General features: G+C 45.1%; 1 protein-coding gene across 1 annotated transcript; it reads left to right on the plus strand.

The window, feature by feature from the left end:
- The first annotated feature begins 21,615 nt into the window (after positions 1-21,615).
- Positions 21,616-55,437, plus strand: LOC136632218 (uncharacterized). The gene is made up of 8 exons (XM_066606951.1): positions 21,616-21,668; positions 25,043-25,081; positions 35,369-35,506; positions 38,208-38,344; positions 39,838-40,045; positions 42,114-42,257; positions 43,476-43,609; positions 53,926-55,437. Exons 2-8 carry the CDS (start codon positions 25,060-25,062, stop codon positions 54,163-54,165), a joined length of 1,023 nt encoding a protein of 340 aa, XP_066463048.1. The 5' UTR covers positions 21,616-21,668; positions 25,043-25,059; the 3' UTR covers positions 54,166-55,437.
- The last annotated feature ends 16,652 nt before the right edge of the window (positions 55,438-72,089 follow it).

Here is a 72,089-nt window from a genome sequence, read left to right on the forward strand (position 1 = left end):
ACTGCACACGGTTAAATATGGCCTTAGAAAGGACCGTTGAGGTTCTTGAAGGCTACACTCACTCCTAACACTCTCCCTGCCTATGCAGCACTTCTGTCCCTAATGCCGGGTGCAACGCTCTGCAGAGGCGATTTTGAGGAAAAAAAAAATTGCCACTGCTAACAGCAGCCAACACACAGCTATCAGTGGCCCTAATAAGGACCTTTGGGGGTCTTGAAGCCTACACTAACTACCAATTCTTTCCCTACAGCAGCTCCGGTACAAACAGCACTGTCCCTCATCTAACTCACACGGCATCTGAGGCGAGCCGCGGGAGGGGCCGACTTTTATATTCGGCGGACACCTGATCTCGCCAGCCACTCACAGCAGGGGGGTGGTATAGGGCTTGAACGACGCAGGGGGAAGTTGTAATGCCTTCCCTGTCTTTCAATTGGCCAGAAAAGCGCGCTAACGTCTCAGGGAAGGAAGTGAAAGTAACCCGAACACCGCATGGTGTTCGTTACGAATAACGAACATCCCGAACACCCTAATATTCGCACGAATATCAAGCTCGGACGAACACATTTGCTCATCTCTAATTCTGAGGATTTCTGCTGACCAAGAGATTTCCAATTTTTTGCCAATACACCTACAGCCGCTAATGTGAATGGACGAGAAAATGCTAATTATGCCTGGTACTTGATCGAGGCTATTCTTCTTTCGTATGATTTTTGACAGCGATCCGTAGTAAAAAACGCATACATTCATGTGAACGAGGCCTAACAGTTGTTGACCAATCATATATCCAGCTCATTATTTTACCATCACACTGTACTGTCATGGCAGCCAGGGGACTCTTGGTCTGCCATCTTGGTACACCCATTCAAGCAGGGCCTAATAGGATGATTGTCAGTGTTTTACTGACGGGCATAATGCAATACAACACAGGAGTACTGTAGTGTAATATAAGAATGATCAAACGATTATATGGTTGAAATCCCCTAATGGGATTAAATAAAATTACAAAAAGGCTCAGACAGAAAACCCATTTTTCCACAAAAATGCTCTACTACATTAGCAAATAAATAGTAATACAAAAGTTCACATAGTTTGAATCACCACTACTGCAGCATACAGTCCTTGCGTAGCTTGATTTACAGAAAAATAAAAATGTTATAGGTCTTGCAATGCGACAATACAAACATTTTTTTCTGTGTTGTTTGTTGCACGTAAGTAGTAAAGCATAAACAAAACTACATAAATGTGGTATTGCCATAATTCTACTGATGTGTAATAACTTGTTACTTATGCCACACAGTGAATTATGCAAAACGTAATCTTAAAAAAATTGCATTATTGCTGTTTTTCATACTCCCAGAAAGAGTTAATGTTAATCAATAAATATGTACCTCATTGAATATTACAACCTGTCATACAAATGAAAAGGCTCCATGCGTCTTTTCGTGGAGATTGAAAAAAGTAGTGCTGTGTACTTAAGGCCCAAAAGAGCCGTATCCGTATCATATGTGCACCTGTAAAGGAAGGGCAGGAGGGAGCCTGCTATATTGTCTGAGCATTGTGTGACTAGATGAATAACCAACATCTTGTAAGGCCATCGTATACTATATGCTTTGGAATGCCAAAGTGGTGGGACGCACTACCCACATATCACAAGGAACATTACATACAGTATTCCTGCGTAGTTATGTGAGAGTAGCTTGAATAGCAAATAGTAAATAACAGCCATGACTACTAAATTCAGGAACCTTGTGGGAAGCCACTGAAAAGTACTAATCTGAGGAGCAGAAGTGGTGGATGTGACTCAGGAGTTATATGACTGGAGACCAAGCAGTGTTACAATCAGAGACATCAAGTAGAGGGGTCTGTGTATGGCCTAAGTGAAGACGATGCCATGATCACAACCACCACCTTTGTTGTGTAGACCAGAAGGCCAGAAATTCTATAGATTGTTTTGCTTCGTTGCATAACACATTCCTGCCACTAAAACAAGACTTTTTGGTGGAATCCAGGTTTCTCTATGTTCTCCATGCAATACTCTGTGGGCCGGCCAGAATGCCAATACTGTTGTACCTTGATGCCACTGGAAGCTAGGGGTTTGGCAGGGCTTGCATGGAGGAATGCCCCAAGCTCCCGATTGGCTGAATTCTTTAAGGTCCTAGCAGCGTCTGTATTGATTAACTCTAAGTGCTTCCATGTTACAGCTGTAACATGAAAGCATTTAGAGGTAATAATCTAAGCTTAATAGGAAAACTAACCCTAACCTTTCAGGCCAGCCAAAAATCAATGCAGACGCTGCAGCTATCACTCGCCTCGGAGCAGGCGTCCCCCTTCGATCTCCCCTGGGCAACCACTAGCTATCACTCTCCCCGGTGCAGGCGTCCCCCTTCGATCTCCCCTGGGCAACCACTAGCTGCCACCTTCACTGACAGTGTGATCGTGGCAGCGCTGAAGGAATCCCCCTGCTGCTAGGCTGTGCCTCCGCTCCCTCACTACTCCGTTCGCCAACTTTTTTGCATCCGGTCTGCCAGCTCTCTGCTCCGTCTTGGCCAACTGCTTTCTGCCGCTGACAGGTGGGTGCCCCACTAACTGCATTTTCCTCTCTGCCGCCGCTCCCACTGTTGCCGCTGTCCTCCCCAGTGGACTGCCGTGTCAGGACGGCACTTGGGGGATTAAACGCGCCCCCAGCCAATCACAAGCTGGGGGCGTTATGAAACTTGAAGAGTGCTGTATTATGTTGCCACCCTTAACTTCTGGTGGTGATATAATACAATCCTCTGGTTACAGACCAGAATGCCACTCTAGTTACACACCAAGTGTTCTATTAACAATTTAGCCATCAAGCTGCTAACTTCAAGGAGTTGTCCCCCTTTTTACTAATGATGACCTATCTTCTGCATAGGCCATAATCAATAGTAGATTTGCAGGGATCCTCTGCTTGTGATCCCCGGCAACTAACTGTTCCGCTTGCCATTCACTGTGTATGGAGCTGTTCTTGTGCCGAAAGCACATAATGAGTCAGCATGTAATAACAGCCAGGGTTACAGCACAATTTATAGAGCTGTCTGCTTCCAGCACAAAGACACCTGTGTATGCACAGTGACCAGAGTCACAAGCAGCAGACCCCTGCCTATCTTTCACTGGTTACCTATCCTGAGGATAGGTTGTTAATAGTAAGCAAGGAGACAACTCCTTTTAATATACAGGACTGCGATCTGGTAGCTGTTAAAATATTGGTTACGTTTAAACTATGCTAAAATATGTTGAATATCCTGTTAGAAAAGCGAAGTCTGCCTCACAACTGCAATTACATCATCAGTGTGGCATTGGAATCTAGCTACATATTGAGAAATATAATGTGTGCTGACTCGCAGATAGAATTATGAAATCCTTAGTACGCAGCCACAGGCCATGTACCGACTTATATTGTCCGGGACATTTTCCACTCTGATTTCACAAAAAAAAAAAAAACAGAAGCTTTTAGATAATGCTGCCCATTTAATTCAGTCTGTCTATACAGTAATTGTACATTTTTTTTACATGACTGATCGTTACTAGAGATGAGCGATCACGCTCGGATAAAGCAGTTACTCGAGGGAGCATTGCTCATCTCGAGTAACTGTTTACTGCTCCGAGTGTGCTCGGGGAGGCGTTTGGGGGCGGGGATGAGCGGCGGGGGGGAGAGTGAGAGATATGTCTCTCTACCCCCTGCCGCCCCCCGAGCATGCTCAGACCAATAAACAGTTGCTCGTGAAGAGCGATGCTCGCTCGAGTAACTGCTGTATCCGAGCGTGCTCGCTCATCTCTAATCCTTACTAGTTCCAAATTGTTCACCCTGAGTAATGGAAACCTACATGTTTCTTATCTTCCTTTTTGGTGTAGATTATCCCTAAGGAAATGAGAATTTAGGAAGTGGAGTTTGCCACCAAAATGAACAGAGGAGTAGAGTTGCAGACAGTCCAGGAGGTCATATTCAGCTAGATGGTATGGTGATGGGAATAAAGAGAAGGGATGGGGAGTCCTCTGTACCCATCTTTTAACCAACGTTGCTATCTGGACAGAACTGATTATTTGGTTTTGAGTGATGAGTTTTACCCTTTGAGTCAACTATTTGGTCCCTGTTATTGAGATGAAACAAACTGGTGATAATTGACTATCTGTCCAGTAATGGTAGTTGGATTATTGGGTTAGAGACTATTGAGGGAATAACAACAACAATAGGGATAGCAACATGATAATTTGATACCTTGAGACCTCTTAGAGAATATGATATGAAGAATATTGTGTAACATGAGTACGCTAGTTGATGTATGCTTTGTTAATAAGTACTGACAACTTTGGAAAATGCAGTTAAATTTAATTAAATATAAAATATTAATAATACATAATGAATAGAGATCATTAGAGAACATTATGTATATACAATACAAACGTAATATACATGCAGTAATATAATTTTATATAGTTATGGACTATTAAAAATGATATACTAGTTCTTTATTAATAAATTAATATTAAGTGGGTACAGGATGAGATAGGACATGGGTTGTGCACATTATTGTTTGTTAGTAGTATTTGTGCATAAAATTAAATAAAGTGTCCACAATGGTAGGTGTCGATATATTTTTGCATGCGTAATTGTCTAGTTAGTCTATAATGATGGGCCTCTAGTTGTTATGATATGACATAATACATTTTACACATAAGGTTAGGGATGAAATATTTTATATAACTGTAGGATAGATGACTGATGAGGTCCACGCATGCGCGGTGAGACCATGGCGCTCTGACACTTAGAATATGTAGCAGATAGCTATTGCGTTACTAAGACTAAAAAGCTTGCGCATACGCAGTAACATGATGAGTGAAGCTGTGGGACCAGTATACTATATAGCGTATAATTATAATAGCGTAAACTTGCACATGCGTAGAAGAGACATGAGAATCTGGCAAGCCTATGACATCATGTGACCATAGGTAAACTTGCGCATGCTTTGAAGAGATATGAGATGCCAGCAAACCTATGACATTGTGAGGATTAGGCTGTAAACTCATGTGTGCGCGCTATACTCTGTAGTATACACGGATGGCACTAATAGTCCTCTCTATGTTATCATGTGATGTTTGATAAACTCGCACATGTGCAGTACAACCTATGAGACGTCAAGTAATATTAACCCGAGGGTGTCTGACAGCAGTGATGGCGCCTGGATCCTAGAGTCTCTCTTGGACCTTTTTAAGGATACTTATAGAGTTAAGTTAGTGTCTATTATGACTAATTATTCACAACTGATCTTTAGATTGTGTAGGGGGTGTACACGGAAAGGTGATTGGATATGGTATGATTGTCTAGTGTTATTTATTTCTGTCATGACTTCATGTTAAATTGAGCTTGACAAAGACCCTATGAGGTCAAAACATTGCCTTTTATTGAATACTAGATGATTACCCGGCATTGCCCGTGTATTTTATTTTTAGACATGAAAAGAATTTACGTGTGTGTGTGTGAGTGTGTGTGTACTGATTTAGTATATTAGTATATGAGGAGGAAGAGGACATCTGTGTAATACATTAGTATATGAGGAGGTCATCTGTGTAATATCTTACTGCATGAGGAGGAGGTTGTTTGTGTAGCATCGTACAGCATGAGGAGCAGGTCGTCAATGTAATATCGTATTGCATGAGGAGGAGGTCGTCTATGTAATATCTTACTGCATGAGGAGGAGGTCGTCTGTGTAATATCTTACTGCATGAGAAGAAGGTAGTCTATGTAATATCTTACTGCATGAGAAGAAGGTAGTCTATGTAATATCGTACTGCATGAGGAGGAGGTCGTCTGTGTAATATCGTACTGCATGAGGAGGAGGTTGTCTATGTAATATCTTACTGCATGAGGAGGAGGTTGTCTATGTAATATCTTACTGCATAAGGAGGAGGTTGTCTGTGTAATATATTGGTATATGATGAGGAGGTCGTCTGTGTAATACTAGTATTTGTGGAGGAGGAAGTTGTCTGTGTAAGATCTTATTATCTGAGGAGCAGGAGGTCTGTGTAATACTGGCGTAATTAAGAATCAAAAGCACACTGACGTCCCCTGTAATTTTTGTTGCCAATAGCAACCAATCACCGCTTAGCTTTCACTTGTGATACTGCTGAGGTAAAATGAAAGCTGTGCTGTGCTGAGTGGGTGCTGGGCTCATTTCTGTGTGGTACATGGTGGCTCAGGGCTGGTGGGAAGCTGTGTGGTAGTTGGAGCAGAGGAGGAGGTTGTCTGTGTAAGATATTATTATCTGAGGAGCAGGAGGTCTGTGTAATATACTAGTATTTGAGGATGAGGGTCGTCTGTGTGATAGATTAGTGTATGATGAGGAGGAGGTCGTCTGTGTTAGGTAAGACTGTGAAATAAAAAACATTTGCTCAATTGCAATTCCCGCATTTCACCCCATCCCTCGCAGGGGTAGTGGGGCTGTCTTATTCCCCCCATCCCCATGGGATGAGTTATATATGTACCAAGTTTGGTTGAAATTGCTCTAGTTGTTCATGAGTTATGGTGGCACATACATACATAGCTATTTTATATAGATAGATAGATAGTGGAATAAGGAGAAAGAATGTTATTTACATCATATCTATGCTTCCATGAACCTTGCCATTTTTGTGGTCATCATGAGGTTACCATCACCCTATCATCTAAAGGCTTCTTCACACAAATGTATTGTTACAGTGTATTTTGCGCATGGATTTGAACACAGAATGTCTGTCATAGGCTCCCATGTTGTCGCTCACACATATTGCATGAAATACATGCGCAAGAAAGATGGCAACATGTTCTATTTTGGAGCATATTACACGCACATACATATCAAGATAGTGTATGGAGATCACTGCCCATAGCAAATATGCAACGTCAAAACAACACATTAATAAACATGTGCCACCTACCTCAGGCAATTACATTTATACCACTACAACAGCTGTATTATTAACCAACTGTAATTTACGCATAGGCTTGAATGCCATCACAGGCTACCTAAGCATTGAACAGTTATTCCCCTGCAGCTTAAAGAGGTTGCCACAATTGGACATTCCCTGTCCCTATTGACTAACAGGTATATGCATGCGTAACCCCCATTGACGTCTATGGGAGTTACAGAAACGGCATAGGTCAGCTAAGCTTGGCTATTTCCAGTCACAACATATTCACCCCTTTCACATAGATTTCAGTGTAAAAATCTAGCAAAATAGAATAAAACAGAAGATGGAGAATAACTTTTCCTAGATATCATAAAATAAAATATGTTCCAACAGAAACCTTCACTGTGATATCACTTTACTTCCTGCAATTTTAAACTCAAGTGACTAAATTTACAAAACAGCTGTTTCGACATTGATTTATGATTTCCTAAGGCTACACACGTATTCTTGGAAAGGCAGTATACAGTGTACAACAGTATTTAGGTGTATTGCAGCAGTACAATATATAATTATTGCACAATTTGGAAACTCCCATTAACCGCAATCGCTAAGGGCTAAGGTGTCTTTCCTACAGGTTTGGAACAGACTCGTATAACAGGTTATGCAGTTAAAACAGCTTTCAAAACTTTTCACAGCAGTCTGTGAATCAACACTATCAACCCCAGCTCCTCCATTCAATCTGAGAGCTTTAAGGTAAGAAAAAAAAATATATCTGCAGTATAAACATATAGTTTTATTTTTTGTATACATATATTTCAAATGCAGGAGTCCGTCTATTGTGAAGAACCTCGCTTTTATTCCAATAACTTCGTGCTCATACAGACAAACAGAGTACGCGTTTCGGTTCGCAGAACCTTGCTCACCTCTAACTGACAGACATTGCATGGACTTTTAAAAGGCTTAACATATAATTAGTGAATTAAAAACACATGTAGTTCACCCCTGCATTGATTGTCTCAACCTTGTTATCATGGTCAGTTCCTCCTGCAGGAACTGACACACGTCTATTTGTATATAGAATATATAGTATATAGTAAATAGTATATATTGTAGGACAAAAAATGAATATTTAAATAGACTTGATGGACACTGTAATGAAAGGATCAGAGTTTCAAAGGAATTTAAGGCTATTTACTTATTAATCCATATATAAACCACAAACAATTTATGTGGTAGCATATTAATATATGTATGGATAACATACTTTGAGGAAAGAACAATATTCATGGATCATCATATCATGCACCGACTTAACATAACAGGATAAGGTTATTCATTTGGTATGTTGTAAATATTATTACATAAACATATGACAAAAGAAAAAAATAAATAAATACAAGAAAAACGCAAGAAAAACGCAAAAGAAAAAACAAGAAAGTGTTGCTGTTATTGTTGAAACTAATATATGTACATAAGATCTGTTCTATAATTCATCCCTTTTGGGTATCTGGTATTTAAATTTAGGATCCAAAAGGCTTCCCTTTTGAAAACTTTCTCCGGACTAACTGCACCTTTCTTTTTATTTGTTACCTTTTCTATCCCAAAGAATGAAAACCTGTCTATCATCCCTGCATGTTTTTCACAAAAATGTTTAGCTGCACCTGAGCTGCTCGTATTACCTTTTTTAACCCCTTCCCGCTCCTGGACGTACCTGGTACGTCATGGTAGCGGGATACTTCCCGCAACATGACGTACCTGGTACGTCATGTCATTAAAGTGTCGCCGCGGTGACAATCGCGGCGACACAGCAGTGATGTCTGCTGACATAGTCAGCAGACAAGTGCTGCGTCCGGGCTGGGGACCAATCAGAGCGGTCCCTCCCCCACGATCGCTGTGATTGGTCAGGGAAAAACTCCCTGACCAATCACAGCGCAGCAGCGGACTTCGCGCTGTTTACAGTAGGGGCTCCATGTGCAAGCACCGCAGTGTGTTTCCGGTGCTTGTAGATAGAGCACCTACTGTGGTATTTGTGATAAAAAAGAGCGATTACTGTGTAGATTAGGCAGGGAGTGCGTGATTAGTGTAGTGGAGTGTAGTGTAGTGGAGTGGAGTTAGTGATCAGTGTAGTGGAGAGGAGTTAGTCATCAGTGTGGTGTAGTGGAGTGAGTGTTAGTGATCAGTGTGGTGTAGTGTAGTGAGTGTAGTGAGTGATTGATCAGGCAGTGTAGTGTAGTGAGTGTAGTGTGATTGATCAGGCAGTGTAGTGTAGTGAGTGTAGTGAGTGATTGATCAGGCAGTGTAGTGTAGCAGAGTGGGGTGAGTGATCAGAAGTGCAGTGTAGTGTAGTGAGTGAGGGATCTGTAGTGTGTGATCAGAAGTGTAGTGAGTGAGCTGTAGCGTGCGATCAGCAGTGTAGTGTAGCGCAGCGTGTAGTCAGTGTATCCCTTGGTGTAAAAAAAAAAAAAAGTTCCTGTTGTTCCCATTTCGTTACCTGTCCCGTCACCCGTTATTAGTTAGTGTAGCGTTTAGTTAGTCCGTCTAGTGTGTAGCGTGTCGTTAGTCCGTGTACTGTCAGTGTATTCGTCTGTGTAAAAAAAAAAAAAAAAAAGTTCCTGTTGTTCCCATTTCGTTACCTGTCCCGTCACCCGTTATTAGTTAGTGTAGCGTTTAGTTAGTCCGTCTAGTGTGTAGCGTGTCGTTAGTCCGTGTACTGTCAGTGTATTCGTCTGTGTAAAAAAAAACCCCAAAAAACAAAAAAAGTTCCTGTTGTTCCCATTTCGTTACCTGTCCCGTCACCCGTCATTAGTTAGTGTAGCATGTCGTTAGTCCGTCTAGTGTGTAGTGTGTCGTTAGTCCGTGTTGTGTCAGTGTATTCGTCTGTGTAAAAAAAAAAAAAGAAAAAAAAAAAACACTTACGTGAATACACCACATAAGTTTCCGCGTTCTTTCCGACCCCCGTCCCGTGGTCACCCCATCCCGCAGTGTCCCATCTAATAAAACTTTTTCCCCGTGTGCCCCATTTTATATAAATATGGCCCGCAGGAGGTACACTTCAGAGGAACTGTATGCAATCATTGCATCAGACTCGGACTCAGGTAGTGGTGATGACGACCCCACTTTTTTGGCATTCTCCGACTCCTCATCCTCATCCAGCGAGTCTGAGCTCCCTGCACCCCCGAGAAGGCGTCCAAGGACCGCCACTGACCCCAATGCATCAGATGCTCACTGGAGTACCCCGGAAGATTACAGACCACAGATCCCTGATTTTATTGGGAACCCAGGGATTCAATTTGACACGGAAGGGCTCAGAGGGAAGGACTTCTTCAAGTTTTTTTTTTCTGAAGAGTTCTTTGCCCATATTGTTACCCAGACGAATTTGTACGCCCAGAATTTTATAGAAGAAAATCCCACCTCCAGCTATGCCAGACCCGATAAGTGGACCCCTGTGGATGCACCAGAGATAAAAAAAATTTGGGGGCTTATACTAACCATGGGGCTAATAAAGAAGCCAACAATCAGGGCGTACTGGTCTACCGATATTTTGTACCACACCCCAATGTTCCGCATGGCGATGTCGAGGACGCGCTTTGAGTGTATTTTAAAATTTCTGCACTACAATGACAACCAGCTGTGCCCCCCCAGCGATCACCCCAATTACGATCGGTTGTATAAGATCAGGCCCGTAATAGACCATTTTAACGCCAAGTTTGCCCAGGCGTATGCCCCACAGATAAACATTGCAGTAGACGAGTCCCTTGGACACTTCAAGGGGAGGCTAAAATTCCGCCAGTACCTGCCCAGTAAGCGGGCACGGTATGGTGTGAAGTTGTACAAGCTGTGCGAAAGTACATCAGGGTACACCCACAAGTTCCGTATTTACGAGGGGAAGGACACTAAAATTGAGCCCCCAGAATGCCCCCCCGTGCTGGGAGTAACAGGGAAAATAGTGTGGGAACTGGTGCACCCACTATTAGACCAGGGTTACCATCTGTACCTGGATAACTTTTATACCAGTGTCCCCCTGTTTCAGTGCCTCGCTTCCAGAGGAACAGTGGCATGTGGCACTGTTCGGAAAAATCAAAAAAGCCTCCCTAAGACGCTGCTTGGGCAACTGCTCAGAAGGGGTGAGAGCCGGGCCCAATGCAGCGACAATATATTGTGCGTTAAATATAAGGACAAGAGGGATGTCCTTATGTTGACGACAATACACGGCCACAGCAGTACCCCCTGCCCAGTACGAGGTACCAGTGCAGAGACCCCCAAACCAGACTGCGTCCTCGACTATAATAAGTACATGGGAGGGGTCGATCTATCAGACCAGGTACTGGAGCCCTATAGAGCCATGCGGAAAACACGGGTGTGGTACAAAAAACTGGCCGTGCACCTCGTACAGATGGCACTGTATAATGCCTACGTGCTGTTCCGAGGTGCAGGCCACAGGGGGACATTCCTTGAATTTCAAGAGGAAGTTATCAAGGACCTAATATTTGGGGACCAGGAGGTGGGGGAGAGGCCCAGTACTTCTGGAAGCGAGGCCACAAGAATTGTACCAGGGCAGCATTTTCTCAGTGAAATTCCCTCCACTGCGACGAAGGGAAGGACCCAAAAGAGGTGCAGAGTGTGCTACAAACAGGGGATAAGAAAAGACACCATATACCAGTGTGAAACGTGCCCCACACAACCCGGCCTCTGTATAAATGAGTGTTTTAAGATCTACCACACGTCCCTGAAATTGTAATTTTTTTATTGCCCTGACGTTTTACCCTGATGTACTTCGCACAGCTTGTACATAAAGCCACATGCTAAGTCCTTCCCTTCTGAGCCCTGCGCCCTAAAAACAGTTTAGATTCACATATGGGGCATTTCCCTGTTGGGTAACATCATGGGTTACGTTTTCTCCTTCTGCCCCTGGTAAAAAATATAAATCTGGGCCTAAACTGAGCATTATTGGAAAAATGTGAATTTTTCGTTCTCAACTCAAATTGTTAAAAAAAATTCCTCAAATACCTGTGGGTTCAAACCGCTCACTACACCCCTTAAAAAATTCCCTGAGGGGTGTAGTTTCCAAAATGGGGTCAGTTGTTGTGGGTCTCAAATGCATTGGTACCTCAGGGGCACTGCAAACACTACACGGTGTCTGAAAATTATTCCAGCAAAATCTGCATTCAAAAAAAGCGCTTCTTTCTTTCTGAGCCCTGCCATGTGCCCAAACAACAGTTTACATCCACATATGGGGCATTTCCGTGCTCGAGAGTAATTGGGTAATGCATTATGGACTATGTTTTCTCCTTCTGCCCCTGGTGAAAAATGAAAATCTGGGCCTAAAGCTGAACATTATTGGAAAAATGTGAATTTTTCGTTCTCAACTCAAATTGTTAAAAAAAATTCCTCAAATACCTGTGGGTTCAAACCGCTCACTACACCCCTTAAAAAATTCCCTGAGGGGTGTAGTTTCCAAAATGGGGTCAGTTGTTGGGGGTTTCAAATGCACTGGTACCTCAGGGGCACTGCAAACACTACATGGGGTCTGAAAATTATTCCAGCAAAATCTGCATTCAAAAAGCCAAGAAGCGCTCCTATCCTTCTGAGTCCTGCCATGTGCCCATACAACAGGCTACGTCCACATATGGGGCATTTCCGTATTCAAGAGCAACTGGGTAACGCATCATGGGGTATGTTTTTTCCTTCTGCCACTGGTAAAAAATATAAATCTGGGCCTAAAGCTGAACATTATGTGAAAAATGTGATTTTTTTTGTATTGAACTCAAACTGTTAAAAAAATTCCTCAAATACCTGTGGGTTCAAACCGCTCACTACACCCCTTACAAAATTCCCTGAGGGGTGTAGTTTCCAAAATGGGGTCAGTTGTTGGGGGTTTCAAATGCACTGGTACCTCAGGGGCACTGTAAACACTACATGGGGTCTGAAAATTATTCTAGCAAAACCTGCATTCAAAAAGCCAAGAAGCGCTCCTATCCTTCTGAGTCCTGCCATGTGCCCATACAACAGGCTACGTCCACATATAAGGCATTTCCGTGTTTGAGAGCAACTGGGTAACGCATCATTGGGTACGTTTTTCCTTCTGCCACTGGTGAAAAATGAAAATCTGGGCCTAAAGCTAAACATTATGTGAAAAATTTGATTTTTTCGTATTGAACTCAAACTGTTAAAAAAAATTCCTCAAACATCTGTGGGTTCAAACCGCTCACTACACCCCTTAATAAATTCCCTGAGGGGTGTAGTTTCCAAAATGGGGTCAGTTATTGGGGGTTTCAAATGTACTGCTACCTCAGGGGCACTGCAAACACTACATGGGGTCTGAAAATTATTCCTGCCAAATCTGCATTCAAAAAGACAAGAAGCGCTCCTTTCCTTCTGAGACCTACCATGTGCCCATACAACAGGCTACGTCCACATATGGGGCATTTCTAAAAACTGCGGAATCTGGGTAATACATTCCAAGTTTTGTTTCTTTGCTAACTCCTACTGTTTTATATAAAAAAAAAGGTTTTATATTGAAAATCAGTAGAAAAAAGGAACTGTTCTAATTTTTGATGCACTTTCCTTTAATTCCTGTAAAACATCTAAAGGGTTAATAAACTTTCTAAATGCCATTTTGAATACTTTGAAGGGTGCTGATTTTAAAATGGGGCAATTCATGGGGGATTCTGATATACAGGCTCGGCAAAACTATGTCTGAACTGCATTGGTCCTTAAAAAATTTATATTTTGAAATTTGCTAGTAAATGTGAAAAATTACTGCTAAATTTATATACTTTGTGGAGTCTGCAAAAAGTAAAATAACACTTAAAAATTGATTGCTGTGTAAATTAGGCCTATGGGAAATGTTAATTAATAACTATGTTGTGGTGTTTGACTTTCTATCTTACAAAGAAAACAATTCAAAGTTTGAAAATTGTGAATTTTTCCAAATTTTCAGTAAATTTGGATTTTTTTTCCTAATAAGGACAAAATTTATTGATGAAATTTTTACACTAACATAAAGTACAATATGTCACGAAAAAACAAAAGCATTCAAAAGTTATTAGCACAGAAAGTGACAGATGTCAGATTTGAAAAATAAGGCTTGGTCCTTAAGCTCAAAATAGGCCATGTCATTAAGGGGTTAATATTGCGGATATGTTCACTAATCCGAGTTTTTAATTTTCGTGTGGTGCATCCTATATAGTCTACATTGCATTCATTGCAGCGGATTATATAAACCACATTAGTAGTACTGCAATTAATATAACTCCATATTTTGTACTCTTTCATGTGATTACTGTCAAAAAAGCTTTCCTTCTTGACAGTTAGATGACAGACAGTGCATCTTGAATTGCCGCACCTGTAGAAACTAGAGATGAGCGAACGCGTTCGTCCGAGCTTGATATTCGTGCGAATATTAGGGTGTTCGGGATGTTCGTTATTCGTGACGAACACCATGCGGTGTTCTGGTTACTTTCACTTCCTTCCCTGAGACGTTAGCGCGCTTTTCTGGCCAATTGAAAGACAGGGAAGGCATTACAACTTCCCCCTGCAACGTTTAAGCCCTATACCACCCCCCTGCTGTGAGTGGCTGGCGAGATCAGGTGTTCGCCTAATATAAAAGTCGGCCCCTCCCGCGGCTCGCCTCAGATGCGGTGTGAGTTAGATGAGGGACAGTGCTGTTTATACCGGAGCTGCTGTAGGGAAAGAATTGGTAGTTAGTGTAGGCTTCAAGACCCCCCAAAGGTCCTTATTAGGGCCACTGATAGCTGTGTGTTGGCTGCTGTTAGCAGTGGGATTTTTTTTTTCTCAAAATCGCCTCTGCAGACCGTTGCACCTGGCATTAGGGACAGAAGTGCTGCATAGGCAGGGAGAGTGTTAGGAGTGAGTGTAGCCTTCAAGAACCTCAACGGTCCTTTCTAGGGCCATATTTATCCGTGTGCAGTACTGTCCAGGCTGCTGTTGGCTGTGCTGCATTTTTTTTGGGCTTCTCAAAATCGACTCTGCAGAGCATTCCACCCTCCATTGATACTGCAGGGAAAGAATTGTATAGGCAGGGCCACAACACAGTTATTATTCATAGAATATACGCAGTGCTGCCTGTTGGTGGGAAAAAACTGAAAAGAAATCTATTTGTCCAGCCTGTGTCCGTCCTTACGGGCGGTGGAGACGTGTGAGCTGCGTGAAAAACATTGCTAAATCATACGCACCCAGCTACGCTTTACTGCTGGCTTCGCCATTTGCTTTCCTTAATTGGGAAAAAAAATACCTGCTCTCCAAGAGTTATAATAACTCTGCTACCCTCACGTTCTGTGACACATAAGCAGGGACACAGCGCAGTTATTAAACTTCGCAGGTTCATTGAATATACGCAGTGCTGCCTGTTGGTGGGAAAAAACTGAAAAGAAATCTATTTGTCCAGCCTGTGTCCGTCCTTACGGGCGGTGGAGACGTGTGAGCTGCGTGAAAAACATTGCTAAATCATACGCACCCAGCTACGCTTTACTGCTGGCTTCGCCATTTGCTTTCCTTAATTGGGAAAAAAAATACCTGCTCTGCCACAGTTAATAACTCTGCTACCCTCACGTTCTGTGACACATAAGCAGGGACACAGCACAGTTATTAAACTTCTCAGGTTCATTGAATATACGCAGTGCTGCCTGTTGGTGGGAAAAAACTGAAAAGAAATCTATTTGTCCAGCCTGTGTCCGTCCTTACGCCTGTGGAGACGTGTGAGCTGCGTGAAAAACATTGCTAAATCATACGCACCCAGCTACGCTTTACTGCTGGCTTCGCCATTTGCTTTCCTTAATTGGGAAAAAAAAATACCTGCTCTGCCACAGTTAATAACTCTGCTACCCTCACGTTCTGTGACACATAAGCAGGGACACAGCACAGTTATTAAACTTAGATAATTCATTCACTAGAGGCAGTGGGGCCTTTCGTTTTCCAAAAAGGGCAAAAATTATATTTGGCCTGCAGTCTTGCGCCAATTTATTTCCTGCCTGGGAAATCTAATCACTGGTAATACAGCATGCTGAGGGGTAGGGGTAAGCCTAGAGGACGTGGACGTGGACGTGGCCGAGGACGCGGAGGGCCAAGTGAGGGTGTGGGCACAGGCCAAGCTCCTGATCCAGGTGTGTCGCAGCTGTCTGCTGCGCGATTAGGAGAGAGGCACGTTTCTGGCGTCCCCACATTCATCGCCCAATTAATGGGTCCACGCGGGAGACGGTTATTAGAAAATGAGCAGTGTGAGCAGGTCCTGTCCTGGATGGCAGAAAGTGCTTCGAGCAACCTATCGTCTACCCGCAGTTCTGCGCCGTCCACTGCTGCCAATCCGAATCCTCTGTCTGCTGCTCCTCCTTCCTCCCAGCCTCCTCACTCCACTACAATGACACCTGCTCAGGAGCGGGAACACTCCCAGGAACTGTTCTCGGGCCCCTGCTTAGATTGGGCAGCAGCGGTTCCTCTCCCACCAGAGGAGTTTATCGTCACTGATGCCCAACCATTCGAAAGTTCCCGGGGTCCGGGGGAAGAGGCTGGGGACTTCCGCCAACTGTCTCAACAACTTTCTGTGGGTGAGGAGGACGATGACGATCAGACACAGTTGTCTTGCAGTGAGGTAGTAGTAAGGGCAGTAAGTCCCAGGGAGCAGCGCACAGATGATTCGGAGGAAGAGCAGCAGGACGATGAGGTGACTGACCCCACCTGGTGTGCAACGCTTACTCAGGAGGACAGGTCTTCAGAGGGGGAGTCAAGGGCATCAGCAGGGCAGGTTGCAAGAGGCAGTGCAGTGGCCAGGGGTAGAGGCAGGGCCAGACCGAATAATCCACCAAGTGTTTCCCAAAGCGCCCCCTCGCGCCATGCCACCCTGCGGAGGCCGAGGTGCTCTAAGGTCTGGCAGTTTTTCACAGAGACGCCTGACGACCGACGAACAGTGGTGTGCAACCTTTGTCGCGCAAAGCTCAGCCGGGGAGCCAACACCAACAGCCTCACCACCACCACCATGCGCAGACATATGATGGCCAAGCACCCCGCAAGGTGGGACAAAGGCCGTTCACCGCCTCCGGTTTGCACCCCTGCCTCTCCCCCTGTGCCCCAACCTGCCACTGAGATGCAACCCCCCTCTCAGGACACAGGCACTACCGCCTCATGGCCTGCACCCACACCCTCATCTCCGCTGTCCTCGGCCCCATCCAGCAGTGTAGTTCAGCGCACCGTTCAGCCGTCGCTTGCGCAAGTGTTCGAGCGCAAGCGCAAGTACGCCGCCACGCACCCGCACGCTCAAACGTTAACCGTCCGCATCGCAAAATTCATCAGCCTTGAGATGCTGCCGTATAGGGTTGTGGAAACGGAGTCCTTCAAAAGTATCATGGAGGCGGCGGCCCCGCGCTACTCAGTTCCCAGTCGCCACTACTTTTCCCGATGTGCCGTCCCAGCCCTGCACGACCACGTCTCCCGCAACATTGTGCGCGCCCTCACCAACGCGGTTACTGCCACGGTCCACTTAACTACGGACACGTGGACAAGCACAGGCGGGCAGGGCCACTACATCTCCCTGACGGCACATTGGGTGAATTTAGTGGAGGCTGGGACAGAGTCAGAGCCTGGGACCGCTCACGTCCTACCCACCCCCAGAATTGCGGGCCCCAGCTCGGTGGTGGTATCTGCGGAGGTGTATGCTTCCTCCACTAAAGCACCCTCCTCCTCCTCCTCCTCCTCTGTCTCACAATCAAGATGTGTTAGCAGCAGCATGTCGCCAGCAGTCGGTGTCGCGCGGTGTGGCAGCACAGCGGTGGGCAAGCGTCAGCAGGCCGTGCTGAAACTACTCAGCTTAGGCGATAAGAGGCACACGGCCCACGAACTGCTGCAGGGTCTGACACAGCAGACCGACCGCTGGCTTGCGCCGCTGAGCCTCCAACCGGGCATGGTCGTGTGTGACAACGGCCGTAACCTGGTGGCGGCTCTGCAGCTCGGCAGCCTCACGCACGTGCCATGCCTGGCCCACGTCTTTAATTTGGTGGTTCAGCGGTTTCTGAAAAGCTACCCACGCTTGTCAGACCTGCTCGTAAAGGCGCGCCGGCTCTGCGCACATTTCCGCAAGTCCCACACGGACGCTGCCACCCTGCGCACCCTGCAACATCACTTTAAGCTGCCAGTGCACCGACTGCTGTGCGACGTGCCCACACGGTGGAACTCTACGCTCCACATGTTGGCCAGGCTCTATGAACAGCGTAGAGCTATAGTCGAATACCAACTCCAACATGGGCGGCGCAGTGGGAGTCAGCCTCCTCAATTCCTTTCAGAAGAGTGGGCCTGGTTGGCAGACATCTGCCATGTCCTTGGTAATTTTGAGGAGTCTACCCAGGTGGTGAGCGGCGATGCTACAATCATTAGCGTCACCATTCCTCTGCTATGCATCTTGAGAAATTCCCTGCAAACCATAAAGGCAGCTGCTTTGCGCTCGGAAACGGGGGCGGGGGAAGACAGTATGCCGCTGGATAGTCAGGGCACCCTCCTGTCTATTTCTCAGCGCGTACAGGAGGAGGAGGAGGAGCATGAGGAGGATGAGGAGGAGGGGGAAGAGACAGCTTGGCCCGCTGCTGACGGTACACCGGCTGATTGCCTGTCATCCTTTCAGCGTGTATGGCCTGAGGAGGAGGAGGAGGAGGAGGATCCTGAAAGTGATCTTCCTAGTGAAGACAGCCATGTGTTGCGTACAGGTACCCTGGCACACATGGCTGACTTCATGTTAGGATGCCTTTCTCGTGACCCTCGCGTTGCACGCATTCTGGCCACTACGGATTACTGGGTGTACACACTGCTCGATCCACGGTATAAGGAGAACCTGCCCACTCTGATTCCCGAAGAGGAAAGGGGTTCGAGAGTGTTGCTATACCACAGGACCCTTGCGGACAAGCTGATGGTAAAATTCCCAGCCGACAGCGCTAGTGGCAGAAGGCGCAGTTCCGAGGGCCATGTTGCAGGGGATGTGCGTAGATCGAGCAGCATGTACATCCCAGGCAGTGCAACAGTCTTTAAGGGCCTGGCCAGCTTTATGGCTCCCCACCAAGACTGTGTCACCGCTCCCCAGTCACGGCTGAGTCGGCGGGAGCACTGCAAAAGGATGGTGAGGGAGTACGTAGCGGATCGCACGACCATCCTTGGTGACGCCTCTGCCCCCTACAACTACTGGGTGTCGAAGCTGGACACGTGGCCTGAACTAGCCCTGTATGCCCTTGAGGTGCTTGCTTGTCCTGCGGCTAGCGTGTTGTCGGAGAGGGTGTTTAGTGCGGCTGGGGGAATCATCACCGATAAGCGTAGCCGCTTGTCAACCGACAGTGCCGACAGGCTAACACTCATCAAGATGAACAAAGGCTGGATTTCGCCAGACTTCTGTTCTCCACCAGCGGACAGCAGCGATACGTAAGCAATACGTAGGCTGCACCCGCGGATGGAAGCTACGTTCTCTCTCACCATCCAAAACGGGGACATTTGTGCTTCATCAATCTGTGTCTAATATTCCTCCTCCTCCTCCTCCTGCTCCTCCTCCTGAAACCTCACGTAATCACGCTGAACGGGCAATTTTTCTTAGGGCCACAAGGCTCACTCAAATAATTTTTCAGAACAATTTTTATAAGTTTCAATTAGCTTAAAAGCGTTGGAACTTTAACTTGAACCAATTTTTCGTTACACTGGGCTGCCTCCAGGCCTAGTTACCACTTAAGCCACATTAACCAAAGCGATTCACCTGCCATCTTGGTTGGGCATGGCCAATTTTTACTGAGGTACATTAGTACTGTTGGTACACCAATTTTTTGGGGCCCTCACCTACAGTGTAATCATAGTAATTTCTATGTTCTTCGCCTGCACTCATGGTACAGAAAGGTGTGTGGGGTTGGCCTACAGTTTAGCTACATAAATGTCACTTGTGCCTTGGCTATACTAAGGCTACTGAAATGGAACGAAGACTGCGCTCCCGCTATACTGCTGCTTCAGAATTGTTACTGGGGCCTGTCTTGAGTGCTACTATTGCTTACATGGAACGAAGACTGCGCTCCCGCTATACTGCTGCTTCAGAATTGTTACTGGGGCCTGTCTTGAGTGCTAATATTGCTTACATGGAACGAAGACTGCGCTCCCGCTATACTGCTGCTTCAGAATTGTTACTGGGGCCTGTCTTGAGTGCTACTATTGCTTACATGGAACGAAGACTGCGCTCCCGCTATACTGCTGCTTCAGAATTGTTACTGGGGCCTGTCTTGAGTGCTACTATTGCTTACATGGAACGGACACGTGGAGAGGACACGTAGTGCCTCAAAAACATCCCCCTCCTCCTCCAACAGGGAAAACATTGTTGGCAAATGCCTTTGCATTGGTTCGTCTGGCGGCAGTCCAAGAATTTCACCTTTACCGACACTACAAGAGAGCCCCCCCACCATCCCCCCGCCACGGCCCACTTAATCCTGGCCACATTCCGAAAACCAACAAAATACAACCGTGGTACTAGGTCCGCAGTCACCACCACATTACCACCAACGCGGTTACTGTTAAGGTGCATATAACCAGTCTGACTGGGGCATGCAGACACCTTGACAGAATGAATAGTGTGTGGCACATAGGTTCCCCATTGCTATGCCCACGTGTGCAGCTCCTGATGGCGGTGGCACAGGATTGTATTTCTCATTGCTTCTGTACAGCATTGTGGGCTATCGCCCCGCCCCTATTAAAGAGGGTCGCTACCTAGCCGTGCCAACCCTGTGCAGTGTGTGCCTGCGGTCCCTCGTCGTGGCAGACGCACTTCTAAATAGACATGAGGGTGGTGTGGCATGAGGCCAGCTGAAGGCTGCGCAGGGACAGTTTGGTGTGCGCTGTGGGGGGGAGGGGGTGCGGTTGGGCAGCATGTAACTCAGGAGAAGTGGCAGTGGAGTGTCATGCAGGCAGTGATTGTGCTTTGTTGGAGGTAGTGTGGTGCTTAGCAAAGGTATGCCATGCTAATGAGCGCTTTTCAGAAGTAAAAGTTGTTGGGAGGGGGGGGGGCCCACTCTTGCCGCTATTGTGGCTTAATAGTGGGACCTGTGAACTTAGGATGCAGCCCAACATGTAGCCCCTCGCCTGCCCTATCCGTCACTGTGTCATTCCCATCACTTTCCTGAATTGCCCAGATTTTCACACATGAAAACCTTAGCGAGCATCGGCGAAATACAAAAATGTTCTGGTCGCCCATTGACTTCAATGGGGTTCGTTGTTCGAAACGAACCCTCGAGCATCACGGGAAGTTCGTTACGAATAACGAACACCCGAACATTTTGGTGTTCGCTCATCTCTAGTAGAAACCTTTATATTTCAGCCAATGCGGTTTTTCTATATTAGAAGAAAAATTGCTTGGAGCTAGTAAGTCCCCTAAATTTTTGTTCTTTTTTGCGACAAACTTAACCCCTTCGCTTAATATTTCATCAGTTACATCATCCTGTCTGAGTACAGGTAAAAATTTGGAGAAAATTTTTCTAATATTATAAAAATCTCTACTGTAAGCTGTGGAAAAAACTAATCCTTTATTTTTCTTTTTTCTTTTATCACTAGATCTATCTGTAAGTAATTCTTCTCTTTTTCGTGTCTCCATTTTAGTACAAGTTTTATTCAATAAAGTCTGCCTATACCCTCTTTGATGTAATCTATTGTTAATCTCTGTTTTTGCTATATTGAATGTAGAACTGTCCGAACAAGATCTTTTTGCACGGATAAATTCTCCCATAGGGATAGCCTTTATGGTATGTTTGGGATGGCCACTACTTGCATGCAATATAGTGTTACCTGCTGTTTCCTTTCTGTACAGTTTAGTTCCGATACCTGTATTACAATTTCCTCTTAGGGTTAAATCCAAAAACGGCACCTCTTCCTTATTATATGTTACAGTGAATTGCAGATTAACAGAGTTGTTATTAATATATCTACTAAACTGATTAACTTGTTCATGACATTCGCCTTGTATCGCACCTTCATCCCAAATTATTATTACGTCATCAATATACCTAGCATACCACACCATGCGGCCAGCAAAAGGGTTATCATGACTGAATATAAAACAATCTTCCCACCAACTCATAAAAAGGTTGGCTTTATTTTTTGTAGTATATGATCTGTGATTAGATTGGAGTTCATGATCCTTTCTGTGAAACTTGTATCTTAGCTCACTTCTCCGTACCAAGTTCACCTAACAACCACAAAGATGTGGCATCATAAACTGCCCGTACAAATATGTGCATAGCAACATGAAAATCACCGAAGCAATAAATGATTAAAAGGGTTTTGCCACTAAAGTATGGGCACATTACTACAGTTTGAAAGAGGGTCTGACTTCCTGAACCCTCACCAATTCTTAGAAATAAAGGGCTTCTAAAATGTGTTACATTTCCCTGCACAACATGTGGACAGGAGTACCTTTGCTTCTTGTTTCTTTGTTCTCCTGATTGGCAGGCATCCTAGTGGTTGGACCCATATTGATCATAATATTATATGAATAGAATAACCCTGTAACATTTAGAGACCACCTTGAGGCCTTAGTCAGACAGGCGTTTTTTGCCGCGATTTGCTCATGCTCAGCGCTGAGCCAATCAGGGGGCAGGTCTGACTCACACCCCCTTCACACCCACTGCAGGCCGGCCGCACGGAACTCCGGCTGCCGGGAGCAGGTGAGTATATATATATTTTTTATTTTAACACTTTTCTGGATGAATTGCAGGGAAGGGCTTATATATTTAAGCCCTTCCCGACAATTCATCCCACACTCGCCCGCAGCGCATTGCTTTCAATGGAGCGGGCTGTATTGCCGGCTCCATTGAATGCAATGCGCTGGACAGCTCCGGCCCGTTTCTAATGAAACGCGGCTAGGAGCATTTTTTTGGGCGATTTTCGGGCACCGGTCACGCGATTTGCGGATGCGCATCCGTCATGCGATCCGCAAATCGCGCGAAAAAACGCCCGTCTGGCTAAGGCCTGAGTCTCAACCACAGCTATGTATTTAGGATCCATGTTTTTTAAATATAAAAAAGGCTCTGAAAATGTGATCAGTACTGTTCTATAGACTCCATATTTCTATATGTACAGTTGCAATTAAAGTCATTTACCCCTCGTTGCAATTTTGTTTTATTTGCCAAATGTAAAAACTTTTAGCTGTTCACAAAAAAAATAGCAAGAGCAATTTAAAAAGCTCAGTATAACTTGTATAACAAGATGTTTCTCCAAATTCAACACAAAATGTCACTTTTAATGGCTATTGAAATCTCAAAGTTGTTCAACCCCTAATGATACCCTTTTGCTGTTATGTATGACCTGCAAATGCAATGCATAGCCAGGCAACAGAGTCTGACAACATTCCTGAGGAATTTTAGCCCATTGCTCATAGGAAATCGCCTCCAGTACTCTAATATTCTTCAAGTCAGGCGACTGTGATGGTCCCTCCAGAATCATCAAGGGCCTCTTTTATAATTAAGCCTTGGTGGACTTTGAGGTATGCTTGCGATCATTGTTGAATGATCCAGCAATGCCCAAGCTTCCGCTTCCTCACTTAAGGCATGACATTTTATCCTAGGGTTTCCTGAAACTTCATTGAATCCTTCTTGGCCTGCACACGCTGCAGGTTTTTAGTGCTAGAAAATGTAAAGCAGCCCCAGAGCATCACCAAGCCACCACCATGTTTCATTGTAGGCAGGGTGTTCTTTTCAGTGTATGCTTCATTCTACCTCCTCCAGACATACCGCTGGTCCATAAGACCAAAAAGTTTCAGTTTTTTTTCATCACCCCACAGAACAGAACCCCAAAACTTCTGGGACTTATTTATATGGCTTTGAGCATATTGTAGCCAACGTTTTGACCACCTGTCTCCTCAGGAATAGGGTGGTAGCTAGAGATAGCTTCCTCTTTTTGCCACGTCCAGGTAATGTAGTCAGCGTTCTTTTAACTTAGAATTTATGAACTATGCTTTCAACTGCATCTCTAGGAATATTCAATGCCTTTGCTATCTTTTTGTATCCTTTACCTTGTTTGTGCAGGGCAATGATCCTTTAACTTATTGGATCACTCTCTTGACTTAGTCATATTTTTAACATGGATTCAAATTCTTTGTCCTGATAACGGCCATCAGGGAAAAGACATGCATGTTCGATAATCTGTAATTCCCGCTGACATCAGTTGCTTTGGCTGATTTTTATCCAGTATGCATGAGCTCCCTATGTTTGCATTATTGATCACCTAGAGTTCTGTCTCTTTTCTTCAGGTGAGGTTACTTTTAATGGATATTGAGCATATTAAGACATTTATCAGTGATGACATTGATAAATAGTATTACTCAAAAATGCCACATTTATAAAGAGTTCCAACAGTTACAACACAAAGAATATTTTACTGTATGAAAAAATGCATGTGGCTTCCCATTCACACCACAAGATTTATGGATTTATGTATCTTGCTTTCTTGTGCATACTGCAGCGCTGTGTAGTACAATATATACTGTAATCAGTGCAAGGCCTGGCTCACATGGGCAGACTTGATTTGCAGAGATACATGGGCGCCCGCATAGCAGCTTTTAGCATGCGGATATGATTTTTTTTTATTCCCTGGCATGCAGATTGCACATGCGGGAAAAAAAAACCCCGCAGCATGCTTTATTTTTCTGTGGATCGTGCAGGGACTGTTGTATTGAAGCCAATGGAATACGTCTCGTCTGCGGCACACCCACAACTGTCACTGCGGACATGCCGCGAATCCACAGGAAAGTAGGAGATTTTTAAAAAAAAAGAGACTGTGCTTGCGCTGGGCACGTCAGCCGTCGTGCCCAGGCATCTGATGTGCTGAAGAAAGAAGATCTTGTTTGCGACGGAGGAGACCCGCACTGGATCCAGAGAGGTAAGAAGCTGCCTTCTAATGTCCATTTCTGCGGGCAGGCACAGATTCCGCTGCGGGATTCAGCAGTGGAATCCGTGCGTGCCTATGTGAGCCAGGCCCAAGTGATATTGAGTTGTATTATCTGTATTTTCATAACATCAAAGTTTATGGTCAGCTTTTTATTTGTGGGTATTGCTAAAGTAAAGAGAAGTGTTATATCATGCCAGGAGAGATGCACGTTAATTGTGTTATTGTCGTTTAGATACTTTTTACAAGAAGATGGATGGACCTATCCAATCAGGTAAGTTTGGTAAAGAAAATGATCCTAATTAAGGGGATAGGCAAAAATACTACAGAGCGGGAGCCATTGTCCAAGGGACGGAGAAACACTTTTAGAAATCCTAGAATGGGGAAAATCCTTAATTGGACAATTGGACTGTGATATTAGTCAGTAAAAGGGATGATGTGGTTTATGGATCTGTCTGGACCTTTAATATATGAATTAGGGTGGCTTCACACGTGTTTTTTCTCGTACCTAGGTGCGCACCCATGTACGTGCAAAAACACTATGAATGCAGGTCCGTGCATTGCTTTCAATGGAACTGGCACCCCTGCATTCTTTTTCAGGGAAGGGCTTTACATATAAGCCCTTCCCTGAAAAAGAAAGATTTTAGTGTAAAAAAAATCCTGCGGGGATGAAGAACACATCTGCCACATGCAGCAGATGTTTCCTTCATCCCCGCTAGTTAAAAGAATTCCCTGCTGCTACATGTGCCACATCTGTGACAGATGCAGCAAAGGAATTCTTCAGTTCTCTACCGCAGCTGTCACACATGTCAGCTGCAGTAGAGGATTCTGCTGTCGGCAATTGATTTCAGGGAAGGGCTTTAAATATTAGCCCTTCCTTAAAAATCAAGTAAAAGTGGTTTAAAAAACAAACAAAAAAAAGATATTCACCTTGCTTCAGCTGCCGGGGCTCAGCAGCGTCCTTTCCTGCTGTCCCCTGAACTGTGGTGCTGATCTATCAACAGGTGGGGATTCACAGGCTGCTCTCCCCGAATGAATGACCCACAAAAATACACTCGTGTGAAGCCACCCATAGTTTTTAATTTAAAATTGTCCTTGTTCTGGTAGCTCTAATAAGTTTTTCCTTTCAGTAAGGGTGGTTTCACAACTACACTGGGAATTCCACTTCCCTGTTCCGTTTGGGGAGCAGGAAAGGAGAATCCTGATGGCCGAACGGTTCCAAAGGTGAGCAGAAACAAACAGCACTAGATGGACCCCATTGACTGTAATGGCTGCCCAGCTTTTGGATGAAAGAAAAAGCACTGCAATCACCACTTTTTTTCTGGTAGCAAAAGCCCAGGACCGGGGGCAGGTTAACCCGCTTGAGCAAGCAGTGGATCGTGTAATATATGAGCAAGCTGACAGCACAGCACACCATATTCAAGTGTTTTTTTTCTGGTATTTTCAGTTGTATCTGCGATGGAACCTCCAGCCGGAGTTTCCAACACAGATGTGAAACTTCCCTAATATAGTCTACTTCCTCTCCTCCCTTGTCACTTTAGGTTTTAATGCATTCTTATTCTTTCCTTTCTCAGTACTGCTGTTCAGATAGTTCTGTATCCTACTGTGTGATTTCTAACGAAAGGGGGGTGCAGCTGCAGAATGAATCATTGGAGAGCTTTTACTGCTGGAAGCTGACTACAGAGGAGGCTGTTTGTAGTCAGGTTCTGCTGGTTAACCACATAACTCTATATAGTTGTAAATACACTGAGAGCTTAAACAGGACTAAGGGGCGAAGTCAGACGAGCGTTTTTTTGCGCCCGCCTATGTGCGCAAGAAAAAGTGCGTCTGATAGAACCATTGGTTCCCTATGTAGTATTCACAAGTCCATCTTTTACAGGCACAAAATACTCGCACCTGCAAAAGATAGGATATCTATGCAGTGGCAAGGTCTGTGCTGCGGGGATGGAGGAATCCCCTGTCACAGCTGTCAGATACTACCTGTACCACGTGCCACACAAGAAAGGCAGTGGAAAATTAGGGAGGTAAACAAGTGTTTCCAGAGTAGGAAGGAGGAGTTTGGGTCCTTGGTGAACTGGGCCGACTTTGCTGTTGGTTACAGGGTCTACTGTACAGATGGGTTGCGTAAACTAGGGCCTGGAGGAGGAAAGGGGGTGGGGGCGGGGGCAACCTGAGAGATAGAGGAAGAGACAGTGATCTAGGACTAAGTAATGGAAGTGGGAGGGGTTAATACAGTTAGAACTGGCAGAACAGTTAGTAGGTATACAGGTAATATAACATAGGAAATAGTGACAACAATATAATAAATTTAAACTTGTCCTTCAAGAGAGAGTTTTATAAGGGAGCTACGAAAATACTAAACCTTAGGAAGACCAAGTTTGATCAGCTTAGTTATGCCCTTAACCTTACTGGGATAACGTTCTCAAAAAAAAAGAGTGCAAACAATAAATAGGAGATGTATATAAACATCCTAATTATTTACTGTGAGAGGATTATACTAGAGATGAGCGAACGTACTTGTCCGAGCTTGATACTCGTTCGAGTATTAGCGTGTTCGAGATGCTCGTTACTAGAGGCGAGTACCACGCGATGTTCGAGTTACTTTCACTTTCATCTCTGAGACGTTAGCACGCTTTTCTGGCCAATAGAAAGACAGGGAAGGCATTACAACTTCCCCCTGCGACGTTCAAGCCCTATACCACCCCCCTGCAGTGAGTGGCTGGCGAGATCAGGTGTCACCCGAGTATATAAATCGGCCCCTCCCACGGCTCGCCACAGATGCATTCTGACATAGCTCAGGGAAAGTGCTGCTGCTGGTGCTGCTGCTATAGGGAGAGCGTTAGGAGTTATTTTAGGCTTCAAGAACCCCAACGGTCCTTCTTAGGGCCACATCTGACTGTGTGCAGTGCTGTTGAGGCTGCTTTTAGCAGTGTTGCACAATTTTTTTTTTTTTTTGTATATCGGCCGTGCAGAGCATTGCGTCCGCAGTCTGCAGTCATTGTACAGAGTATAGAGGCAGTACTGGTGAGGCAGGGAAAGAGATATTCAGGCTATATACGCAGTGGGCTTTTTCCAAAAAATTGATCACGGTCATCCCGCCAGAGGGAAACAGTATACATAATATTATACGCTGCCTACAGTATTTATCTGCTGGGGGTTGTAGTCCTAATTAATATGCAGCTAAGCGTTAAAGCAGGCTTGCGCAAAATTGTTTCCTGGATCTGCTGTCTCTGTTACATCAGCGCAGTCATCCCGCCAGAGGGAAACAGTATACATAATATTATACGCTGCCTACAGTATCTATCTGCTGGGGGTTGTAGTCCTAATTAATACGCAGCTAAGCGTTACAGCAGGCTTGCGCAAAATTGTTTCCTGGATCTGCTGTCTCTGTTACATGATCGCCGTCATCCCGCCAGAGGGAAACAGTATACATAATATTATACGCTGCCTACAGTATCTGTCTGCTGTATCAGCTCAGCATTTAAAAAAAATAGAAGCAAAATACTTAAGGCCTACTACTGGCCTTTGGCCACTTGACTGCTTCTGCGCTGTGAATTCCACTAGCTCAGTCATACGCACCTACGTCTCACTACAGGCGTGCGCAAAATTGTTTCCTGGCTCTGCTGTGCGTTCCGTAAGGGAAGTCAGTCTCCAACCACAGGCCAATAAGCGGCACATTTAATTACAGCGTTCTGTTTCTGCACTACTGGTAATACAGCATGCTGAGGGGTAGGGGTAGGCCTAGAGGACGTGGACGAGGACGCGGAGGCCCAAGTCAGGGTGTGGGCACAGGCCGAGCTCCTGATCCAGGTGTATCGCAGCCGACTGCTGCGGGATTAGGAGAGAGGCACGTTTCTGGCGTCCCCACATTCATCTCACAATTAATGGGTCCACGCGGTAGACCTTTATTAGAAAATGAGCAGTGTGAGCAGGTCCTGTCGTGGATGGCAGAAAGTGCATCCAGCAATCTATCGACCACCCAGAGTTCTGCGCCGTCCACTACTGCAACTCTGAATCCTCTGGCTGCTGCTCCTCCTTCCTCCCAGCCTCCTCACTCCATTACAATGACACATTCTGAGGAGCAGGCAGACTCCCAGGAACTGTTCCCGGGCCCCTGCCCAGAATGGCCAGCAATGGTTCCTCTCCCACCGGAGGAGTTTGTCGTGACCGATGCCCAACCTTTGGAAAGTTCCCGGGGTCCGGGGGATGAGGCTGGGGACTTCCGGCAACTGTCTCAAGAGCTTTCAGTGGGTGAGGAGGACGATGACGATGAGACACAGTTGTCTATCACTCAGGTAGTAGTAATTGGAGTAAATCCGAGGGAGGAGCGCACAGAGGATTCGGAGGAAGAGCAGCAGGACGATGAGGTGACTGACCCCACCTGGTTTGCTACGCCTACTGAGGACAGGTCTTCAGAGGGGGAGGCAATGGCAGCAGCAGGGCAGGTTGGAAGAGGCAGTGCGGTGGCCAGGGGTAGAGGCAGGGCCAGACCGAATAATCCACCAACTGTTTCCCAAAGCACCCCCTCGCGCCATGCCACCCTGCAGAGGCCGAGGTGCTCAAAGGTCTGGCAGTTTTTCACTGAGTGCAGACGACCGACGAACAGTGGTGTGCAACCTTTGTCACGCCAAGATCAGCTGGGGAGACACCACCACCAGCCTCACCACCACCAGCATGCGTAGACATATGATGGCCAAGCACCCCACAAGGTGGGACGAAGGCCGTTCGCCGCCTCCAGTTTGCACCGCTGCCTCTCCCCCTGTGCCCCAACCTGCCACTGAGATCCAACCCCCCTCTCAGGACACAGGCACTACCGTCTCCTGGCCTGCACCCACACCCTCACCTCCGCTGTGCTCGGCCCCATCCACCAATGTCTCTCAGTGCACCGTCCAGCCGTCGCTAGCGCAAGTGTTGGAGCGTAAGTACGCCGCCACGCACCCGCACGCTCAAGCGTTAAACGTGCACATAGCCAAATTTATCAGCCTGGAGATGCTGCCGTATAGGGTTGTGGAAACGGAGGCTTTCAACGGTATGATGGCGGCGGCTGCCCCGTGCTACTCAGTTCCCAGTCGCCACTACTTTTCCCGATGTGCCGTCCCAGCCCTGCACGACCACGTCTCCCGCAACATTGTACGCGCCCTCACCAACGTGGTTACTGCCAAGGTCCACTTAACAACGGACACGTGGACAAGCACAGGCGGGCAGGGCCACTATATCTCCCTGACGGCACATTAGGTGAATTTAGTGGAGGCTGGGACAGAGTCAGAGCCTGGGACGGCTCACGTCCTACCCATCCCCAGAATTGCGGGCCCCAGCTTGGTGGTGGTATCTGCGGCGGTGTATGCTTCCTCCACTAAACCACTCTCCTCCTCCTCCTCCTACGCAACCTCTGTCTCGCAATCAAGATGTGTCAGCAGCAGCATGTCGCCAGCAGTCGGTGTCGCGCGGCGTGGCAGCACAGCGGTGGGCAAGCGTCAGCAGGCCGTGCTAAAACTACTCAGCTTAGGAGAGAAGAGGCACACGGCCCACGAACTGCTGCAGGGTCTGACAGAGCAGACCGACCGCTGGCTTGCGCCGCTGAGCCTCCAACCGGGCATGGTCGTGTGTGACAACAGCCGTAACCTGGTGGCGGCTCTGCAGCTCGGCAGCCTCACGCACGTGCCATGCCTGGCTCACGTCTTTAATTTGGTGGTTCAGCGCTTTCTGAAAAGCTACCCACGCTTGTCAAACCTGCTCGGAAAGGTGCGCCGGCTCTGCGCACATTTCCACAAGTCCCACACGGATGCTGCCACCCTGCGCACCCTGCAACATCGGTTTCATCTGCCAGTGCACCGACTGCTGTGCGACGTGCCCACACGGTGGAACTCTACGCTCCACATGTTGGCCAGGCTCTATGAGCAGCGTAGAGCCATAGTGGAATACCAACTCCAACATGGGCGGCGCAGTGGGAGTCAGCCTCCTCAATTCTTTACAGAAGAGTGGGCCTGGTTGGCAGACATCTGCCAGGTCCTTGGAAACTTTGAGGAGTCTACCCAGATGGTGAGCGGTGATGCTACAATCATTAGCGTTACCATTCCTCTGCTATGCCTCTTGAGAAGTTCCCTGCAAAGCATAAAGGCAGACGCTTTGCGCTCGGAAACAGAGGCGGGGGAAGACAGTATGTTGCTGGATAGTCAGAGCTCCCTCCTGTCTATATCTCAGCGCGTTGAGGAGGAGGAGCATGAGGAGGAGGAGGGGGAAGAGACAGCTTGGCCCACTGCTGAGGGTACCCATGCTGCTTGCCTGTCATCCTTTCAGCGTGTATGGCCTGAGGAGGAGGAGGAGGAGGAGGAGGATCCTGAAAGTGATCTTCTTAGTGAGGACAGCCATGTTTTGCGTACAGGTACCCTGGTACACATGGCTGACTTCATGTTAGGATGCCTTTCTCGTGACCCTCGCGTTACACGCATTCTGGCCACTACGGATTACTGGGTGTACAGACTGCTCGACCCACGGTATAAGGAGAACCTTTCCACTCTCATACCCGAAGAGGAAAGGGGTTCGAGAGTGATGCTATACCACAGGACCCTGGCGGACAAGCTGATGGTAAAATTCCCATCCGACAGCGCTAGTGGCAGAAGGCGCAGTTCCGAGGGCCAGGTAGCAGGGGAGGCGCGGAGATCAGGCAGCATGTACAGCACAGGCAGGGGAACACTCTCTAAGGCTGGCTCCCCACCAAGACTGTGTCACCGCTCCCCAGTCAAGGCTGAGTCGGCGGGAGCACTGTAAAAGGATGGTGAGGGAGTACGTAGCCGATCGCACGACCGTCCTCCGTGACGCCTCTGCCCCCTACAACTACTGGGTGTCGAAGCTGGGCACGTGGCCTGAACTCACGCTCTATGCCCTGGAGGTGCTTGCTTGTCCTGTGGCTAGCGTCTTGTCAGAGAGGGTGTTTAGTGTGGCTGGGGGAATCATCACAGATAAGCGTAGCCGCCTGTCAACCGACAGTGCCGACAGGCTTACACTCATCAAGATGAACAAAGCCTGGATTTCCCCAGACTTCTCTTCTCCACCAGCGGACAGCAGCGATACCTAAACAATACGTAGGCTGCCCCCGCGGATGGAAGCATTGTTCTCTATCCCCATCAAAAACGTGGACCTTTTAGCTTCATCAATCTGTGTATAATATTCATCCTCCTCCTCCTGCTCCTCCTCCTGAAACCTGACGTAATCACGCCGAACGGGCAATTTTTCTTAGGCCCACAAGGCTCAGTCATATAATTTTTTTAAACAATTTTTATACGTTTCAATGCTCATTAAAGCGTTGAAACTTTCACCTGAACCAATTTTTATTTTAACTGGTCTGCCTCCAGGCCTAGTTACAAATTAAGCCACATTAACCAAAGCGATTAATGGGTTTCACCTGCCCTCTTGGTTGGGCATGGGCAATTTTTCTGAGGTACATTAGTACTGTTGGTACACCAATTTTTTGGGGCCCTCGCCTACAGTGTAATCCAATTAATTTTTTGCCCACCTGCATTAAAGCTGACGTTACATCAGCTGTGCTGGGCACTGCAATGGGCTATATTTATGTACCGCTGGTGGGTTCCAGGGAGCCACCCATGCTATGGGTCCACAGGGCGTTGTGACTGCATGTGTCTACTTCTAAAGAACCCCAGTCTGACTGGGGCATGCAGTGTGGGCCGAAGCCCACCTGCATTTAACATGACATTACCTCAGCTGTGATGGGCAATGCAATGGGATATATTTATGTACCGCCAGTGGCTTCCTGGCACCCACCCATGCTGTGGGTCCACAGGGAGTTGTAACTGCATGTGTCCACTTCTAAAGAACCCCAGTCTAACTGGGGCATGCAGTGTGGGCCGAAGCCCAACTGCATTAAACATGACATTACCTCAGCTGTGATGGGCAATGCAATGGGATATATTTATGTACCGCCGGTGGCTTCCTGGCACCCACCCATGCTGTGGGTCCACAGGGAGTTGTAACTGCATGTGTCCACTTCTAAAGAACCCCTGTGTGACTGGGGCATGCAGTGTGGGCCGAAGCCCACCTGCATTTAATCGGACGTTAGCTCTGCTGTGATGGGCACTGCAATGGGATATTTTTATGTACAGCCGGTGGGTTCCAGGGAGCCACCCATGCTGTGGGTGCACACGGAATTCCCATTGCGGAGTTGTACCTGCCTGTGACTATTTATAAAAAACCGCGGTCTGACTGGGGCATGCAGACACCTTGACAGAATGAATCGTGTGTGTCACATAGGTTCCCCATTGCTATGCCCACGTGTGCAGCTCCTGATGGCGGTGGCACAGGATTATATTTCTCATTGCTTCTGTACAGCATTGTGGGCTATCGCCCCGCCCCTTTTAAAGAGGGTCGCTGCCTAGCCGTGCGAACCCTCTGCAGTGTGTGCCTGCGGTTCCTCCTCATGGCAGACGCACTTATAAATAGACATGAGGGTGGTGTGGCATGAGTGCAGCTCAAGGCTGCGCAGGGACACTTTGGTGTGCGCTGTGGACACTGTGTCGTGCGGGGGGGGGGGGGGGGGGGGGTAAGGGGGTGGGCAGCATGTAACCCAGGAGAAGTGGCAGCGGAGTGTCATGCGGGCAGTGATTGTGCTTTGTTGGAGGTAGTGTGGTGCTTAGCTAAGGTATGCATTGCTAATGAGGGCTTTTCAGAAGTAAAAGTTGTTGGGAGGGGGCCCACTCTTGCCACTGTTGTGGCTTAATAGTGGTACCTGGGAACTTGAGATGCAGCCCAACATGTAGCCCCTCGCCTGCCCTATCCGTTGCTGTGTCGTTCCCATCACTTTCTTGAATTGCCCAGATTTTCACAAATGAAAACCTTAGCGGAGCATAGGTCCCATACAAAAATGCTCGGGTCGCCCATTGACTTCAATGGGGTTCGTTACTCGAAACGAACCCTCGAGCATCGCGATAATTTCGTCCCGAGTAACGAGCACCCGAGCATTTTGGTGCTCGCTCATCTCTAGATTATACCTTACAGGAATGAAAGCCTTAAGTGCCCATTTACACAGGACGAATGTCGGACAAACGATGTCCGACATTCATCCCTGTGTGTCCTCGCCCCCATGCTCTTTACAAGTCACTGGTCAGACTATATATGGAATATTGTATACAGTTTTGGGCATCGGTACTCAAGAAGGACATATCAGAGCTTGAGCGGGTATAAAGGTAGGCAACTTAAGTAATAAATGGAATGGGCTTTCTACAATACCCAAAGAGGAATTATTTAATTTAGAAAAAAAACAAAAACGGAGGGGCGATCTAATAACTATGTATAAATATATCAGGGGCAAAATACAGAGATCTCTCCCATGATCTATTTATACCCAGGACTGTGACTGTAAGGCCGGCTGCACACTAACGGGTCGAATTCCAGCCCTGTGCCCAGCTGGTGTCCGGGTGTACCTGTCATTTTCTGTATTGCCGATAGTCCAGATGGCTTGCCATCGGACATGCACAGTAAAGATTTTTTTTCAATGTTTTTTCCCATGCCGTCGCTATGCAATGATGCGAATACCTGCAACCTACCTGCAATGTCAGTTTCAGATGGGCCACGGGTCAGACGGCTAACATTGACTTCAATGGAAGCTGTTTGTCTGGAAATCGTTCGAAAACAAAGCATGCTGAGATTCGTTTTTGCTGGGTGTAGGAAAAAGTGCTTTTACATAGCATGTAACAAGCTGTATTTGCCGCAGACCCGTGGTTGGGAAAGGGGAGTAACTTTTTACTTCTTTTTTTATTTCCTTCTCTGTCATGTCAGAAGATAAGCCCTGGCCAATGTGATACTGCTTAATGCTGTCAAAGAGGAGTTAACAACTTCCTATTGCTAATTAGTTGATTGGCTGGCTGGGGTATTGTGTATAATTCAGTGTTACTGGACTTGGCCTATACGTGGCGCTTTTCTCTGACCTTTACTCCATTTAGGTTCATTTCAGGTAAGCCCCAGGTTACTGTTGCAGGGTTGTCCTTGTCAGGTTGGGTGCTCCACTTGATAGGCAGGTTGGTCCATTTAACATCAATGACATGTCTGCTGCTTTCATGTCTTAGTCTTTGTGGTCTCTGATTCTTCCTGGTTGGACATGACATTATCTCATTTCAATACATTATTGTAGTGATTTTTGCAACTCTAATGACTCTTGTAGGTGTCCGCATGGTAAATTCACATAGCATCTACTTTGTGGTCTGTATGGTATAAAAAATAAAAGGAAGTGGACATTCAATGTGCTTGGCAGTTTCCATCAGATCCATAAATGTTAAATAGAGAGGCAGCATGTTTGTCCATTTTAACTCATTCACTCTGGTCATCCATTGAGAAAGAAATGGTAAACTTGGGATCCACTTCAAGTGATTCTGGGGATCCTGTAGGTGATAAACGTTCTTTGTGGAAAAGCTTCATTAAGTGTGTGCTATTCATATTACTAGTCTGTCATTTGCCCACGCTCTATGCAAAGCAAATGCTGGAACAACAGTGAATTTTGAATACACTATTGTAGTAAACTCTTGTTTAATAATTGTTTTTTATCTGATTACAGATCATTTCATAGAAACAAAGGGATTCGAACATGTTCGGTGTCTGAAACTAACTGAGATTAAGAATTTCCAGAATTATTTTCTGACTTTTCGTCCAGAACAGTCCAGTGGTACTTTCGAATCAGATAAGGATCCTGAAGGTAGACTTCAGCTGTCTCAAGCTTTTAGAGATGAGGGAGAATTATGAATTTGAAACATAGTATAAACCCAGGTCTAAGGGAGTACTATGACAATTATTGAGTGGTTTGTCTACAAACGTCATAGAATGGTCTCTGTTTCTCCACACTTCCCTAATTAAATGTGAAAACCAATTACTGATACTTAGACTAATCATTAACATTATAATACCAGAAGTAATTTAAATGAATTTCCATCTTTTGACATAATATAATTCAGAGGTTCAATCATTTTGTTCTGATTAATTTTCCTAAGTTTATAGCTACTAAAGCTTATTTTTTCCCCTTACACAGCTCCAATTCCTGTACATGGCCTGTAGTCATCACTAGGAGATGCATAGGAGCTGTGTTATTATTGCATATAAATGGGTTATCCGGCCAACAAAAAGTTTTAAAACTTGTCCACAAACATGGCGAAACGTAATAAGCCATGCTCACATCACTTGATCTCCTAGCATTCCGGCTCTGATGCTGCCTGCTTCCCTGCTGGTTTCCACTACCTGCTGTTGCAGTGATAACGTTCTGATATAGGGGCATGTTACCGCTGCAGCACGGGCTAGCTAATGTGAGCTGATGACTGGCTGCAGTGATGGCATCACCTTGGTGACATTATCGTTGCAGCAGGGAGTGAAATCCAGGTACCGTCAGAATGGGAGTGGCAAGGGATCAGGTGATAAAAGTAATTATATAATTTATGTGGATTTCCAGAACATTATTCTTCCTTCCCTTCTTATGTATATTCTTCAAAATGCCTCAGATAGCCAGCTCTTTTTCTTCCTGCTAAAGATTAATCTCCCATAGCCCCGTTCTGTCTCCCTGCTATGGGTTAATCTCCTATAGCCCTGCTCTGTCTCCCTGCTATGGGTTAATCTCCCATAGCCCTGCTCTGTCTCCCTGCTATGGGAGATTAACCCATAGCCTGCTCTGTCTATCCCGGCTATAGGGATCCCCGAGGCAAATTCCCATAGCATAAAGAGAGGCAGAGCTAGAGAGGGTGTGGAGCTACATGGTATTTAACAGGGATTCCCACAGCAAAAATAGATGGGTTGGTGCTAGGGGCAGATCCCTCTAGCCCTGCCCCCTCTGTCCACGCGGGAGTACATAATTCAGCTTTGTGGATGTAACTATGAAACAAATAAGAGTTTGAATAACTTTTATCTCCTTACTGCTGCAGCCCTTTTTCATTTTTGTTTTTTATCCCCACTTTCAAAATTGTCTAACTTTTATATTTCCTGTCAACATAGCCACAATGAGGTTTTTTTTTTTAAAGATTAATTGTATTTTTCAATCATACCATTTAATGTATTAGAAAGCTTTTAAAAAATTCTAATAGGGCAGAAATGAAAACGCAATTTCAACTTTTTTTTTCTGCGGGGAGTGATTTGTTTTTATGGTGCTGACATCTTAACTTTATTCTGTGGGTCAGTATGATAACAGTAATACCATATTCATATAGTGTAGTGTCTTTTAATTTGCATCACTCAAAAAGCTCAAATCTTTTTTTTTGGGGGGGGGGTGATGTTGGGTTTTGGGGTTTTTTGTGAGCTGTAGCTTCTATTAGTGCCTTTTTTGTTTTTGGATACATAAGATTTTTTTTTCACTTTTTATTTAATGTTTTCTTGGAGACAGGGATGACCAAAAGAGCATGATCCTGCCATTGCATTATTCATTTGCTGATAGTATTCAATACATCACATAAATAACACAAACAAATACTATATTTTAATAAATAAGACTTTTAAGGGTGCAGTGATACCTTTATTTTTAGTTTGGTTTTTTTGATGCAGTTAATGAGAGAGGGGGGGGGGGTTGTTTAAATTTTTATTGTACTTTTTTTTTGTAATAATTTAAAAAGAATAGTAATTTTCTTATTTTTTAGTCCTGCAATGGGACTTGAACTTGTGATCGTCCAATTTTTTGTACAATGTACTGCAGTTCTTCAGTACTGAATTAAATTGTACTTAGAATGGCAGTCTATTATTCCTTGAGCAGTGCTTACTGGGAAAAAATGCATGGCAGGCCTGGTAGCCTTCACTACAAACCACTCTGCCATGGCAACTGAAAAGCATCCTGCGATCTCATCCCAGCGGGGCCAATCAAGGAATGGAGGGAGCCTAGTCCCTCTGTTTAAATGCCACTATCAGCAATAACAACAGCATCTAAATGGTTGCATGGCTAAGAACTGAGTCATTTCTGATCCTGACCGTTGCAGCTAGATGTCAGCCATATTTTACAGTCACCCCATACAGATGGCAGAAGGTGGATGTCTGAAAGGGGCCATATTCATTCTGTGATACTGTACTGTTTATATATTTTTTAGATTTATATTTGTTGTTCCATGTTACAAAGACCTACGTATGGTTCCCAGAGTCACCTTACCTATTTTGTCATACATTACTCTCAGAGATTATGAAATCTTTGAACTTTTGCTTCACTGGCGTTTCGGCAAAGGGCAAATTTCCTATTAGTGAGTTGTATTTACTGCATATTAAACAACAAAGGCTGAAAAGTTATAGTATGTATCCTGAAAACATTGTAAAAAGAAGAAATGTATCTATTTCCAAAAATAGTAAATTTTCACAGATTTGCTCAGTCACTGTTTTTAGAGTAAATCATAAAACCATAGATTGGTTTAAAATGATGATCATCCATCTTTCTTTTGTAGTAAAAGGAGGAACATTATACCTGGACACTTACAAAGAGCTTCCTGGCCATACGGATGGATTACCAGTGGCCATCAGCTACAGAATAGGCAATAGAAATTACATTGTGTGTGTAGAAAATGATTTAGTTACTCTTAAGGTAAGATCCCAAATAACTACTATTATATTACTTAGGTCGCCTGCAGACGAGCGGGTCGGATCCGGCAGCGAGAATTCTCGCCGCGGGACCCGACCCGAGCGCCTGCAGAGACGAGCGCGTACTCACCCGCGCCCGGCGGCCCCGGCTCTTTCATGTGCGGGCAGCCGGCGCATGCGCAGACCGGAGCCGGCAGCCGGGTGAGTGACGTTTCTGTGCGAGGCTCTGCGAGCCCCGCACAAAAATAAGTCGTGCCGCGGTTTGTTTGCTGCGTGAGATTTTGCGCGGCCAAACCGCGGCCATCTGCATAGGAGTGCGTATTGTAATGCACTCCTATGCAGGCTTTCAGTGGCGGAAATCCCGCCGCGGGATTTCCGCCCGTGTGCAGGCGGCCATACAGCTGTTGTTCCTGGACATATCTGTTCTTGTATTCCTCATGAAATAACAATTTTGGAGAACCTTTTCTTAGGGCTATATTTTATTCTTTTCCTTCATTATTACACATGGAAATGTATGTATAAATTGACAACTAGCTGTTACCATTACCCTTGTCATTATGGTGTCTCCCAACCCACTAACACTGTCAGCATTGATAGATATACCATGGGACCAAGTTGTATTCGCTGAGTTACAACTTCTTTCCTAATCATATGATTGGTAATAAGTATCTGACCGGTGGGGATGAGACCAAATGTTGGGATCTCACCAATCATAAGAACAAAGATACTTAATTATGCTTAGTGGTCCCATAAGCTGCCACTCCATTCAAATCAGGACACAGAACCCCTTGTTTACATGATCACTGGGATTCCCAATGGTGAGACTGCTAATGATTACACACTTATCAGTGGGGATACTCCTTTGACCTTCAGACAATCAATTTATTAAAGGGGTATTCCTAGCAATATAAGTTACTGATTGGTGGCGATCAACATGAGTTCCAAGGGTAAGGACACTAATTCCAGGATACAGTTGGGTCTTGGAGCAGTGAAACACTGCATGCAATTAACTGCACACAGTTTCTGTCACCCGGTTGCTGAGGTTACGATGCATTTTTTAAGTGCCTTTATAGACCACATTGTTAATACTGGTGTCATGAATAAAACTCAACAGAATTTATAAAGACAAAGAGAAACTTGCTGTAAAATGCTTAATCTTCAGCAAACAAAATCAATACTTTAGCCGAGCTCTCATCTGTGCTTCAAGTGAAATTCACCATAGCAAACCATGAAAAATGGACTAGCTGCTGCTTGTGGCCGCTTCACAACTGCATACTTTACCATATTTCTTTCATTTCTGAGAATAAAGAGGCTGTGGCACATTTTGCATGATATCATCATTTTTATATTCCTAAAATTAATAACACACAGTACATTTATTTGCAGAAACCGCAATACTCCTTTAACCTAGAGAAGTTTGGAACAGAAGATCTCAATAAATGATTTTCTTTTTGACAATTTAACTATTAATGATGACTATTGAAATTCCGTTAACAGGAAGGTGAATTGCCGAACATTCCATCAGTCAGCAGTGAATTTATCTTCTACAAAAGCGAATATGGTGGTGAAGACAAAAGTAAAGACACAACTTTTGAGTCATCAGTGAAGAGAGGATTTTTCCTTGCATGCAGTGAGGATGGACGAAATCTGATTCTAGAGCCACCTACTAAACTTGAAGCTTTTAAACTAGAAATACATTTTGGAGGTAAAATTGTACTTTGTATATAGCTGGTAACAATATGGTGTGAATAACTCCTCAGCACATCACGATTTTATTTATGTGAATCTCTTGTTTAGAAATGATGAAACATCACTTTTCCAAATAATACTTAAAGGCGTAAGTCTGGTGAACAAAATTGAATCAAATCTTCTCAGTGCTGTGTAAAAACATACAAAAAAAAAATCATACCTCACCCGTTGCCCCGTAGCTTCTGTTCAGATATTGCTGGATTGCTTCTGCACTCTTCTTCCAGCTCCAGTGATGACTCTTCCAAATAACACTTAACTGAGAATTTTAGATTATTTTTGTTATCTTCGTATGGCATGCAGTGGTGCGGAAAGTTGTCACTTTTAAATTTTAACTTTTGTGGACTTAAGTAATATTTGAGGTAGGAAGTGCCATAGACTGATATGAAATTTCAACTTAAAATACATTTTTTGGGCCTCGGTCAGACGAGTGGTTTTTTTTGTGCGCATCTAAGTGCGCACAAAAAAAAACAAAAACGCGTCTGTTGGAATCATTTGTTCCCTAGGATGTGTTCACATGTCCATTTCTTCAGGCACAAAATACTCGTACCTGCAAAAGATAGGACATGTGTGCGCTGGTAAGGTCTGTGCTGTGCATAACATCATGTGATGTTACAGAACTGTCACAGTGTTCAGTGCTGAGGGAACTGCAGCGGGGACGAAAGAATTCCCTGCCACAGCTGTGGCAAAAAATCGTGATAGCTTACTACAGAAGCGTTCACATGGACGATTGTTAGACGCGCTAAATTAACGCATCCAACAAAGATAGGACATGCTTGGCTACAATGCCCACATCGCAGGTCCATGCTGCACGATGTGCAGGAGTTTCTATAGATTCCTATGGGAGCAGAAATCTATGCAAACTCCTGGCCAGGTAATAGATTCTTCGCTGCTTACAGCAGGGCATTTAAAAGGTGCTGCCCAGAAGCACATTTTAAATGTCCTGCTGTAAACTCCTGCTAGTCCCCACAGGGATGAGGGGACTATGCGAGGGTTCCCTTAATCCTTCGGGGTCTAACAGGAATTTACAACCTGGGCAGCACCTTTTAAATGCCCTGCTGTAAGTAGCGGGTATTTGTCCTCCCCCCCCGCTGGGTGATTCACCAGCAGCAGGGACACTAGGGGACTCCCTCCACCTCACTCCCTATAGCAAGGAGAGAGTGGGGACGGGGTTACAGGGCTTTTCCCGAGAGCATGAGCGGAGGGGGCAAGGCTAGACGGATCTGCCCCTAGCACCGCCCCATCTTCTTTTGCTATGGGAATCCCTGTGATATACCATGTAGCTCCACACCTTCTCTAGCCCCACCTCTTTCTATGCTATGGGGATATGCCCTGGGGGTTCACATAGTAGGGATAGACAGAGCGAGCTATAGGTTAATCCCCCATAGCAGGGAGACAGAGCAGGGCCATGGGAGATTAACCCATAGTAGAAAGACAGAGCGGGGCCTATAGGGTTACAGGGCTTACCCAGAGAGCAAGGGTGGAGGGGTGTTGCTAGAGGGATCTATCCTCTAACTCCGCTCCTCTAGCCCCATCCCCCTATCTTTGCTATGAGGATCTCTGTAGAAGCCCTATTACTCCGCCCCTCTCTCTAGCCCTAGCCACTCTCTGCGCTATGGGGATATTCCTTAGGGAATCCCCAGAGAGAGAGGGAGAGAGAGACAGTTGTGCTATGGGTGGTTTCCAGATAGCAGGGAGAGACAAATCAGGGCTATGGGTTAATCCTCTATAGACACTCTCTGCCTGCTATGGGGAAGTCCCAGAGCCCTGCAGGCCTTCCTCTCTCTCTCCTCCAGTGAGAAGCTGCCCATTCACCCGATCTTTTAGCACTGATGGCAGCGAGATTTTCTAGCTGCTATCAGCGTTAAAATAACACTCATCTAAACGAGGCCTAAAAACGAGGGGGAAAAATTGAAAATTAAAAATCTGTGGTCCTCAAAGCATTAAGGCAATGCAAATGAGGACAGTCTTTAGAAGAATCCAAGTTATCTAAAAATATTTTTCCAAACTCTTATTTTTTTTTCTAGTAACTTTTTCTGATGACTTGGCTGACAAGAATCAAACAGTAAATGAAAACGTCCCATATCATATCCGGAATTCCCATGATGATTTCCTCATTGTCCAACCAGAAGAGTGTGTTGCCACTTTTGATCCAAATGGAGTTGAAAAAGGTATGCCTGGGTTCTCTGTTGGTTTGAAAAGTGATTTGATTGGGAAAACTTGGAATCATTTAATAGATTCAGAACTTTCCAAAAAACACATTTATTGGGCTGACACCAAATGTTAAAACATCCCAATAAAAATCTCTGGATGTTTGATCGCTTATACAATATACTGCAATACTTCAGCATTGTTATATATGGCATTGCTGCAGGTATCCTATTAGGATGGGCCACATGCTATAGCAACTGAACGGCACCTTGTGATCTTAACTCTGGGTGGTTGTTCAGGACCCACAAACTCCATCAGGGCATTTAAATGGTTAAAAGCCATGATCAGCCGGCACCCATCCAGTATGTATCAGGATTGGCTCCCCATAAGCCTCTAAGCTAGAGGGCATATATGTTTATGTATTTTGTTTAAGCCCTAGAAAACCCTTTTAAATATGAATAAAGTATTCACTAAACTCCTCCCCAAACCCACTCCAGTGGTGGCAACAGGCAGCCTAATTATATCATTTAGAGGAGTTGTGTCTGGTTACTGAACAACTTTTCAATTAGGACCCCTATATAAAAATAATAAATAGAACTGTACTTATGCCTACACAGCCGCCAGAATGCATCGCTGCGGTCCCAGTGTTTGTTGTGACATATGATGTCACAAGAAATCAGGTGACCACTGCAGCCAAAGAGAAGCTGCAGCATCATATTTTTGAAGTTGTGACATCATGACACTCAAGATGTAAGCGAAGTGAGACTGCAGCCTCTTATTGGGTGCAGTGGTCACCTGATTTCCTGGGACATCATATATCATAACAATCACTGGGACCGCACTGCTGAATCCCAGTGGATGCTGAGGGGTAAGTATAGCTCTGTTTATTATTTTCATACATGGGCTCCTATTGTTAGCCACAATGGAGGATTGCTACTTCCCTGAAGTGATTCGAGGAATTTTTGACATAAAGAAAAAAAATAAAAATAAATAATAAATAAAAAAAACCGGGGAAATTGCAGGTTGGCGGGTACGATATTTGGCCGCGTTTCACAGCCCAATATCACACTCTCCCATGTGAAATTAGCCTCAAGTGGGACCAAGATCTTGAAAATGTTGAGAAATAACATGGCCTCTTTCTATTTTGTAGACTGTTTTCGATTCTCTGTAGGTTTAAGTTAAAAAGTAGAGACTCATTTTCATTGTCTAATAAGAACATTTTTGAAATATTTTTATAGGGGAACAAGCGACCTTTTATATGAACATATATAGAGAACTCGCTACTAATGATGGACTACCAGTGATATTCAGCTGCAAAGTAGACAATAAGAATTACCTCCTGTGTGTACAAAATAATTCTGTTATTATTAAGGTAAGATGCAAGCCTATATAATACCTGACTGCTTTGGCCCAGTATGGTAGGGTCTACTGTAATATGTATATCAGGCACAATTCTAATACGTGGGTAGAAGTGTGTAACTATAACATTCTGACATAGGTTTATAACTGCTAATTTTCACAAAACTACTCCAGAAAAACCATTGCAGCAAAGCCACCATAAAACCATAAGGGTACATCCATGTAGGATTTATTTCCTGCTGTAGAATTCTCGCCACGGGTATATATATATAGAGAGAGATATGAATAGGGCGCAATCTGCAGAATAGTAAATCCACTATGCTGGGGAGAGAAAAAAACTGCAACAAATGAAGTGTCTGTCACGATGTACATACTAGTAGACACTTACTCAAAGAAGATGAATATAGGAATTAGATGTGCATGGTTAGAGGAAGAAGAAAACAAACACAAACCAAATATATCCTGTTATAGTTCACATTCCTCAAATACCTTCAAATGAAGCAATTGAGGGACAGCATTTCATTCAAGCCATCAGGGGCCACATAATTCAACCTATAACTCCAAGTTGCTTCTCTGCATAGTTTTTTTATTAATATCCTCTATGCTCTCATTAAAACATATAAACTCGACTACCTGGAAATGTAGCTGTGCAAGATCATTATTATGGCATTGTCGCATATGAACAGAATCATAGAATGGTAGCATCAGAAGGGACCTCCAGGGTCATCGGGTCCAACCCCCTGCTCAGTGCAGGATTCACTAAATCATCCCAGACAGCTATTTGTCCAGCCTTTGTTAGAACACTTCCATTGAAGGAGAACTCACCACCTCCGGTGGTAACCTGTTCCACTCATTGATCACCCTGTCAGAAAGTTTTTTCTCATATCTAATTTGTGTCTCCTTCCTTTCAGTTTTATCCCATTGCTTCTAGTCTTTCCTTGTGCAAATGAGAATAAGATTGATCCCTCTGCACTGTAGCAACTCTTCAAATATTTGTAGACAGCTATTAAGTCTCCTCCCAGCCTTCTTTTTTGCAAGCTAAACATTCCCAGATCTTTTAACCGTTCCCCATAGGACATGATTTGCAGACCGCTCACCATCTTGGTAACTCTTCTCTGAACTTGTTCCAGTTTGTCTATGTCTTTTTTAAAGTGGGGTGTCTTTAAAATTTGGCCTCCTCAATATCATGCTTAACCAATTCACCTTTTTCATCTTGTAAGCATTCAATAGCATCTTTGACTTATCTTTTGCTTTTGACATACGCCCGCGATCCTTTTTTATCGCTTTTGGCCTCTGTTGCAAGCCTCAATTCATTATTAGCTTTAGCTTTTCTGACACTTGCCCTACAGTTTCCACAGACCGCGTTATATTCTTGTTTAGATTTTCCCCCTCTTTCCATTTGATAAACATGTTTTTCTTCATTTTTAATATGTATGCAAGTTCTGTGTTCATCTTTCCTGGTTTCTTTAAATGCTTACCATCTTCTTTTTTTAGGAATTGTTAACGATTGTGCTTTGAGAATCTCATTTCGCAATATTTCCCAACTTTCGTGGACATTTCTGTCCTTAAGAACATCCAGCCATTGGATTCTTCCTACTCTCTTTCTGAGTCCATTGAAATCTGCCTGTCTGAAATCCAAACTTGAGGTCTGAGTTTTCTCAGGTATTCCTGCCCTTTTTATCCAAAATTCAAGGATCGCATGATCACTGCCTCCTAGGGTCCCAGCCACCCTTATTTCTTCAACCATTCCCTCCCTGTTGGTAAGAATTAGGTCCAAGATAGCAGATCCACTTGTTTTCTCTTTGACCTTCTGGAAGATAAAGTTGTCAGCCAGAGCGGATAAGAATTTGTTGGATCCATCACTTTTACCCGAGAGAGATTCCCAACAATTGTCTGGATACTTCAAATCTCCCGTAATCACTATGTGATGTTTTTGGAGGGGTTGGCCAACTGATGTAAAAAGAGTTCATCTATATCTTCTTCTTGCCTACAGCAGTGTCCTTTCTGTTGTTTTCTCCTTGTATTCTTACGCAAACAGCTTATGGTGTTTCTTCATTACGTTTGATGTTCCCCACATGTGCCAATATTCGTTGCCTTCCCAACATAGTCCATAGGGCAAGAACATCTACTAGATAAGCGATATTTGCAGTTTTAGTTTAAATTCTCTATTTCTATATTCCTTGCCCATTGACGCTCTTGTGAATGATTGTCTTTATTTTATGTACTTGTTTTAGCAATCTCAGGTACTGGCACTGCAGGACGCCTGTATCTGGCATCCTGTTGCCATGGCAACCCGTCAGGCTTCCCGCGATTACATTGCAAGAGTCCGATGATGTCACAGAGGTAGCGCCCTATCTTTGTGCGCCGCAATCTACATAGATCATTACCAGAAGGGGTCCCTGTTGCGATGCATCCCCGCTGTTGCAGCGGGAGGCCAGCTATCGGTGACAGCCAGCTCTAGCTGCCAGATAGTGCAAGATCTCTTCTGATCTCGCGCTATCCTCCAGGGCGTAAGTGTATGTCCTGTTGCATTAAGTACCTTTTAGTTAGTAATGTTCCAAAATGCAGAATCTATTGGGCCCAAGTATCATAGGTGGCTGTTAGGGATATTTTTTCGCCAGCAGTTTCTTGTACACAGGTATCAATCGAACCTCTCTTTTTTTTGCCAAAAGCAAACGTGAAGGTTCAGTCAATCGTGTCCTGAGGATAGTTACATTGCACTAACTTTCTCTCTAGGTCTCTAGACTCTGATAGATAATTTATCTCATCAAAACCGTTCCTCCTCATGCAGAGTTACTGCCCTTTTGGGACACCCCTCTTCAGAGCCAAAGGATGATGGCTATTCCAGGACAAAAGTCCATTAATAGGCTGTGGGTTTACGAAAAATGTAGATGATAGATAATTGTCCTCATTTTTTCTATGGTAAGGTCCAGAAAGGAAATAGAGGATTTTTGTATCTTAGAAGTAGTCTCCAAACCAAGATCATTGATATTGAGAAGCTCCACAAATTGATTGAATTATGCAATGGAGTCAGTCCATAAAATCAATACATCATCAATGTACCTAAGCCACAAACGAATCTGAGATTTCTAACAATGGAGGGCATCTTAGAAGACAATTTTCTCCTCCCACCAGCACATGTACAAGTTAGCTTATATTGGGACACAAGGGCTCCCCATCGCTGCACCCCTAAGCTAGTGGTAGAAGTATCCTTCAAAGAGAAATAAATTGTGCATTAGAACAAACTCCAATAGGTCTATAACAAATTGATTATGTCCACCAAATTGTACATTCTTTTGTCCGATATGATGACCAACTGCTCTCAGGCCAGCTTCCTGGGGGATTGAGCTATATAATGCCTCAATATCGAGATTTGCCAGCTTAATGCCACTATCAACTGTTATCCCCTCCAGGTTTCTTAGAACATCCATGAGTCCCTTGTATACGATGAAAAAGGGCCTTTACAAATGCACGTAAAATATGGTCAATATATGCTAGCATTTAGACTCAAATTAGCACCTGAACAATTGACCCCCTTCAAGGGTGTCAATCCTTTGTGGACTTTTAGTATACTGTAAAATGTGGATGTTTGAGGGTGGACTGGTGTCATGAATAGGGATTCACTCTGACTAACAAAGCCTCCCTCTCTGCCTTGCTCGAAAATGTGGTGTAGTGGGGCCTTGTGCGGCGCAGAGTGTTAAGGCTGCAAAATGCAGTCCTAAGCACTCATTCACGACCTGAAGGTTGCAGGTTGAATCCCCATCGACCATCAGGTAGCTGGCTAAAGGTTGACTCAGGCTTCCATCCTTCTGCGGTTGGTAAAATGAGTACCCAGCATGCTGGGGGGTAATAAACAAATTACCTGAAAGCGCTGTGAAATAAGTTGGCACTATACAAATAACAAGTCCCTTCCTCCAAGTTTTTTAGTGTCGAAACAAATGAATCAGTGGGATCGCTGTTCTAGATTCTATAAGTATTAGAATCATTAATCCCTTAGTGACCAGCTAATTGCCCTTTTTTGTCCTGGCCTACTGGGCTTAATTCCCAGAGGACGTAAAAACATGCCTCCTCTGGGAATAACAGCCCTGCAGGCTCAGGACGAGACAGCTCCACGCTGCCGGTTACCGGAGGTAGCCGACAGCATGGAGTTGTCATCCCGGGCCGCGGACACCGGCAATCACGTTAAAGTTAATGAAAAGTTTTAAAATGTTGATTTCAGCTCCCCTTACGGATAGTATGAGTAACAGGGAGCTCTCACCGAGAGCCGCTGTATGCAGCTCCCGGTCACATGATCGCTGCCACGGTATGCGTTTCTAAGTCACGTGATCGCCGTTATCCAATGGATAACGACGATCACGTAAAAGTAAACAAAAGCTTAATTTTCACCTCCAGTCAGGGATCCGATCCGTGAGGGGAGGTGAAATTACTTAACCAAGCCCACCGGCGATGTCTCCCTTATGAGATCGATATCAGTGGACCTTCCCCTGTTTTGTCGCATGCGCCCGTCGCCAAAATGGCGGACGCAAGCGCAGAAGCTGGGGAGGGCTAGAGGAAATTTAAAATCTCCTTGCTCTTGGCTACTAAAGGTAGCCAAGAGCTCGGAGATGTCACAGGGGGCTGCGGTGAGCGGTCTTCGGTCCCGTGATTGCCACTATCCAATGGATAATGGCGATCACGTAAAAGTTAAAAGACAGTTAAAGTTTGACGCTCTGTTTAGTTTGGGCCCCGTTGTGCATCCAGACAGAAGATTAGGGCCACAATGCATATATATCTGAACACGGGACAAATGGGGGTATATATTTTGGGGTAAAAGTCTTTATTCCTATGTATGCTGTACAAAAAAAATATTTTTAAAATGACATAATTGCCAAAAAAACAAAAATCGTAATTTTTTCCTCCTGTTTTGCTTTGATTCCTTTAAAGAACGGTGGGGTCAAAATACACAGTACACCCCTAGATGAATGCGATAAGGGGTATAGTTTTTTAAATGGGGTTATTTGTGAGTGTTCTCTATTGTTTTGGCCGCTTAAGGGGTCTACAAGTGGGCAATGGGGCTTAAATCACCCTCAAGTAAAATGTCTGTTCTGAAAACCACCCGCTGCTCCTTTTGGTTAGGGCCCCATTGTGCATACGGACAGTAGATTAGGGCCACAATGGGTATGTTTCTGAGCATGGGAAAAACAGGGGTATCCAAAGTGTTCCTCAATGATAATTGATAATTAATGTTAAATTTGTACGGCTCCTAAATGGTTAAAAAAAACAAAAAAAACGTTTTTCCAATGTGCGTCCAGAGTAAAGTAAACAGATGGAAATATATATCTTATCAAATATTCTATGTTATGTTTGCACATATTTGAGATATTGCAGTTGGAAATGTGAAAAAAATGATTTTTTCAAAATGTTCCCAATTTTGGCGCTTTTAATAAATATACACAAATTCTATTGGCCTATTTTTTCCGCCTAAATGAAGTGCAACATGTGGCAAAAAAACAATGTCAGAATCACTTGGCTATGCAAAACCTTTACGGTGTTTTTCCATGTAAAAGTGACACGTGAGATTTCCAAAATTTGGCCTGGTCATTAAGGCGCAAACAGGCTTGGTCACTAAGGGGTTAAGGAAGCACTTACACTTATCAACATATGTTACTCAGTTCAAAACAATGCTATTAATACCCTTATAAGAGGGTTTTTTAAATCAATTCCTGGTCGTCCTCAAAAGTTTACAATGACAAAAGCTCAGAGGATGTGAGATTACAAGACCTCTGATATCGTTCAGGCATTTTTTTTTTGTCCAATAAGACAATTTTTTCAAATATTTTGGTAAAAGCGTATTGGCTAGGAGGGAGGCCTTAAAGGAGATGTCTCGAGGAAGCAGTTAATTTTTTTTTTTGCCCAGTCCCCCCCATTAAACATACATTACTAATTACCCCTGTAAATGACATTTCTAGCTGGTTCGTACTTACCGTTCCAGCGTTTCAGCAACTTATAAAAGTTTCCTCAAGATGGCCGCCGGCTCTTTCCCCGTCGCTCGCTGTAGCCCGACGTGCGCGCTCCCGAGACGCCGCCAGCTGTGTCTCCATGGCAACCGGACGCCCCGCAGCCCCCGACCAGACGCCCCGCAGCCGCCGACCAGACGCCCCGCAGCCGCCGACCAGACGCCCACCGCCAGGCAGCAGGTAACCGGCGCTAGCCCCCGGCTCCCCAGCGCTAGACCCTCAGCCCAGGTGAAGGCCCGGAGCCCAGCGCTAGGTTCCGGAGCCCAGCGCTAGTTCCCCCGGCCTAGCGGCAGCCCCCCCCGGCCTAGCGACAGCCCCCCCATCGCAGCGGCAGCCCCCCCCGGCCTAGCGACAGCCCCCCCATCGCAGCGGCAGCCCCCCCTGGCCTAGCGACAGCCCCCCCCGGCCTAGCGACAGCCCCCCCCGGCCTAGCGACAGCCCCCCCATCGCAGCGGCAGCCCCCCCCGGCCTAGCGACAGCCCCCCCATCGCAGCGGCAGCCCCCCCGGCCTAGCGACAGCCCCCCCATCGCAGCGACAGCCCCCCCGGCCTAGCGCTAGTTCCCCCATCACAGCGGCAGCCCCCCCCATCGCAGCGACAGCCCCCTCGGCCTAGCGCTAGTTCCCCCATCACAGCGGCAGCCCCCCCCGGCGCAGCGACAGCCCCCCCGGCGCAGCGGCAGCCCCCCCCCGACCCATCACTTACCTGGGAGGCTTCTCGGGGCTTCTCCGCTGGGCAGCTCCAGTTTCTGCACCTTCCTCTAACAGAGGAAGGTACAGAATGGCCGCTCCAGCGCGCTCCCGAGCAGTGACAGCTCGTCTGCGCATGCGCAGAAGAGCTGTAGCGGGGAGCACACTGAAGCGGCTCGTGCTGAATGGAGAAGACCGGACTGCGCAAGCGCGTCTAAAAAAGCAAGCTGCCGGCGAATTTAGACGGAACCATGGAGACGAGGACGCTAGCAACGGAGCAGGTAAGTGGAATAACTTCTGTATGGCTCATATTTAATGCACAATGTACATTTCAAAGTGCATTAATATGGCCATACGGAAGTGTATAACCCCCCTTGGTTTCGCGAGACCACCCCTTTAATGCTTTTAAAGGAGATGTCTCGAGGAAGCAGTGAGTTTTTTTTTTGCCCAGTCCCCCTTATTCAGCATACAAAACTAAGCACCCGTTTAAATGACTTTTAAAGCCGGTTTCTACTCACTGTTCCAGCGTTTCAGCAACTTTTAAAAACTTTTCCAAAGATGGCCGCCGGTTCTTCTCCCAAAGTGTACAGCCCTTGCTTCAGCCCGACGTGCGCGCTCCCGAGACGCCAGTCACGTGATTCTGTTGATGACGTCATCTCTGGAGGCGGGGAATTCAAATGCTTGTAATCTCCATGGCAACCGGACGCCCCGCAGCCGCCGACCAGACGCCCCGCAGCCGCCGACCAGTCACCCACCGCCAGGCAGCAGGTAACCGGCGCTAGCCCCCGGCTCCCCAGCGCTAGACCCTCAGCCCAGGTGAAGGCCCCGGAGCCCAGCGCTAGGTTCCGGAGCCCAGCGCTAGGTTCCGGAGCCCAGGTGAAGGCCCCGGAGCCCAGCGCTGGGCTCCGGGGCCTTCACCTGTCAGTGAACATCACCCCCGACCCATCACTTACCCCCCTGACCCAGCGCTAGTTCCCCCGGCCTAGCGACACCCCCCCCCCCGGCCTAGCGACAGCCCCCCCATCGCAGCGACAGCCCCCCATCGCAGCGACAGCCCCCCCGGCCTAGCGACAGCCCCCCCATCGTAGCGACAGCCCCCCCCCCGGCACAGCGACGACAGCCCCCCCGGCCCATCACTTACCAGGACAGCTGGATGGCAGGACAGCTGAGCGGCTCTGCACCTTCCTCTAACAGAGGATGGTGCAGAATGGCCGCTCCAGCGCGCTCCCGAGCAGTGACAGCTCATCTGCGCATGCGCAGAAGAGCTGTAGCGGGGAGCACACTGAAGCGGCTCGTGCCGAAAGGAGAAGACCGGACTGCGCAAGCGCGTCTAAAAAAGCAAGCTGCCAGCGAATTTAGACGGAACCATGGAGACGAGGACGCTAGCAACGGAGCAGGTAAGTGAATAACTTCTGTATGGCTCATATTTAATGCACGATGTATATTACAAAGTGCATTAATATGGCCATACGGAAGTGTATAACCCCACTTGGTTTCGCGAGACCACCCCTTTAAGTTTAAGGTCCATAAAAGGACCTTCTCCGACTGGCCTCTGTCCATCCCTAAAACAGACATTCCAATAGCCGTAGATCAGGTATCTCACATGCTTGAAAAAGACTGATTGTATCAGTCGAAACGTTGCAGGATTTGTAGTGGCTCTGTCATTTACAATAAAGAGTCTTCATATAAGGAAGCAGATGTGAGTATTGTGTCAAGGATTATCTGCACCTTAAAGTTGCTGCTTTAGTCTTTACATTTTGTGTCCATAAAAGGACCTTCTCCAACTGACCTCTTTCCATCCTAAAACAGACGTTCCAAAAGTCATAGATCAGGTATCTCACTCATATCCAAGCCCAAACCGCCGGCTCTTTTTCTAGCACAGCGAGTAAAATATATTTTCCATGTTAGTTTGCATGTGAAGAGAGAAATATCTTTAAGCCAAGAAAATTTATTTATCCGAGTAATAAGTACAAAAGATAAGCCCTTCTTCAAAGACTTATGTCACTAGCAGTGAGGGTATTATTGGAAAGATTAATAATCTCCTCCCCCAAACATGAGTCATTTTCTGAGGCAGATACAGAATCGTAGCTATCCCCTTCTAGTCCAGGCCTAATATTCAATTTATTTTCTTCACTTATTCCCTGTGATCCCGCAGCAGGTAATTGGAGATTGGTTGTCCTAAAAAACCTCCATTGGACTCACTGGGTCTCCCTCTACCACGACTGTGAGCAATGGATCTACCATGATTCCTACGAGACACAGAGTTACCTCTAACTCTCCTGGGAAGTTCAGGATCAGATTGTTTTTCTAAGGACTGTTTCAGACAGCCATATGCGCAACTACACTCGCTGCCATGGAGCATAGTTGTACCTGAACGAGGAAAAATTTCTTCCCCTTTGCCGGCCGTTCGAACACTGCACCATGGTGCAGGAGTTTGAAAAAACAATGCAGGAAGATAGGTCCTGCCCTATATCATTCACCGTGTGGAAAAGATAGGGCATATCCTATCTTTTCTCAGCTATAGTATTAACAGACGAGAGAAGAGCTAGTGAAATTTGAAACCACTGAAACCCATTGGGGCCGTGATTATCACCGCCGCATAAGTGGAGAAAAACACGTTTGTCTAAATAAGCCATAAGATTATGATTTAAATAGCAATTATAACTATATATGTTTGAAAAAGATCACTACTTCAATGTTGTATCAGTATAGGCAGATTTATAAGGACAGAGGTATATGCAACATCCATGATTTTTTTTACACTCCCATAGACTTTCATTTGCTATTTTGGTCTGTGTAAAATACGCACATCTGAATACACCATTGTAATTCAATGGATCCGCATTCATTCAGTAAAAATTATGGACTTAATAGTATGGACAGAAAATTCGCCCATGTGAGTGGGCATATCTTGGCATAGAGGATGGATCTATGAGACTCAACTGATCTAGCCAGAGTAGGTTTATAAACATTGTAGCATAGGAGTGTAGGAGTTCTATACACAAAATAGGATATTTTAAGCAAAATGCATGCAAAAGTTTTTACTAACTTAAGTTAATAGATCCACACATCTTAAAGAGATTCTCGTGCCATCTTTTTGCAGCCTTCACTAAGAGCAGCATAAAGTAGTGCCTGTCACTTATGATTACAGTGATATGTCTCTGTAGATCTGTGCAGTAGTTTTGGAGAAACCTGCATGCCTTTAAGGGCTCTCTCGTACCACACACACGGGTTTTGCGTGCGTAACGCTAGTTATAGTAGTTCTGCGTTTTCATGAGCTGCAGGCTTATCACACCCACCCCACACTCCGGCCAATGATTGGCAGCTCCCTCTCTGCACAGCAATAAGCAGACAGCAAGCAATCAGTGGCTGAAGGGTAGGGTGAGTGTAGCTACCCTGCAGTTCATGAATATCCAGGACTTACCTAACTAATCATCTGTATTTGCTGCTGCTGATAAAATGCAAGTTTCTTAAAAACTACTGCCCAGATCCACAAAGCAGACATCACTGCAATCAGTGTGACAAGCACTACATCATGCTGCCCTCAGACAAGAGTGCAAAAAGAGGATTACAGAATCTTGTTAAGTAGCATTTGTGAACACAGACTGCAACTTTGTTTAACTAATGAACTTTTTTCGTGAACAGGAGAGTGAATTGCCAGAAGAAATACCAACCGAGACCAGTGAATTAATCTTCTATGTCAAAGAATTCTCTAATGGACACAGTGCTTTCCGTTTTGAATCATCACTGAAGTTTGAGCCGCCCACGGAGCAGAGATTTTGCCTTGCATGGAACAAGGATGACCCTGTAAAAAAGTTAATACTAAAGCCGTATTATGAAGGTCGTATTAATGAATCCATCAACTTTTTCATAGAAGCAGAATAATGAGGGTGCATTCACCTGGGTGAGAAGCTCAGTCTGATATCACACTCCTGAGGGCGCAGTCTATCACACTCCTGAGGGCCTCTACCCACTAGCGTTTTTTTAATGCTGCGATATCGCTGCATTTTTTAATGCGAATGTCAATGGAACTTTCTAATGTTAAAATCGCATCACACAAAAAACCCCCCACTAAAGCACTTTTCGTGTGATGTGATTTTAACATTAGAAAGTCCCATTGACATTCGCATTAAAAAATGCAGCGATATCGCAGTGTTAAGAAAAAAAAACACTAGTGGGTAGAAGCCTTAAGGGCTTATTCAGAGAGGCGTATATCGGCTGCGTTTTCATGCCTGGCCGATATACGCTGTCCCTTTCTGCAAGGGGAGGAGGCGGGCCTGGCCGGGAGCTAGCGCACTGAGCTCCCACGCCCCCTCTGCACTCTCCCCGCCCCTTGCCACTGCTTGCAATGGGACAAGCGGAACTTGGCTCCACCTCCGGTCCTCCCATTGCAATCAGTGGCGGAGAGGGGGTGGGAGCTCAGTGCACTAGCTCCCAGACAGGCCCACCTCCTCCCCTTGTAGAAACGCACAGGGTATATCGGTTGGGCGTGAAAACCTGGCCGATATATGCCTGTCTGAATAAGTCCTAAACCTGTAATTTCTGCTGCGACTGTAATGTGCTTTGCGATAAAAATGCATCGCACCTCTGCAGCATGCAATTTTCATGCAAGTTTTGCACGTGCATGAAAATCGCAAGTTATTTCAAAAGAAAAAAAGAAAAATCGCATTGAAATTGCATGTAGGCTGAAAAATTTACCCGCGCAATACTTAAAAAATAAAACTCATTGATGTCAATCGGTTCAATTCGGTTGCACAAATAAATATGCAGCATGTTCTATTCCTGCACATTTGTGCAGGGAAAGAGAAAATTTTGAACTCTTTAACCCCTTAAGGACATGGCCTATTTTGGCATTGAGGACCAAACGATTTTTGGTATTTTTCCATCTCCATTTTTCAAAAGCCATAACTTTTTTATTTTTCCGTCGACGCGGCCATATAAGGGCTTGTTTTTTCCGTGGTGAACTGTAGCTTTTATTGGTACCATTTTTGGGTAAATTGACTACATTGTAAGACTTTTATTATTTTTTTTTATGAAAATAAAAAATAAATGGGTGAGCTGTACACTTTACTAAATCCAATCGTTGAAACAATAAATTTGTTCCTTTTTGTTGTCATGTTGACATGTCTAATAAATGTTCGTATGTGTTCATTTTTATTTTTGTGTTTCATTTACATTTTTTTTTCTGAACACTTTCACATGTTAGGCTACGTTCATACTGAGGATTCTGTATGATTTGTGCATAGATTTCGCTTGCAATGCACGTGAATGAAATATTTTATGCTACATCCACTGGCTTTAGAGATGAGCGAGTATACTCGCTGAGGCTAACTACTCGAGCAAGTAGTGCCTTAGCCAAGTGTCCTCCCGCTTGTCTCTAAAGATTCGGGGGCCGGCGGCGGGCGGGGAGTTGTGTGGGAGAGCAGGAAGGAACGGAGGGGAGATCTCTCTCTCCCCCCCCCCCCCGCACTCCCCTGCTCACCGCCGCAACTCAACTGTCACCCGCGCCGGCAGCCGAATCTTTACAGACGAGCGGGAGGATACTCGGCTAAGGCACTATTCACTCGAGTAGTTAGCCTTAGCGAGTATACTCGCTCATCTCTAACTGGCTTCCTAAAAAGTTTTGTGAAATAATTCACAAAAGCCGCAGACTAGCTCCATTGAATTACAAATGAGCTCATTCACATAGCAAACAATTGCAGAAATGTCAGATTTTCAGTTACAAGTTATTATGAAAATCCATGGCAGAATTGCCTTGGGCAGATTGGTATAGTGAGGACATACCTCATTATCTGAGACACCTACCATATCACACCATACAAATGAAAGCCATGTGTAATCAGGGAAAACTATAAGGCCTCCTTTACACAAGAGTAAGTATAATCACGCTCGCCAGAGGAGAACATTACTGCGCTCGGAATAGAGCCTGATCCCGTCCTCTGGTGAGCGGATCCTCGTTCCTTACTGATCTTTGCCCCGCTGCCGGCCCTATTCACATCTGCACGGAAGACAGTTAGGCCATGTTTCAACAGGCAGAGCACTTGAAGGAGTAGGCAGGCCACCCTAATTATTCACCGGCATTATCGAATAACACCGCAAAATTGTACTGTGAATAGCGCAATTTCGTTTGGGACAAGGGCACATTTGAGCACACCATAGAGCCTCAGGTGCGCAAATACAGGCCAAAATAGAGCATCTAGCGTATTTTCCCCGGCAAAATTGTGCCAGAAAATCAGCCAATGTCAGTGGGTTTTAATGGTTGTGATTCCCGCAGCGGATTTTCTGCATGCATAAATGTGCGCAATAGCGTTTGTTTAAAGAAGGCCTAAGTAAAGGTAATATGCTCACTGCTGTGGAGAGTATTAGCACATGAACCAGTGTTTTGCGTTTTTTTCTGACTATTTAAACTGCGTGAGTTTGAATAATAATTAAAAATGCTTTATTTACTCATTATTCCTTTTTATATCTCTATAGGGGACTTACATTATGTATATTGTAATACCATAGTGTTGCATTGCACTGTATTAGGAAAGGCATTCTATTAAGATGTGCCACAGTCGTCCAACTGCCATGACACCTTGATGGCACTCCACGATCTTATCGCAAGGGGGGCCATTAGGTACATCTTAATCCCAGTCCGGACATTTAAATGTCACTATATGAATTGACAGTGGCATTTAAAGGGTTAACAGCCGTGATTGTGGGTGAGTGTAAACCATCAAAGACAGACATCCACCATGTATGCAGAGTGCTCTACTCCCCAGCCCACTCCATACATGTCAGAAAGGGTTTTTCCGAATTATAAATTTTTATGTATGCTGGTCATGCAGAAAAATAATGAAAGAGCCTATACTCACCTGTCCTGGCTTCCCACAGCTTCAGTGCTGCCTCTATGTTCTCCACATCAGCTTCACCTGCTAAGAGTGCCTACCTACTAGCGATATTTTTTTCTTGCGATGCGAGAGCGAGTGCCTCAAAGTACAGAAAAAACTCTGTGATATCGCTAATTCTTCTCAATAGGGCTGGCGGCAGCAGCGCCAGCCCCTTTGAAAACATAGGGAGTACATTGCTGTGGCAGAAGTCTGTGATGCTATCCCATTGCTTTCAATGGGGTCAGCACTGCTGCGGACCCATTGAAAACAGTGGGTTACAGGCAACCCCCACAGCGATGACTTTCGGGGAAGGGCTTGAAATATAAGCCCTTCCCTGAAAATCAGCCATAGCTGTAAAAAAAAAAAATTATACTTACCTAGAAGAGCCATCCAGCTCTTCTCTCTGGCCCCGGCAGTTGTATTCTGGAGGCCGAGGATTGAACTGAATTAAATGAATAGCTGAGCGCTGCCTGTGATTGGCTGAGTGCTGGGACCAATCACAGGCAGCACTCAGCTGTCATTCAATAACTGAACGCTGCCTGTGATTGACTGAGCGCTCAGCCAATGAGCCTAGCGCTTTCTGGGGCCGAGGATTTTTCAATCCCGGGCCTCCAGAAGGCAGATGACAACTGCCGGGGCTGGATAGAAGGGTTGGACAGCTCTTCTAGGTGAGTATAATTTTTTTTATTTTTTCACTTTATTTTTTACAGCTTGGGCTGATTTTCAGGGAAGGGCTTATATTTCAAGCCCTACCCCAAAATCATCACTGCGGGGGTTGCCTGCAACCTACTGCTTTGAATGGGGCCGCAGCAGTGCCAACCCCATTGAAAGCAATGATATCGCATCACGAACTTCTGTGACAGCTGTAGCAGAGAATCCATAGATTCCCACAGGGATGAAGGAATTCCCTGCCATAGCTGTCACAGCTGTGGCAGAAGTCCGCAATGCACTCCCTATATTTTCAATGGGGCTGGCGCTGCTGCCACCCGCCCCATTGAAAACACTGAGCGATATTGCAGATGTTTTCTTAGCGCTGCTAGGCTTGAGAGTAAAGAAATCGCAAATGAGTATGAAAACATTGAAAATCGTTGGTTTCATAATCATGTGTTTTCACATGATTCAAATATCGCTAGTGGGTAGGCACCCTAACGGGGTTAATGAATTGGTGCAAACATAGGATTTTAATAGTGAGTCATAACCAACCACACAGTTACTTGCACAAGTGTTATAATCCATACTATTGCACATGACTCCCAACGTTCCTGTGACATTTGAGTAAAGGGTATAATAATGCTAAAGATAGAAAAAATACTTTAAAAAAATATATCTTTACATAGGGAAATCAAAAAGTGCTATATATATTTATAAAAAACACCATTAGCTGAGATACTGTAAAAATAATAGGGAGTTATAACATATGTTCTAACAGCAGCCAGTGTGATTAGACAGTTTTTTGATGCTTGCTACAACCCAAATCTGCCTGATCATGGAGGAGACCTTAGTTGATGACATCAGCTAGGCTTCTTTTGTGAACTAAAGAGATTTACTTTCATGTATATAGATGTCTCGTTACTTTCCTTTCGTCTTGGCTGGATATGGTCATATATGTGTGTCACAAGATAGCCTAAAATAACATAATTTTGCAGTAGTCTGTCACAAGATCCTAACCTATATGTGACTATTTTAGTCACCTAAAGGGTTGCGCTGTGCATTGCAAATTTTCAAGGAACTTGCAAGTGTGGTGCCCAGAAATAGGTATTTGCTACCTAAAAATCATATAGCCCTGATATGTGAAACGTGATATGTTATAATTTTCTAATATTGTTTTACAAGATCAGCTTTGGCAGCCATAACTTATTACTATGGTCTAGAGAAGTCTTCATGCCCCAGCGGCTGCATCTGCTGGGCACACCTTGCCCTAAGCATGGACGCAAGGAGGTAGCTCGTCCAAGCAGGACGTGCTGATGCAGGTTGGAGACTTAAGATACTACACTAATGAACACCAAAGGGAAGAACTGCGTACTGGACTCACGGGCATACATAGCATAAAGACTAGAGATGAGCGAACGTACTCATTTAGGGCGATTTCGCAATCGAGCACCGCTTTTTTCGAGTAACTGACTACTTGGGCAAAAAGATTCGGGGGGGGGGGAGGGGGGTGGGCGACGGCGTGGTGGAGTGGGGGGTAGCAGTGGGGAACGGGGGGAGCTCTCTCTCCCCCCCCCACTCACCTCTGCAACCCCCCGCTCACCCCCGGCGCCCCCCGAATCTTTTCGCCCGAGTAGTCAGTTACTCGAAAAAAGCGGTGCTCGATTGTGAAAATCGCCCTAAACGAGTGCGTTCGCTCATCTCTAATAAAGACTGAATTGACAACCAAAACATGCATCATCCATACCTGCACATGTAACCAGATGGAATAGCTATAAAAGTGCGAGGTATTGGTTCATATTTTGGACAAGACACTTAGCCCCATGAGCCCTCTTCCAAGGTTCTCATTGTCTGGTGGGTCCCTACTCTAACGAGACAACTAGCACGTGAAACTTGCCTGCATGCGGGGTTATCGCCCAGACAGGGATGGCCCTATGCTGGAACCTAGGGACCTACCTCGCCCTAGATGACAAATTATCCACAGCAGTACAGTACGTAGCTCACATCACCATGCCAGGAATTTGCATGCAAGACAGAACAGGACTATTCATACACCTAGTCTGGTCACTTGCACAAACCTAATGAACATATCACTGTTCACACAGAACATAGAACAAACATGCAAGCAAGCAAAACCCTAGGGTGAAGGGAAACCCACTCATAACTCTCATGCAGACAGATATAAAACCAAAGCTAGCGCAAGTGTCCTCACACCAAGGGGAAAGAGTCAGACACCGAACTGACATAAAGGGAACAGTGTCAGGATCACCCACCTGACAACACACAAGACATCAGATGGCTGGAGGCCACACAACCTGATAGTACCTCCCCTTTAAAAAAGGGGCCTCTGGACCCTTAGGGCATAAAAACAAAAAACAATTAGCCCCTCCTCCAACAGACAAATGTCACAGGACTTATCCTACGGGCCTGATACAGACGTGTCAGGTAAGAGGGGAAAAACACAGGTACCAAACACACAGGTGTAAGGCTGGTCATTATGCCACGCCCCCCTTGGCTCTGGAAACCTGAAATCTTCTGCAAATAGCTCCACACACACTAAGCACCAACAGACAGAGTACTGGGAACTGGACTCGCGGACAGACATAAAACAAAGACTGAGAAACTCTCACCTGCATACCTGCATACATAGCCAGATGGAATAACTATAGAATGTACAACGTATTAGTGTATATTTTGGCCAAGATACGTAAGCCTGCGAACTCACCTCAAGTATCCTTGTTGTCTCGCAGGTCCCTACTCTCACAAGACAACTTTTCCCAGGAGTCCTGTCTGCAAGCGGGGTGATCGTCCCAATAGGGATCCCTACACTGGAACCTAAGGACCTAATTTGTCCAGAGATGGTAACTGATCCAAAGCAGGACCGGCCACTGTTCACATTAATACACCAGGGATTGCATGCAACACAGAACAGAGATATTCATACCACATGTCTGGCCACCAGCACAGAACACATCACTGTTCACACACATGTCCAGCCACCTGCACAGACACACAACACATCATGTATGAAAACCAAAACCCCAAGGTATAAGAAAACCAGCATCCTCTAATAGAGGGGCTGGTATATATGAGCAGGCTGGAGAAATCCACACCCAGCCAGCTCAATTATCCCACACCTGTGAAGCTGTGCTCCTGGAAATCAGTAGAACAAGAGATCCCAGCAGCACAACCTAACACCAGCATTTCCTATATGTAGCTACAAATAACTGATGAGAGGACCCTTATTACATAGCCTTCCTGTAGAATCATAATGGAAGATAAGGAGGAGAATCGTCCTGTGCATACCAGCGGGTGTGAGGATGATGAGCTGTGCAGGATGGTAATCAATGTGGAGCTCTCTGGAGTGGTTAAAACTAGAGACAAATTAGAAGCTCTGGACGACCCAGGGATTCATTCCATGAAGTCAACTGCCATCGCCTGCAATGATTCAGTCAAGAAAAAAATAGCTTTTGCCAATGTGTGTAAATAGAGTGAGTAAAGTTGAGCAGAAAGCAAAGCTTACCGAATGAAACTTGGACACCAGAGGAGTGAAGGATGTTTCAGCACTTGAAGAACAACAAGATTATATATATCGTAATGTTGTGATACAGGTGGTGGCTGGTTCTCCTAGAATGTTCTACCACAGCTACAGAATATTTTGAAAGTTTACTTATACTCGTATTTGCTCAACGTGAGGTTGGTGGAGAAGCCAAGGTGACAAAAAGTAACCACATGTACCTAAAAGTTGGAGTACTGGTTAATTCACAGGGAGGGCAGCAGTTCCCTCATAGATTATATTAGTGCCTTTTTATTACTTATGAAATATCAGTATTAGGGTTTCTTCAGATAAATGTATGTGCAACTGTGCTCGCTGCTATGAAGCGTAGTTGTGCATGAACAGTTTTTTTTCCCCTGGATCCTTCAAACTGCATGCTACTGCGCAAGAGATTTTGAAGAAAAAAAAGTGAAACTAGGTCCTGCCCTATCTTTCTCACACGTAGTATTAACTACATGCAAGAAAGATAGGGTAAGTCCTATCTTTTCTCGCATGAAGCATTAACGTGCGAGAATATTGCTAGCAAAGACAAATCCATTAAAATCAATGGTTTCATTTCGTCCCGTTACGCTTCCGTAATGTTCATGGACGCATAATAGGACAAAATCACGCCCATCTATATAAGCCTTGACTTGAAATTTGTAAATAAACACACAAGATGCTCACCTATATCAGGAGTGCAGTAATCATTCATGCAGAGATAAGCAATATAACTTGTTAGAACAACAGTGTTTGAAATAAATATATAAATTATTTTGCTTCCCTTCTACAGCCACAAGCAAACTAGATATTACTGGGATGATTGCCAATGAGATCAAAATTTATGTGACAGGTTGAAATGAGGGATCAACCCTCACTGCCAGGAAATACTCCACATATAAGTGCTTCTTACCAGAAAACACATTTTGGAAGGACCTGTTGAACCAAACTAACTCCTTCTTAACTGAGTGTCACGTCCACACTTGGACATGCTGGATCTGTAATCTGAAATCTTCTCACAACTGCATACACGCTAAATACAAAGAATGAACTAGTAAACTATGAACGGGACTCGCGGACAGACAAACCAATGACTAACAAACACCCAAAACACTTTGTAATCACTGTGAATTTGGAACCACTATATCAACCTACCGGGTAGGTGATGACCCAATCCAGCACGGTTGACTGTCAACCCCGGTGTTGGAGGTAAGATACCAGATGTACAAACCCCATACACGGATGAGAGCTGGGGAAAGTATCTTGCCCTAAGCTTGTAACAGGGAGAGGGAAAACCCTGCCTACAAGTAGGGCTGGCGTCCTAATAAGAACAACCCTGTGGTCTTTCTCTAAACGCTGACTGAACCTGACAGGATAGAACACCTATAGACAAAAGATAGAGCAATACCGAGGAGTATGGAAACAAAGGAGGAACAAACTGACAAGAACAAACAGAAGCAGACTCACAAGGATCACAGACAGCAAGAAGCTAAACAAGAAGCTATGGAGCGAGTCTCACAACAACACTAAAGGACTGTCTGAAAGGTCCAGGGCAGCTATATAGGGTGGTGATTGGAAAAGGTGCATCAGCTGAGCAGGAGACCCAGAAGCAATTAACACTAGGAGTGCTGGAAGAGATTAGTATAAGCCCAAATAACAGGGAGAACTGGACGACACCTGCGCCAGCCAAATGCAAAGGCTTGTGTCTGAACAGTGCACCTAACAGTACCTCCCTCTCTACGCCCTCTTCTCCTCTCACCGATTCTCAGCAGAAAGTCCAAAGAAGAACCAGCGGGGCGTTTATGTTCTCAAATGGGTCCCATGACCTCTCCCCTGGCCCATAAGCTTTCCAATCTACTAGAAAAAAGGTTTGGTTCCTAGCCTTCTTAACATCAAGAATATTTTTCCCCTCAAAGATGTTCTCAGAACTGACCCGAGTGGCAACTGGTCTAGGATTATTAGAAACCCTATTGAGCACAAGTGGTTTGAGGAGGGAGACATGGAAGGAGTTTGGGATATGCAGTGGGGACGGGCGGGGAGTTGCAGCCTGTAACATACAGAATTAATTCTCTCCAAAACCTCAAACGGACCCAAAAATCACAGGATGAGCTTAACAGATGGAACTCAGCCTGATATGTTTAGAGGAAAGCCAAACTTTATTCCCTGGGATGAACTGCGGAGCAGCCCGATGCCTGTAATCGGCAAACGTCTTTGTCGAAGCCAATGACCTCTTTAGATTTACCCTGGTCTCCTGCTAAATTTTGGCAAAATTCTCTGCTGACAAAGCTGCTACTGGAACCTCAGAAGTGCTGGAGACTGGCAGGGGAACTCTGGTTTGATACCCATATACTATGAAGAAGTGAGAAGTCTTAGTGGAGTCACTGATGTGCTGGTTATGAGAAAACTCTGCCCAGGACAGAAGACTGACCCAATCATCCTGGTGGGCATTGGTAAAATGACGAAGATATCCTGTCAGGATTTGGTTGGTGTGCTCCACCTACCCGTTGGATTGTGGATGATAGGCCAAGGAGAAGTCTAATGATGTATCCATCAATTTACAAAGAGATCTACGAAATTTAGATGTAAATTACACCCCTCTATCTGACTCAGTATGCTTAGGAAAGCCATGGAGGAGGAAAATGTGATCAATGAATTTCTCGGCAAGTTGACTGGCTGATGGCAAACCAGGCAGAGGCACAAAATAGGCCATTACTGCCCATATAACAGTACAGGCTCTGAATGGAGGTAAATATGTAATCAAGTCCATGGCAATATGCTGCCATGGACCCTCAGGTATAGGTAACAGACACAACAGACCTGTGGGTCCCAGTTTCTGCGATTTATGCTGGTCGCAGGAAGACACAAAATCACAGATATCCCTCACCATGGACAGCCACCAGTACCAATGGCGAATCAACGTATTAATTTTGCATTGCCCAGAATGAACAGCTAATTTGGAACAGTGACCCCGGGACAGGAAACCTTTTCTCTTTGCCTCAAGGACAAACCTCTTCCCTGGCAGGATATCCTTATGGGCTTCCACACACTTGTGATTGCGTTTTTTGTTAACGCGATTGTCAATGGGACTTTCTATTGTAAAAAAACGCAATGCACGCAACTACGTTTTTGGTGCTTTGCGTTGCTTTTGTAACATTAGAAAGTCCCGCTGACAATCGCATAAACAAAAAACGCAATCGCAAGTGTGTGGGAGCCCTTACCCAAACAGGAGCCACGGTTACCAGTTTGGCAGGTTTGATGATAAATAGTGTCATTACAGCCAAATGCCATGACTTGCTCATCAGCTTTAATATTCTGATCAGCAGGCTGAAAATACAATATAAAATTGAACCGTGCAAAAAGGTAGGACCACCTACCTTGACGTGGAAGATATGTCAGGTTTTTATGGTCGGTGTAAATTACAATGGGATGAGAAGCTCCCTCCAGCAGATACTGCCAAAATTCCAGAGCTATCTTGGTAGCCAGTAGCTCGTGGTCGACCATAGAGTAATTCTGCTCTGCAGTGGAAAATGACTTCAAGAGAAAAACGCATGTCACCCTCTTGCCAGATGCACCATTTTGCAATAGGACTGCCCCTGTACCCGAGGAAGTTGCATTGACCTCCAGAAAGAACTGTTTCATAGCCTCTGGTTGGTGCAGCCCGGACACAGATGAGAAGGCTACCTTTAGAGCTTGAAAAGCAGATTCTACCTCTGGGGGCCATTGCTTGGTATCAGCTCCCTTTTGTGAGAGCCGAGATGGGAGAAGCCAGGGAGGAGAAGTGCATAATAAACTGTCGATAATGATTCGCAAAATCTTGGAATCGGATTGCCTGAGGAGGGACGAGGCCAAATCAGCACTGCAGAGACTTTTTCAGGGTTTATTTCCAAACCCTGCTTGGAGACAACATATCCCAAAAAGGGAAGTGACTCACATTCGAAGACACATCTCTGCAATTTAGCAAACAGACAATTCTCCCTTAATCACTGGAGCACCATGCAAACCCGTCTCCAGTGTGAGTGTATATGCGGGCAAAAAAAAAAATCAGAATATCGTCCAAGTACACAATTCATTGATGAAATTGATCTCTGAAAATGTTGTTTAAAAATTCCTGAAAGATGGCTGGAGCGTTAACCAGATCAAATGGCATCACCAAGTTTTCATAGTGTTGATCTTGAGTATTGAAGGCAATCTTCCATTCATCTTCCTCGCGAATGCAGATCTGGTTATAAGCGCCACATAGGTCGAGCTTGGTGAAAATCCAAGCACCATGGAGGGGATCAAATAGTTTAGGGATCAAAGGTAGTGAATATTTATTCTTAACCATGATCGCGTTCAGACCACGATAGTCGATACAGGGCCGTAGCGACCAGTCCTTTTTAATGAAGGAAAATCTAGTACGAATAGCAACAAAGCGAATATAAAGAACAAAAAAACATATATAAATTGTATGACCATGAATGCACGAAGTCTGATCGGTAAAGTGGGTGAGCTTGAAGCGAGAATGACTGATGAAAATTATGATATAGTCGGAATAACGGAAACATGGCTTGATGATAAGTGCGATGAATTTACAGGGGTACAATCTCTTCAGAAGAGACCGTAGGAACCAGAAAGGGGGAGGGGGTATGTCTGTACATTAAATCGTACTTAAAGCCGAGAATACGGGAAGATATAGGAGTAGGGGAAGAACAGGTGGAATCTCTGTGGGTAGAAATACAGGGAGAAAAAAAAAAATAACAAAATCCTGAAAGGAGTTTCCTATAGACCACCAAAAGCAACAGAAGAAATTAAAAACTTACTACTAAAGCAGATAGAAGAGGTGTTAAACTGCAATGAAGTAATTATCATAGGGGACTTTAATTATCCAGATATAATATGGGAAAACGAAACCTGCAATTCTCATAGGGGTGATAAGTTCTTGAGATCAATTAAAGATAACTACCTTACCCAACTTGTGCGGGAACCAATGAGAGGGAGGGCCATTCTGGACCTAGTACTAACTAACAAACTGGACTGAATAAAGGGGGTACAGGTTGAGGGGCACTTAGGGAACAGTGACCACAATATAATCAACTTCCAGCTGTCATTCAATAAGAAGCCTTATCAGGGAGCGACAAACAAACTAAACTTTAGTAAAGCAAAATTTGATCAGCTCAGAGCTACTATCGGTAACATTAATTGGGACAACATCCTCAAAAATATCAGTACAGAGGACAAATGGGAAAAGTTTAAAAGGATCCCAATCACCTCATGTGAACAGTTCATTCCCTTTAAAAATAAAAAAAATTCAATTAAAAGGAAACCAATGTGGCTCGACGAGACGGTAAGAGGGGCAATAAACGAAAAAAAAAGCGTTCAAACTACTAAAGCAAGAATGCAGCAAAGAAGCGCTAAAATCGTACAGGGAAAAAAACAAAATATGCAAAGATAGGGTCAAAATTGCCAAGGAGGAGGCAGAAAGACTGATCGCCAAAGAGAGCAAAAACAACCCAAAACTATTTTTCAACTATATTAACAGCAAAAGGATTTGCACCAAGAGCACTGGCTCTTTAACAAATTATGCAGGAGAAATCACTGAAGATGATGGAGGGAAGGCAAACCTATTAAATAGTTTCTTTTCAAGCGTATTTACAAACGAAAAGGAAATACCACATGAGATACAGGGGAATAAAATGAACCCCTCACAAAATATGTCATGCCTAACGCAGGAGGAAGTGCAGAACCGATTAAAGAAGATTAAAATCGATAAATCGCCAGGCCCAGATGGAATACAGCCAAGGGTACTAAGGGAACTAAGTGATGAGATAGCTAGGCCGCTATATCTAATATTTCTGGATACTATCAAGACCAAGATTGTACCATTGGATTGGCGCATTGCCAACGTAGTTCCAATTTACAAAAAGGGGACCAAAAGTGAGCCTGGTAACTATAGGCCAGTAAGTCTCACTTCAGTAAAGGGAAAAATTTTCGAGGGGTTTCTGAGAGACGCCATCGAAGAGCACCTCAAGGAGAACAAGGGAATAACTCCCAACCAGCATGGATTCATGAAGGGTCGCTCATGTCAGAGAAATCTGATCAGTTTCTACGATGAAGTAAGCTCTAGGTTGGACCTGGGAGAATCTATTGATCTCATATATCTGGACTTCCCTAAAGCATTTGACACCGTGCCACATAATGGCCTAATGTACAAAATGAGACAGCTCGGATTGGGTGAAAACATATGTAATTGGGTAAAGAATTGGCTCAATGATAGAAAGCAGAGGGTGGTAATAAATGGTTCGTACTCTGATTGGGCCACAGTCGCTAGTGGGGTGCCACAGGGTTCAGTATTAGGCCCCATTCTGTTCAATATATTTATCAATGACTTGATAGAGGGGCTGCATAGTAAAATATCAATATTTACAGATGACACAAAATTATACAGTATAATTAATGCAACGGAGGACAATGTACGGCTACAAACGGACCTAGATAAGCTTGGGCAGAAAAATGGCAAATGAAGTTCAATGTTGAAAAATGTAAGGTTATGCACATGAGCAGGAGAAACGGATGTCACCAATATACTCTAAATGGGGTACTCCTAGGGAAAAGTGATATGGAAAAAGACCTGGGGGGACTAGTGGATTGTAGACTAAACTGGAGTATCCAATGCCAGTCAGCTGTTGCAAAAGCTGATAAAGTCTTGGGGTGCTTTAAAAGAGGTATAGGGGCGAAGGACGAGAACATTATCCTTCCATTATATAAGGCACTAGTCAGGCCCCACATGGAATACTGCGCACAGTTCTGGTCACCGGTGCTCAGCAAAGATGTTACAGTACTGGAGGGGGTTCAAAGAAGAGCAACTAAACTAATACATGGAATGAAGGGACTGGAATACCCAGAGAGGCTATCCAAATTTGGATTATTTACTCTAGAAAAAAGACAGCTAAGGGGTGATCAAATAACTATGTATAAATACATGAGAGGACAATACAAGGATCTCTCCCATGATCTGTTTATACCCAGGTCTGTGACGGTAACAAGAGGGTATCTGCTACGTTTAGAGGAAAGCAGGTTTCATCACCAACATAGAAAGGGGTTCTTTACTGTAAGAGCAGTGAGACTGTGGAACTCCCTGCCTGACGACGTGGTAATGGCAAAATCCATAGAAGAGTTTAAAAGAGGACTTGATGTCTTTCTGAAGCGGAAGGATATTCTAGGTTATAAATCTTAGGTTAATTGTTATTCCGGGTATACAGGCAGCTAGGAACTATTAGGGGTTGATCCAGGGATTAGTCTGATTGCCATTATGGAGTCTGGAAGGAATTTTTTTCCCAAAAGGGCTAATTGGCTTCTGCTCTTGGGGTTTTTTGCCTTCCTCTCGATCAACAACACAGGAGGATAAACAGGCTGGACTAGATGGACATTGTCTTCATTCGGCCTTACGAACTATGTTACTATGTTACATGCAAAGATTCTTTATACACCTATGTGCTCCACATAAGCTCAGGATCTCTAGATTGAGAAGCGGTCAGCGGGGAGACAAGACTATCCCCTAGACCTTTCTTGGAACCGCAGGCCAATCCTCGTAGCCAGAAAAAAATCAGAGCACCCAAAGAGGTAGGGACCTTATAACCCACCAACTCATCTTTGATGCGATCTGCTAGTCCCTCAGCTACCAGAGCTTCATTGTTCCACCCAGCTCTTAGGCCAAAGTTCGGAACTGAATAGCATATTGACCCACAGTGAGATTATTTTGATTTAGACGTAACAGCTGAAGATGAACAACTAGGCTCATCGAACACCCTTCGAAAGGACTCTATGAACAAAATAATGTTATTAACCAGTGGATCATTGCGCTCCCAGAGGGGATTGATCCACACCAGGGCCGGGCCAGAAAGATGAGATATTATAAATGTGATCTTGGTGCGATCTGAGGGGAAAAAATGTGGCAAAAATGTGCAACATTGTCTGGGGTCTCCCTTGTAATGAAGCAGTGCAGCCAGGTGAGCACCAGAAACAGAAACAGAGTCTACAGGTAGGGATGGTGCAGCTGTTGCCGCAACAGCGGAGGACTGCAGTACCACTATAGTGGGGGAAATATTAGCAAGACGTATACTCACATTGTGGAGATACACCAAGATTTCCTTGCGCCTCTCCCGTTGATGCATCATCTGGAATAATTCAGAAAGACCTCCATGTTTGGAGTCAGCGGGATCCATGGTTTCTGTGTACTGTAATGACTGTGGTTAGGGAACCACTGTGTCAACCTACCGGGTAGGTGATGACCCAATCCAGCACAACTGACAGCTGACCCCGGTGTTAGAGAAAAGATACCAGATGACTGGAAGGCCCAGGGCAGCTATATATGGGATGGTGATTGGAAAAGCTGCATCAGCTGAGCAGGAAACCCTGAATTAATTAACCCTAGGAGTACTGGAAAGTAATAGTATAAGCTCAGGGAACAGAGAGAGGACAATGCCCACGCCTGCCAGAGGCAAAGACTTGTGTCTGAGCAGTGCACCTAACACACTCACCCAGCATACCTGCACACTTAAAGAGATGGCATTGCTACAGTACGCACAAGATATTGGTTTGTATTTTGGCCAAAACAATTAAGCCCATGACACAGGTCTTCACTGTCTATTGGTCCTTACTCTAACAAGACAACTTATCCCATGAATCCTACCTGCAAGCAGGGCAATCATCCCAATTGGGATGATTTAGTGAATTCTGTGGGCAAATAAGCAACGTGCCCAAAAAAAGTTGGGTATAACACAAACAAGGACCTACTGCGGACTGGACTGACCGACAGACATAACAAAGGGACTAACAAATGACCAAAACACTCACCTTGCATACCTGTACACATAAGCAGATGATATAGCTATAAAAGTATGAGGTATTGGTTCATACATTGGCCAATGAACTTAAGCTGCAAAGCCACGACAAGGCTCCTTGTGTCTTGTGGTCCCTACACTAGGACACATCTACCAGAGGACCCGAAAGGCCACTCTAGCCCAGAAATGGCAAACAAACTTAGCAGGACAAAGCAAAGACAAACTGACATAAAACTGACAGGAAATAAACGCAAGAATGGACATGTACTACCAAACTCACAGAAGGCCGCAAAGGACAAGGATACATGATTGCTCACTCTGGACACCAAACAGATACTGACAGGAGCTTGGTTTATATGTAGAGATGAGCGAACGTACTCGTCCGAGCTTGATATTCGTGCGAATATCAGGGTGTTCGGGATGCTCGTTACTCGTAACGAGTACCACGCGGTGTTCCGGTTACTTTCAGTTTCCTCTCTGAGACGTTAGCGCGCTTTTCTGGCCAATTGAAAGACAGGGAAGGCATTACAACTTCCCCCTGTGACGTTCAAGCCCTATACCACCCCCCTGCTGTGAGTGGCTGGGGCGATCAGATGTCACCCGAGTATAAAAATCGGCCCCTCCCGCGGCTCGGCTCAGATGCCTTGTGACTCAGTTAGCTGAGGGAAAGTGCTGGTGCCGGAGCTGCTGTAGGGAGAGTGTTAGTAGTGAGTGTAGGCTTCAAGAACCCCAACGGTCCTTCTCAGGGCCACATCTAATAGTGTGCAGTACTGTGTTAGCACTGTAATTTTTATTTTTTTTTTAAATTGGATCTGCAGAGCATTGCGCCCTGCAATAGGGACAGAAGTGGTGGTTAGGCAGGGAGAGTGTTAGCAGTGAGTGTAGGCTTCAAGAACCCCAACGGTCCTTTCTAGGGCCACATATATCCGTGTGCAGTATTGTCCAGGCTGCTGTTAGCAGTGTTGCATTTTTTTTTTCTTCTCAAAACCGGCTGTGCAGACCATTGCACCCGGCATTAATACTACAGGGATAGAATTGTGTAGGCAGGGCCAGAAGACATACATTATTCATTGAATACACGCAGTGTGGTTTGTCCTTTGAAAAACAAGGGAAAAAATTCTATTTTGCCTGCCTCTGACAGTCCTCAGGGCTCTGGGTACGTGTGTGCTGCGTGCAGAACGTTAAAAATAATCAGACGCAGCCAGCTACGTTTTACTGCAGGCTTGCGCCAATTTTTTTGCTGCATGGGAAATCCCTGATCTTCTGTAGCGAATAACTTTGCATCACTGCAGTTCTCTGACACATTTGCAGGGCCACAACACAGTTATTAAACGTAGTAGTATTCATTGAATACACGCAGTGTGGCTTGTCCTTTAGAAAAACAAGGGGAAAAATTCTATTTTGGCTGCAGGCTTGCGCCAATTTTTTTGCTGCATGGGAAATCCCTGATCTTCTGTAGCGAATAACTTTGCATCACTGCAGTTCTCTGACACATTTGCAGGGCCACAACACAGTTATTAAACGTAGTAGTATTCATTGAATACACGCAGTGTGGCTTGTCCTTTTGAAAAGCAAGGGAAAAAATATTTTGGCTGCAGGCTTGCGCCAATTTTTTTGCTGCATGGGAAATCCCTGACCTACTGTAGCGAATAACTTTGCATCACTGCAGTTCTCTGACACATTTGCAGGGCCACAACACAGTTATTAAACGTAGTAGTATTCATTGAATACACGCAGTGTGGCTTGTCCTTTTGAAAAACTGTAGCGAATAACTTTGCATCACTGCAGTTCTCTGACACATTTGCAGGGCCACAACACAGTTATTAAACGTAGTAGTATTCATTGAATACACGCAGTGTGGCTTGTCCTTTTGAAAAACAAGGGAAAAAATTCTATTTTGGCTGCAGGCTTGCGCCAATTTTTTTGCTGCATGGG

Source organism: Eleutherodactylus coqui, chromosome 6 (assembly GCF_035609145.1).
Source record: "Eleutherodactylus coqui strain aEleCoq1 chromosome 6, aEleCoq1.hap1, whole genome shotgun sequence".
In the NCBI taxonomy this organism is placed as follows: Eukaryota; Metazoa; Chordata; class Amphibia; order Anura; family Eleutherodactylidae; genus Eleutherodactylus; species Eleutherodactylus coqui.

What these genes read in the sequence shown, in the direction of transcription:
- LOC136632218 (XM_066606951.1), top strand. Translation starts at nt 25,060, where the DNA reads ATGGATGGACCTATCCAATCAG. An exon ending in ATCAGATAAGGATCCTGAAG is followed by an intron (nt 35,507 to 38,207) that starts GTAGACTTCAGC and finishes TTTCTTTTGTAG; the next exon opens with TAAAAGGAGGAACATTATAC. An exon ending in TCCAAATGGAGTTGAAAAAG is followed by an intron (nt 42,258 to 43,475) that starts GTATGCCTGGGT and finishes ATATTTTTATAG; the next exon opens with GGGAACAAGCGACCTTTTAT.